General features: G+C 46.5%; 1 protein-coding gene and 1 pseudogene across 2 annotated transcripts; both read right to left on the bottom strand.

Annotated features, from left to right (window-relative positions):
- Positions 1-14,287: 14,287 nt before the first annotated feature.
- LOC144274670 (zinc finger protein RFP-like) lies at positions 14,288-30,476 on the bottom strand (annotated as a pseudogene). Its single transcript, XR_013347910.1, has 7 exons — positions 30,060-30,476; positions 27,351-27,446; positions 25,336-25,566; positions 23,677-23,699; positions 19,051-19,166; positions 16,275-16,307; positions 14,288-14,862 (listed from the first exon to the last, which is right to left on the bottom strand). The product of XR_013347910.1 is annotated as a zinc finger protein RFP-like (transcript).
- Positions 30,477-34,276: 3,800 nt separating this feature from the next.
- Positions 34,277-47,282, bottom strand: LOC144274220 (E3 ubiquitin-protein ligase TRIM7-like). Its single transcript, XM_077832849.1, has 7 exons — positions 46,866-47,282; positions 44,496-44,591; positions 42,518-42,748; positions 40,922-40,944; positions 38,402-38,517; positions 36,796-36,828; positions 34,277-34,845 (listed from the first exon to the last, which is right to left on the bottom strand). The coding sequence occupies exons 1-7, from the start codon at positions 47,280-47,282 to the stop codon at positions 34,310-34,312; spliced, it is 1,452 nt and encodes a 483-aa protein (XP_077688975.1). The 3' UTR covers positions 34,277-34,309.
- Between the last annotated feature and the right edge of the window lie 24,360 nt (positions 47,283-71,642).

A 71,642-nucleotide genomic window follows, 5' to 3' on the forward strand; every position in this document is an offset into this window, starting at 1 on the left:
CAGCCTGAGCTCCAGCCCAAGCCTGAACCTCTGCGTAGCTATTTTTAATGCTGTAGCACAAGCCCTGCCAGCTCGAGTATGTCGACGCGGACTCAGACTCCCACCGTGGGTTTCTGCTTGCTGCGTAGACGTACCCTAAAGGTCCCCACTGCCGCCCCTTGTGTCTTACTGTAGTCTATAGAAATTGGGTAGTATTCTCTTTAAGTAGTTTGTGAGCCCTCTAGTGGCCCTCACTGTCTTCTGTTTCAGAAGCCACCAGGCACCTACCACAGCCTGAGTGTGTATATGCAGCTAGGCCTTGCACATTATATATGTTAAATAAACATGCTTATTATTTGGACCTCATCATGCCCATGTTGTGCCTTCATATTATGTATGCTGTGTAAAAAGCAAAAGCCCCAACAATTGGTGACTAGTGTGAGATGACTACCCAGTTCCTATACACTACACTTTTAACAGCTATGGAGAAAGATTAACCCAGAGGATCCGGCGAGATTTTCCCCTTCATACGCCCACAACCCATTCCTGATTCACCGTGAGCTGAAGTGACACTCTTAGCTGCAGCTGGATAGTTTAATGAGTGATTCTTTTACACCCGTTACTTTCTCAGTCTTTTTATATTTATCTCACCTCTCCTTATTTGCAGGAGAAGTTGCCTGGAAAAGCCTCAGCACCATTAACAGTCTCCGTATGGTCTTTGCCTGCCTGGTTCTCTTCATTTTGGCACTGACAGTGGGAGAGGTGTGTGATTGCAGCTTCCATCTTTGCATCCCCAGCAAAACATGGTCGATGAGATCAGAGGAGATATATGACAGAGGGGAGCCAGTCGGGTGTTGTAATGAACAAGTGTGTGAGACCACTGCCCCCTAAGGCTTACATCAAGTTAGAACACGACCTCGAGAAGTCATGTGAACTATCAAGATGTTGATCACAACATTGCAGTCGTTAATATGATTCCTTCAGTGTCTGTTAGAACTTGATGTGATTTGTATAGAGAAGACAAACCCTTGGTGACTAGGACTCTATCTTAAACATGAACTATGATGGGTTGGCATGTGTGCAAGAGACGTATCAAGTCCTCCTGAGTTAAAGGGACAGGGGAGGTGCTGGGACACAGTGGTGATGGGAGCCAATCTAAGAATCGGGCTGTTTGGCTGGAGATAGAGAGATTGAGAAATTAAAAGGATGGAAGTGGGGGACGTCCTAAACAGAAAGGGCTTAAGGTTTATCTAGTGACAGAAGCATCACTCTCAGGGCAGGCTGCCAATCACTTGGACATAGATTGCAGGTTTGGTAGCCAAACATAACTGACAGTATTTCTTCCCTTCTGCAGTATATTCATGCATCAGGCAGCAACTTCACTCAGCGTGAGGAGACACTGGGTCCACCCGAGATGCCAGACGGAGGTGCACCCCTGGTTGGGGCCACACAACACATAATTGTTGTTCCATCTACTTCAGCCTCCTTCCATGGACAATGACCAGCACCAAATGCTTCAGAGAGAGGAGGAATATACCTATAGTGTACTGTGTATGATTATTTCTTTACTTCCTGCTTGCAGGCAATCTTACATTTAAAGTCCTGAAGCTGGAGTTATCCATATATCATGAAATGAGGTTGGCATATAAATGTTATTTCCCCTCGTTTTATTCAGCCCTTTAAAAAACCTTCCCACGGTATTTGATTCTTTAACCTCCTACTGCTGCAAGTTCAACCTTCACATATGGGAGTTATATCCTTGTCACATTTAATTTTAGGATTAATATAATCTACTCTTCTCCTGCGTTCTACTAGTAATTGAAAAAAAAACAACCTTCCCATCATGGTCAAGTCAGGAAAAATTTGAGCAGGTGAAGGGGGAAGAAAACTTCTTTTAAAAAAATCACAGCAATTGTTAATCCCCTGATCAAGCTTTCACATTTTATAATGAAGTGAACCAGCAGTGTCATTTGAGGGGTCTCTCTTGAAAGGGAATAGAATGGGAACAGAGACCCAAATCAAATCAATCTCCTGGCCCAAGAGGGAAACAGTTGTGAAGATAGCCACAATGGCCAGAATCAGGGTAAATGTATTGGACAATGAGATGCTGGAGTTAAGCCCCTTTTCTTATATCAGAAATCTAATGTAAACTGTGATGGGAGACCCTGGCTAGTCAGCCCTCACATCCTTGTTTCCATCCAGTAACAGGTCCAGTGGGTCTATATGTTCTTGTCCTGCAGATGGAAAAACCTAAAGGCTGACTGTGAGAATATGGTCCTAAAGATACCAAGGCCTCCTGGGCCAAAAGAGGCCTGGAGAGTGGGGCTCAAGACATTTCTCTGGTTTGTTGATTGGTATTCCTCTGTTAGGTGGGCACCCAAGTGTCCTGTTTGCCTTGTTCCATTATCTGCATAATGGCTCCTTGGGTGCCCTATTGTTGCAGTGCCCTCTAGTGCAGGGTTTCTCAATCTGTGGATTGGGACCCAAAATTGGGGTCCCGGAATGTTTCAAAGGGTCATGTGGCAGCTCCTGTCCCCCGGGGCTGGCTGGGCTGGCCTCCCTGCTCCAGGCATTGCAACCTCTGGAGTACCCGCCCCACTCAGGTTAGACCCAGCTGTCATAACGATGGCAGCCTGGGTTGGCCAAATATAAGTGAGTGGCACTGCAGGCCCATGAGCCAGATCACAACTCCACTCACACAAATTTGGTCCAGTCAGGGTGGCAGGGCAACCCCGGAAGTTGCGATTTCCAGAGTGGAGAGCCAAACAGGTAGCCACACAGCACAGGAGCTGTAGAAGCTGCCAAGGTGGAGTGAACGCCGGGCAGGACCCAATTCTCCTGGGGGGAAGGATCTGACAGAAACTACCCCAGAGCCTCCAGCTCCACCCCCAGGCTATTTACTGGGTTGTGACAGGCCATAAACATTTACAAATGGGGCCTGAGCCCAAAAGGGTCTAGTGGTTATGTAGCTATTTCTTAGTGCATGTGAGTTTTGTTGTCTTCCACCAGGTATATTACCATTTCAGCTCTCTCAGCTGGCAATGGGATATTGTTTCTTTCTCTCAAAGGCATAGAGGGAGCAAAGTGATTAAAGAAAAAGAGAAATTCACATTGCTGACAGGGTGCAGCATGATGAAGGCAAATCCCAAACTTCCACTCTTAATGAGAGATTGGAAAGTACCATATCAAGTTCCCTAAAGACACAAGAGAAGAAACTATTTTTGCTTTTTGTTTTAAGCCAGCAAGTAAAGGACACTGATGTCAGCAACCACCTATTTCTGCTTTTAGGGCTTTTAAAATACCCCCAAAGATTTTCCAAGTTGAAAGGCTCAGAATTAAGGAAGGGAGGGGACAGAGATTAATCTTTCTCCTTGAAAGCCAGGAGGCAGAGTTCCTAGCTGTATTCAGGATTCCAAGATCTCTCCTGTTGCAATGACTAGAATCTTACTTCTCTGGGCCCTTGTTGGTGAGTAATGTTGCCTAGGAAGCTACCACGCTCCTGGAGTGAAGCCAAGTGGAAGGGTGGGAGGCAGGACAAGTGGCGACAAGAAGAGTATGGTTACACAGCAGCAGTGAAAATGGGGAAGGATTTATTATTAATGTAAATAAATATTAGTTAAATTCTATTGCACCATTTATCTAGGAACCGGCATATCAGACTCTATCTAATCCCATATCCTGTGTCTGGTATTGTCCAGCGTTTGAAGAAATCCCCCTTGCTGCATCTGGCCAAAAGCTGTATATAGGGAGGGCGTATCCTGTCTGATTTCTGCCAGTGACTGATTAACACCCTGATCTCCTTACTGCTGGGGCTTGAAAAAATTGCCCAAGGGCTAAGCCCACTAGCCAGGGTGAGAAATACTAGACCCACCCTTCCCACTGCAATTTAAAGGGGTACTGAAGTTGTGCACTATATTCAAATGCAACATATTGTTAGTCAACATTCTATTTAATAAATTTTATAAAGTGTAATTTACTCGCCTTTGTTTAACCATCTTTTCTTCTGGGCTTCATTCCTCTCTTTCTCTCTTTTCTTTCCTATAATAGAGTACCATGTATCATTTCTTGAATGGTCTAGTGTCCTTTTCCTTCACTCTTTCTGCATCCTTTATCTCTCTGGTTTTCCTTTCTCTGCATTAACAAAACAACGACGAGGAGTCCTTGTGGCACCTTAGAGACGAACACATTTATTTGGGCATAGGCTCTCGTGGGCTATAACCCACTTCATCAGACGCATGGAGTGGAAAATACAGTAGCAGGTATATACACACAGTACATGAAAAGATGGGAGTTGCCTTACCAAGTAGGGGGTCAGTCTAACAAGACAATTCAATTAACAGTAGAATACCCAGGGAGGAAAAATCACTTTTGTAGTGGTAATGAGGGTGGCCCATTTCAAACAGTTGACAAGAAGGTGTGAGTAACAGTAGGGGGAAATTAGTACGGGGGGGGGGGAAATAGTTTTTGTAATGACCCATCCACTCCCAGTCTTTATTCAGGCCTAATTTGATGGTGTCCAGTTTGCAAATTAATTCCAGTTCTGCAGTTTCACGTTGGAGTCTGTTTTTGAAGTTTTTTTGTTTAAGAATTGCCACTTTTAGGTCTGCTATTGAGTGACCAGGGAGACTGAAGTGTTCTTCTACTGGTTTTTGAATGTTAAAATTCCTGATGTCAGATTTATGTCCATTTATTCTTTTGCTTAGAGGTTATCTGGTTTGACCAATGTACATTGGCTAATTAAGGCGTGATTCCCTGTAGACTATGGAAGGCTACTACAGGATAATTGAAGCACCTGTAGCCAATTAAGGCCCTGTCAGGAACCTAATGTGATACAGTAGGCGAATTAAGGTGTGGTTCCCTGTAGGCCAACTGAAGCACCTGTAGACAATTAAGGCCCTGCAGGGAGCCCAATACACACACACACACCTCATCAGACAGAAAGGGTGGAGTGAGGGAGGAGAGAGGACTGGAGCTTGGAGGTGGGCTGCTGAGATTTGAGAGACCAGAGAATTGGAGGAAGGGAGACCCTATCCCCAGCATCAAGGACTGAGGGTAACCCTATCCAGGGGGGAAGAGGGTAAGAAACCTGCAGGGGTTGAGAGGGACTGGGGTGCAAACCCAGACCCCTTCCCTGTTTCCTTTCTCTACCACTTTCCTAGGTCACTAACAGGGCCCTTGGTGCCCCAAGAGCAGGGGCAAGGGGCGATGTCCTAGACCCTGCCAAGAAAAGTGTGGGACCCACAATACCAACACTAGCTATTTTGTCACACCATCCACGCATTCATTCACATAGAGGGAGGGGTTGGAAATTTGACTAGATACCTAGGAGCCAGAGTATTAAATGGACAAGACAAAGACTGAAGAGACCCACTGATCACAGCAACAGTGCTGCTGCAAGAAGCCAAAAATACCTTGCTCCCAGATTTTGGGAAAGTCTACCAGGGAGCTGTCCCTGGCTCTAGCTTAGAGGCTCATCGTTTACCTCAGCCTCCAGCTAGTAGATGTCTGATAAATACAAAGGGCCCTCCTCATAATCCACAGTTTGAGCATTTTCAGGGTCTAAAGTGATACATGCTACTGCACAAAGACATATCTCCAGCCAAATAAGAGCAACAGCAAAGTCTTTCTGGCAATGGGGAATTAAAGGGCAATTGGGGTCAGAAAAGCGATGGTTTAATCAAAGACATTTCATTAGCTGCCCCTATGCATAGGAATGGCTGGCTGACACAGACTCAGTGTGTGGCTGCTGGAGCCACCAGAGCATGAAGCCAACTGGATGGCTTTGCAGGGGGGTGGTGCTTCTTTCAGCTGGCCCTCGTTTTTAGGGGAGATCAATCTGTCATCTTCTAGAAGATGCTGATGTTCCCTTTAAACCGCCCTGGTCTCTTTCCCATGCAGGCACCACTGCAGAACCCAGTCTGCGTTTCCCCTGGCCAGGCTGCTGTCCTGCCCATCTCCCTCCAATTGGCAAACTCGGCGTGGGAGTTCTACCACGTCAAGTGGGATTTCATGACAGGGAATCGTCCCCTCCTGGTCTATATACCCCTCCCTTGAGTCACAGGAGCACACCTGCTAGCACAGCCTGGAACGGGCAGATTTTTATCATCAGCGGGCAACTCTCTGCTTCCACAATGCTTCCCTGGTGCTCCTGGGTGTGCAGCCTGAGGATGCTGGGACGTACCGGGCAACAGTGCGGAGCTTAGATGTGTCAGCAGATGCAACAGTGAACCTGACAGTGGTGGAAGGTAAATATTGGAGAAGGGGGCCGTGCAGAGGAAGATGACTCGGGTTTTGAGCTAGATCCACAAGTTTACTTGGTTAAGATAAAAAGAGGGGGTATCTAAGGAATTATTAAAGATGCTCCTCTTAGTCTCACTCCTCTTTCCCAGTCCTGCTTTCCCTTCTACTCGTCAATGTTTGTGGGTTGTTCTTTGTATCTCCTGTTGATGGCAACGGCAACTCAATGTGCCCAGTGACAGCCAGGAACACGCTGGGAGTTATGTTCCCGACACTCAGCAGTGACTTCCTCTTTCTCTCCCTAATGAAATGGCCTTTCTTTGAGTTCTGATTCCGTGTGAGATACACTCAAGGACCTAGAGGTGGGTAATTTAAAGATAGAGTGAAATGACTCAAAGAAACTTCTCGCTCCCTCTTTTTTGTGGGTGGACCACGAGACTTCTCTGGAGGAAGAGCAAAGGGGAAGGGAAACTGCATGATGTCCAGTTCCACCCAACTAGGAGTAGCTTTCCTGGCTTTCTGCCTTTTAGAGCGGTTAGTCAGAGAGGTAAGCGATTGCTTTTGCTGCTGTTGTAGTCTCTGGTTTTCCAGTCCTTAGTGAGATATGTTAGAAGGGATCCAAAGAGGACATGAGGTGTGCAGGTGCCATAGGAGTATTGCAATCAAGACCTCTTGCCTGGGAGGCACAATAAATCAGTTTTATGCCTCAGGGCCCTGGGTTTTTGAAACAAGGAATCTGGATTTATCCAGTACTGCTTACTCCCACCACCTATATCCAAGCCCTCTCAGCATCACTGCACCCCGGTCCATTACTGCTCTCCATTGCAACTGTATGCACATTGTTTAATAGACCCCATTGAATCAGAAACCTAGTTATTTTGGATGAGTTTAGCATTTCTATTTTGTTTAGATTATGACTTGACCCATGCTCATGCTACCATAGGAGAGATATGAATTCAATTCCAGGTTCAAAGCATCTGGACTGCAGAAACCTGGGGGCGCTACTCATCATCTTCGGGTAAGGGAGGAAGCTCCACCCTCCTTTGACTGACAGCGGACACAGATCACAGTGGGAAGTGTCCAAACACACAGTGTACGTTAGGTGGCTACATGTTTCTGACAATTGTTCTGCTCTCCACCAGTCTGTAAATATGCCAAGCAGCGATTCATTCCAGTGTGCATCAAAGAATGGTTACCGATCAGAGCATCAAGCAACTTTAGATAGAGTTTCACTCCTGGCTGAACCTGCATAGCTAATGACGATTGAAACATCTATTCCGATGTCCAGATTCTGAGAGTTGGCAACACCAACATCTCCAGAAGAAGGAAAATATCTATAATGCACCTAGGCAAATTTCCATATGTGGTGTATAGGAGAAGGGATTCCTAGCATACTGGTGGGAAACATAAAATAGCATTTTCTTCTTCATGTCTGCAACAATCACCTTAGGTCCTGAAATGGTGGAATTGATTATCCTAGCTTGTGCCTAGCTACAGATGTTATTGATTATATCACGGATTACGCAGACACCAAGATTGCTGACGCTTCACCGCTACCGATTGATTAGTTTCTCACGCAAGCATCTTGACATTCCTTGTTTTCCCTTATGCGTGGAACACCTTCCCTGAACAAATAGATAAATGCAGCCTCCTTCAGATAGCCCCTCAAAATCCATCCCTCCTATCATGCCTTTAAGAAATCAACTAATTAAAGATCATTTGATGGGCATATGAGGTGCAATGGCACTTTATCTGTTTATGATAATAGTTTTATTTATGTCTTAACGGGTATCTATGTATATAATGACTGTATATGTTTGATTGCATATGCTCACCTGCATTTCCTATGTCACTTGTCGTCTTCGACTACAAGCTCTTAAGGGCTGGGAGACTGTCTTTATATATGTTTACACAGCACCTACTACAATGGGGTTCAATCCTGTCAGAGACACCTGGTCACTATATTAATATGAGTATTAAATAATAATTTTAGTAACCTGCTGCCACAGTGACAGTCTACTGTATGTAGGTGGAAAGAGAGTTTCTTTGGATCAATTTAAAATGAACTGGCCAAGAATTTCTTTCCACAACCGATGCTAAAGCATCAGCATCAACCAATGTTTTACTTGTGCTAATAAAAGATACAATACCTTCCACTACCAGCGGTCACTATATGTCCATACTAACTTTCGCAAATTGTCAGAAATCTCCCATCTGAAGGGTGAATGGAAAACCTGCTAACCCTCAGGACACCGGCTTCTTGGAAGGGCTTGGGAAGTTGAATAGATAAAGAGCACTAGTCTGGGGATCAGGGTGGGTTTTGAGCAAGTGGGACTCTTGTCTGGAGTCAGCCCTGACTGATCCCACCTCCTCATTTTCAGAAACTCCCCGATCTCTTGGACCTGCATTCCCCATCGGATAGAGCACTCCAAGGCAGCATCCTAAGAAATAGAAGTGTGGGGGTGGACAATCTGGGAACAGGTATTTAGGGCTAACTAGCAGGGTACCTGATTAAGTTGCAATGGAAGAGGTAGATGGTAAAAATGGAACTAGCAGAGGAGAGAAGAATTGTGGCTCTTTCAAGACCCAGGGTTTTCTGAAGGAAGACGAGATGACTTGATTTTAAAGCTGGTTGCGGCTGGCGCTCTGTCCTTAGCAGTGAAGGGTCCATATCTAGGTATGCAGGCAAGTGTGTGAGTTTGTGCAGTAGAGAGATGTGGAGTTTGAGTTCCAGCCTATAGGGGAGCCTGTGGTTGAACTCGAGCTGCTAACGAGTTAAAAAGCTGAGTTGCCCTGTCTTGACTGCTATTTTAGTCTGAGTTAGCTAACGTGGGTTAGCTAACCTGAATTAGGAATGCATATTTTTTTTGCACTGTATATATACCCAGAAAGAGATCGGTGGAGGGTGTGGGAAAGGCCGCATATGGTATGTGTCTGAGGATACGTCTCTACAGCAGCTGAGAGTATTTCCCAGCTCCGGCACATGTATATACCATTCTGCTCGAGCTAGCCCACTGGTGGCTTGTTACTTGGGTGGCTATTGGCTAGTTTGAGCTACAATGGCCACACTGCTGTTTTTGGTGCACTAGCTGGAGCAGAACTAGCTTATGTGTTCTTTTATTCTTCTATTAGGCTAAATTCGGAGGCCCATGCTTGATATTTATTTTAGCCATATTGAGGCCAAATTACTCATGTGGTCCTCTGCATAGTAATGTAACACACCCATCTTTGCATGTGTATATATATCTACCCACTGAAGTTTCCACTTCATGCATCTGACAAAGTGGGCTCCAGCCCATGAAAGCTTATGCCCAAATAAATGTGTTAGTATTTAAGGTGCCCCAGGACTCCTCGTTATTTTTGCTGAAACAGACTAACATGGCTTCCCTCTGAAACGTGTGTGTAAAGTTACTGATATGCATAAATGTATTCAAGATCAAGACTTATTGAAACATATTGATCTAAAATCCCCAGATTTTACTCAGTTTCTCTTTCACATTTTAGTGATATAGCCTTACTGATATAAAATCTGCTCAGATTTCCTCTCTAATTATGAAATATTGATCTAAAACCATCCTGGATCTTGTCCTATTTGCCTCTAAAGTCTTGTCTACACAGGGACACTCAGGAAAGTTAATCCCAATTAATTTTCAGAGTGGATTAAGTAAACCTTATTAAATCCCTGTGTAGATGCTCTTATTTAGAATTAAAATAACCTTAATTCAGTTTGTATAATTCACTTCCGAAGTAAAGTAAAGCCACTTTAATTTTGAGTAAGAGCATCCACCCAGCCGTTTACTACGGTTTAACTAATCTGCTTTAAATTCACACTGTTTGGATCAATTATTCCTGAGTGTCTCTCTGTAGACAAACACTAATGATTGAATATTGTTATAAAATTCCCCCAGGATGGGGTTCTCTTTTTTCTTCCCCCCTCTCATTTTTGATTACAGCCAATTTGAATCATTAACCCACCTATTATCCTGTAGTATGATAGGGGAGAAGAATATCCTGTAGGGGAGAAGAATCTTTCAATGTCAAAACATCCTATTTTGACATTCTCAGAATAAAAGGTTTCGATGTTTTATTTTGAAATGACTTCATTTTGATTTTGCCTTTTTATTTTATATTCTATAATACACAATGAAGAAAAAATCAAAACAAAAAGTCCTTTGCAAAAAATGAAACATTGAAACTTTTCATTCAGAAAAATGTCAAAAGGGAATGATTTGACATTGTTGGAAAGCTTTCTCCCTGGTTTTCCCCCATAATGAAATGTCTGTCCTTCGACACTATTTTGTGTAGTGTTTCAACTTCTGTAGAAGTGCTTTCTCTGATGGAACATGGTTCTGCTGAAGTTTTTCAGCCAGTTGCAGTAGAACCCTTCTGCCAGCTGGTGGCGGTAGTGACAAGGACTGGAGTCAATATCTAGGGCTTCCTCTTCGCATTAAAAAACAAAACCGGCCTGTACCCCCGCCTAGTAATCTGGGAAAACTAAACACCACCCCTGTCAATACTTCCCCACTCGCAAGCACTGAGTCTGTGTTTGACAAAAGAAAACTTTCATTAAAAAGAAGAGGGAGCTCAGCATTAATTTCGGAAGACACCGCAACAATGATTCAAAAGTTTGCAAACCATAAGTAAACACCCACCTCACAGTCTGTTGGGCAGTGTCCTTTGCCTCAGTTTCCCACTTTGCAGTGTGATAGTCTGACAGAGAAATGTCCCTTTAATGCACCACTCCCCTCTCCTTCTGCTGCAAACCACTCGCAATTGGTTGTACAAAATCAGCAAAGTCTCAAAATAAAGGGATGCGTTCCTGTGGATCCCCCTCCCACCCCTAAAGGGAGGGGTTGAGCAATGCCTCTGACTGCTCGGGGTGGGGGGAGGGTGTGGTCCCCATACTAATTTCCCCCTGCTGTTACTCACACCTTCTTGTCAACTGTTTGAAATGGGCCACCCTCATTACCACTACAAAAGTGATTTTTCCTCCCTTGGTATTCTACTGTTAATTGAATTGTCTCCTTAGACTGACCCCCCACTTGGTAAGGCAACTCCCATCTTTTCATGTACTGTGTATATATACCTGCTCCTGTATTTTCCACTCCATGCATCTGATGAAGTGGATTCTAGCCCATGAAAGATTATGCCCAAATAAATTTGTTAGTCTCTAAGGTGCCACAAGGACTCCTCGTTGTTTTTACATCTAAACTGCCATTTGGTATCTAACTTTATGGATGATCCAGAAAGACTCATTACAAAGTAGCAGAACTACCGTCTCTGCTATGATCCTGATCAACAGACTCTCTAAATCAATTGTAATGTAGATGATTCTTTTAACCATTTACTAACTGTCTTCTTTTCTTTTTTATTAATAAACCTTTTGTTTTAAGGTTTCAGAGTGGTAGCTGTGTTAGTCTATATCAGCGAAAACAATGAGGACCTTAGAGACTAACAAATTTATTTGGGCGTAAGCTTTTGTGGGCTAAAACCCACTTCATCAGATGCATCACTTTCGTTTTTAGTTACAAAGGGGATTGGCTGCAGCGTGATTTTCGGATAAGATCTAAAGTCTATATTAACCTGAGGACAGTGGCTTTGGGATTGGAAGAGCTTTATATGTGATTTCTGGATTTAGTAATCATTTATCACAAAAGACCAGTTTGGGTGGACAAGCCAGGAGCTAGAATGCCGAGAGGGGCTGTGCTTTGGCTTCCTGTTAACCAGTGTGGGGATATAAGAGCTCATTTTGTTACTGTTTTGGTGAATCTATATATAGAATAAACCATAAGTTTTGGGGGTGTATCTGCCCTGTCCTGAATTGGGCATTCTCAGTGGTGATTCATACCAGGCAACAGTCACACCAGTAACAATTCTACTGTCAGCAAATTTAATAATATGAGCCTACACCATTAAAATATGCATTTATCCACATTTTAGAAAGACCACTTTGGGAGGAAACTGAGATACAATAAAAAGAAAAGGAGTACTTGTGGCACCTTAGAGACTAACCGATTTATTTGAGCATGAGCTTTTGTGAGCTACAGCTCACTTCATCGGATGCATACTGTGGAAAGTGTAGAAGATCTTTTTATACACACAAAGCATGAAAAAATACCTCCCCCCACCCCACTCTCCTGCTGGTAATAGCTATTACATTATGCATCCGATGAAGTGAGCTGTAGCTCATGAAAGCTTTGGCTCAAATAAATTGGTTAGTCTCTAAGGTGCCACTCCTTTTCTTTTTGTGAATACAGATTAACACGGCTGTTACTCTGAAACCTGTCAGATACAATAAATTGCTTACAGCAAAATCAGGGAGATTTCTAAAAGAAAAATGAGTTACATGAAGAACACCTATGGTAAGTTTTATACACAGTTTGCACCTCATGAAAACAACTCGGATGTGACAGATGCTGGACATTTTAGTTTGAACGCCGTGCATCTCAAGGGGGTTTTCCATATGATCCGTTCATTTTTATTTCATATTCCTGGTATTGCCAGAGTCATTCCCACCCTTACAGTTAGATTATTTACTTGACGGTATAATGGGGTGGAAGAGATGATCGAGAAGGAAATGTCGTGCATGATGGAATTCAGCATCATTCATATATTTGTCATCAACACTATATTTCTCATCTGTTTTTGCCTTTCCATCCTATATTGGGCAGCGGGCACAAGGGAACTGATTGGGCTTTCAGGGCTCTGTTCATTTTAAATCACTTTTGGTAAAATTCATATGGAAACCAACCTTTTGTTTCAGTCTCAAAATACACCTCAGACAGCAAACCAGCGCTTTCCAGAAAGTTTTAACAGACAAATTTCCCTCTCAGGTCCATTGTCGGAGGGACTTTAATAAGGTTAGGGTGCTTTCAATGACTTAGGTGCTTTTGAAAATCCCACCTGAAGTTACTTAGCAGCACAAGTTCCATTGGAAATCAGTGAGTCTTACGTCGCTTCAGTTCTTTTGAAAATTCCAGCCTTCGCACCTCGTACACATGCTAACAGTTGTATGCAAATATATATTAGCTGGTTGTGGCTAAATAACAATCAGCTCACATGATTTTAAACACCCCTGTGTCCAGTGATGAGCTGCCAAAATCTTAACAACCGGTTCCCTATAAAAAGTTCTGATTTAAGGGATGTGCCCCAGTATGTATTTTTTGTACCAACAGGGTTACCATATGTCCGTATTTTCCTGGGAGGAATTTTTAAATTTTAAAAATTCCTCCTGGATGGCGATTTAAGAACCAAAAAACCTGACCTGTCCGGGAAAATAGGGATGTATGTTAACCCTGCCTAAAGTTCTTTTTAAAAAAGATGGGCCTGAACTAGAAATGAGCTCCGTTTCACATGTGTGGATCCCTGCCATTCCCTGGGGGTGTGCTAGGGTGACCAGATGTCTCAATTTTATAGGGACAGTCCCAATTTTGGGGTCTTTTTTTTATATAGGCTTCTATTACCCCCCAACCCTTGTCCTGATTTTTCACACTTGCTGTCTGGTCACCCTAGGGTGTGCACATGTGTGGGCCGGGCGGCAGCCCACGTGGCTCCCGCAGCGCAGCGCCCCCGGCGGCCGGAGGAGGAATTACAGCACTTCCCAAGGCCGGAGCCCAGCAAAGCCTCAGCGCCCCCTGCCGGGCAGCGGCGAAACAGCCGGTTCTAAAACCGGTTCCAAATTTAACAACCGGCTCCAGCTCCCCACTGCCTGGGTCCCCTCCCCCCCAGCTCCCTCCCCCAGGGCTCCCCGGCTCCCCTCCGCTCAGTTGAGGGGTCTCTCCCTGGCCCTCGGCTGGGTCCCTCCCACAGGGGGGCTCCCTCCTTCCTTGGTGGGACTCCCCCCTCCCCCCCCACTCCACACCGAGTTGGCCTCCTAGGAGCATAGAGACCCAGCCTAGAGCGCCTCACACAGACCTCCACAGCCATAGAGCTACGGGGAGAGCGTCACCCCCCCCCCCTTCAGCCCTGTCTGTGCGGGGGGGGGGAGACTGGCTGGCTGAGTCCTCCAGGTCATAGAGATCAGGAGGGAGGGGGCTAGAGGAGCCTGTTTCGGGGGGACAGAGAGGGAAGCTCAGGGACACAGTGTGAGTTGGCAGCGTCGGCCCAGGGAACGGTACAGTAAAGAAGAAGATCTTCCCTCGAATCCCGCACAGAAGAACGGGCGGATTCGGTCCCCGGCGAAAGCGGCCGGCGGGAAAGTGACGATCGGGTCCCCGCGACCAGCATCGAAAAACGTCACCTGCCCCCCTTCACAGTCCAGATAAACCCGGATCCTGCGGGGTGCCTGGCTCGGGGAGAAGGGGGTGAGATCATCAGGGGACGTGAGAGCCCGGGACCGATCTCCTCTGCCCTGCACAGCCCAGATCCCCTGCTCAGGGGTAAAGCTGATCCGTCCCTTCCTGCTCACAGACTCTCTGGCCACCCCCACAGCCCAGACTCCCCTCCACTCCCCCTCCACCTCCACCTCCACCTCCCAGTAGTGTCGGCCCGAGGTGAATCCCTCACAGCCCAGCACGCAGGGCTCATAGTCAAATCTCTCAGGGTTGTGGGGCAGAGCCTGCCGTGTGCGTCCCCATGTCACACGTCTCCGACCCTCAGACAGGATGAGTTGGCGATGGGCCGTGTCTGGATCCAGAGTCACGTTGGCTGCAGAGAGAGAATCAGAGGGTGAGGGGCAGAGCTCAGCCCTGGGGCAGGGCCCGATCGTGTCAGTCACAGAACCTGCCCCAGCGGGGGAGTGAGTCAGAGAATCTCCCCCCTCCAGGATTTACCCAGCTCTGCATGGGGAGCAGCGCTGAGATCTCAGCCATGTGCAGGGGGGATTCACACCCCTGACAGAGCCAGTTCAGTGTCAGAGTGAAGGGATCAGCTCAGCTGAGCCAGGCCCCCAAACCCAGAGTCTGAGGCCTGGTCTACACTACGAGTTTATGTTGGATTTAGCAGCATTAAATCCGAATTAACCCTCCACCTGTCCACACAACGAAGCCATTTTTTCGACATAAAGGGCTCTTAAAACCGATTTCTATACTCCTCCCCAACGAGGGGATTAGCACTGAAATCAACATCACCGTTTCGAATTAGGGTTAGTGTAAACGCAATTCAAAGGTATTGTGGCCTCAGAGAGCTATGCCACAGAGCCCCATTGTGACCGCTCTGGACAGCACTCTGAACTCAGATGCAGTGGCCAGGTGTACAGGAAAAGCCCCGGGAACTTTTGAATCTCATTTCCTGTTTGGCCAGGCGAGCTCATCAGCACAGGTGACCATGCAGTCCCAGAGTCGAAAAAGAGCTCCAGCATGCACCGAATGGGAGGTACTGGATCTGATCATTGTATGGGGAGCCCCACCCGCGCCCAGGGCCGCTGATGGGATTTCTAAGTAAAATTAAGCCTCATTTTTAGACCTCTCAAATGTCGGCGGGGGGGTGGGGGGTGTTTCAGCCACAGCTGACATTTGAGAGCTCTATCGCGAGATCATGAGTGAGGCTTCATTTTACTCAGAAATTGCATCTCTCATGCTCAATTCGTAAGAGTTGGCATGTCTCCTAATATATGATGTCTACCCAAACCCTTTTGACATTTTTAACATTTTTTCTTTTGACTTATAAAGTAGAGAGATAAAACAGAAATGTATATTTGTGTATGTTGAAGTTTCCTAGTCTTCATTGTACCACTTGTGCATTTGCTAATAATAATCATATGGCCAGGGGATGTGATGTATGTGCATAAAGAGTTCTGAAAATGAGGGGAGATGTTCCTCTCTGATTTTCCAAAAGGCTCACTTTTAAACTCTTAGATCTCTATGGAGATACACTGCTGGCCCCCTCTCCCGCACCCCAGCCCAGCTGGTTAACCCAACCACTCGTTAAAAATTCTAAATTATAATAGAGAAAAGAATCTACTTTTCTGTTTTTAGGAAAGATCTGGGTAACCACCAGTAATATGGTGTTTGGCTCCTGTCAAATGCAAAATTGAAACAAAACTTGAAATATGGCGCTGCCAATGAGCCTCCATAATTCATATGAAAGTTTTCACTCCCACTTTTATATGAGAAATTTACCTTTGTCCAACCGCTGTCTAGACGACAGTGAGTCTAGAGGAAGAAAAGGATGAAAAAGACGAAATGTCAGGTTGTCATGTTTATGAATATATTCACATTGTTAATATTCTAACACAAAAGCCAAATGAAAAGAAAACAAACTTTATGAAGTTCTAGTTAAGGAGGTTAAGTGCAATTCAGACCAATACAAACCATTACACACATCACTAAAAAATAACCACAAACATTAAAAACTAAGCACATTACCTAAGATTACGTGACATACTCAGAGATGTTTTACACAGCAATTAAACACCTGTGGCTGGCCCATGACAGCCTGTAACAAAGTGATCTCTGGCAAGACACTACTGAGAGTATCAATTCAGGACAAAAAGAAAAGGAGTACTTGTGGCACCTTAGAGACTAACCAATTTATTTGAGCATGAGCTTTCGTGAGCCACAGCTCACTTCATCGGATGCATACCGTGGAAACTACTTATTAGCTATTACCAGCTATTACCAGCAGGACAGTGGGGTGGGAGGAGGTATTGTTTCATATTCTCTGTGTATATATAAAGTCTGCTGCAGTTTCCACGGTATGCATCTGATGAAGTGAGCTGTGGCTCACGAAAGCTCATGCTCAAATAAATTGGTTAGTCTCTAAGGTGCCACGAGTCCTCCTTTTCTTTTTGCAAATACAGACTAACACGGCTGCTACTCTGAATTCAGGACAAATTGCTTAGAGAAGGGCAGTCACAGCCCAAGGCTAGGACGGCACACCAAACCAACCAACCAGAGAGGACTTCGGTCTCACCCTACTGGCTAACCAGAAGTCATACAAGCAATTCCCTCAGACACTCCCGTTTCCCAGTCTCACCACCAGCGCCACTCCTTATGGGGATGAATGGTTATGAAAACCAATACCGCAGTAAAAGGAAAAAAAGGTTCTCCCAATCCCAAAGGACCAAGCCCCAGACCCAGGTCAATATACAAGTCAGATCTTACCCACAAATCATGCTGTTGCCAATGTAAAATGTAAAGGTTTATTCGTAAAAAGAAAGAACTATAGATGAGAGTTAAAATTGGTGAAATGGAATTATTTACATAGAGTAATGGCAAATTTCTTGGTTCAGGCTTGTAGCAGTGATGGAATAAACTGCTGGCTTAAGTTAAGTCTCTGGAACACATCCACAGCTGGGATGGCTCAGTCAGTCCTTTGTTCAGAGCTTCAGTTTGTAAAAGTTCCTCCAGAGGTAAGAAGCAGGACTGAAGACAAAATGGAGAAGGTGCAGCTGCCTTTTATAGTCTCTTGCCATGCGGCCTGTGCTTCCTTTGCTTCAAACACACGCTACCCAGCACATGGCTTGGAAGCCTTAGGGTTCTCTCCATAGGCATGTCCCTGAATGCCTTGCTGAGTCATAAGGTTTATCTGCCTTCTCTCAATGGGTCACTTGTAGAGCTGATGGTCCTTAATGGGCCATCAAGCAGGCTAGGCGGTGCTGATGCCAAACTGTCTGAGGTGTCACCCAGAAGCATAGCACAAGTTTAAAATACAGACAGTATAGGGCCAATACTTATAACTTTAAGTACAAAAATTATACATGCATACAGATAGCATAATCATAACCAGCAAATCATAACCTTTTCATAGACACCTTACTTGACCTCCTTTGTAAAAGATTTGGTGCCACTATAGGACCTTGGTTGCAACAATGATCTATAAGGTCACAGTTCATGTCAATAATGTCACACAGCCAACTTGGGCTCGCAGAGCTCGGGTAATGGGGCTGTTTAATTGTGGTATAGATGCTCGGGCCTCGGCAGAAGCCTGGGCTCTGGGACCCTGTGACGGGAGAGGGTCGCAGAGCCCAGGCTCCAGCCCCAGCCCAAACCTCGTGAGCCTGAGTCAGCAGCCATGGGCCAGCCACAGGTGTTTAATTGCTCTGTAGACAAACCCTCTGAAACCAACACATAATTCACAGACAGACCAAAACACAGAAACTTTCTCACTGATTAGCATTCAATCAACATTAAATCTGCCCCTGTACCATTAGAACTTAGTAAACCTGGGTCATCCTTCCTGGCAGACCTGATGGTCTCATTATCTCCAGCTCAGGAGGATAAATGGTGGAGAATATCTAAAGCGGGGGTGTGGAACCTGCAGCCTGCGGTCCAGATCCAGCCTGTTGCTAAATTTCATCCGTCCCACAGCACCACTTCCCTCCCCCGCCGCAGGGATGGAGCCACAAGTGCCGAATCGCCCTGCCACGGGAGGGGGAAGCCCCGAGCCTCTGTGAAGAGCTGCAGGAACTAGGAGTGCAGAGGGTGCTGTAACACCCCACAGGTTTTGCACGTGGTCTCGAGCCTCCATGCACCCTCTCTGTCCCCCCGCGGGTGAGTGGCCCAGGATTGATTTTTTTCTGTGGGTCAATGGCCTGTGATAGAAAAAAGTTTCCTCGCCCCTGCTCTAAAGCAAGAGAGGGACTCTGATGACACAGGAGGCCTTGCAGACAAAAAATCCAAACAAACATATTTCAAAACCAGTTAATTCAGCAGGAAGCTCAAGCTAAGGTTAACGTTCATAGCTGCTAGGAAAGGAAAATCCTCAGGGAGTTCAAATTTAGGACCCTAATCCAGTGTGTATGTGCCGTATTGAGAGCTGAGGAGGGAATTCATAGGTTCCAAATGATTAGTTGACTATCTCCGTCCACAATTATTTTCCCTAAGAGATCTCCTCAGCTCTCGCAATTATCAATGTAATATTTGTGAGAAAATTCCCCAGGTGACTGTTTATTACCTTTGAATTTCTTCATTATGGTCTCCAGAGATGCATTTCTTTGAGAAGATTCCCAGATTCTCCATTTCAGGTCCGAAGAAAAGGCCACTGGGTTCTGAAACTTCTCCCTCTCACATCTGAAGAACAACCCAGTGTTACTCCTTGTGGAGTCCATTCATTTACTAAAATGTATTTTATTCTAGTGAATGCTTGTAGCTCAGCAGACCCTGGAGGATTAAATTCTCTCTGGCCCCGGGAATTGGTCCACTACCAGCTTTGACACTACAAGCTTCCCCTTCATTTTGGTGAGACCGATATTGGAAAACTGCATCCAGTTCTGGTGTCCCCATTTTAAAATGGACGTTGAAAAAGTGGAGAGGGTGCAGAGAAGACCCACAAAAATGATTTGAGGGCTGGGGTATAAATGTCTTGCCCTGAGAGCACCCTGGCACTTGAGTATGGGGTACTGTCAAGGTTCCTCCCCCACTCTGAACTCTAGGGTACAGATGTGGGGACCTGCATGAAAACCTCCTAAGCTTACTTTTACCAGCTTAGGTTAAAACTTCCCCAAGGTACAAATTAATTTTATCCTTTGTCCTTGGAATAACCACTGCCACCACCAAACTCAAACTGGGTTTACTGGGAAACGTAGTTTGGACATGTTTTTCCCCCCAAAATCCTCCCAACCCTTGCACCCCACTTCCTGGGAAAGGTTTGGTAAAAATCCTCACCAATTTGAATAGGTGACCACAGACCCAAACCCTTGGATCTGAGAACAATGAAAAAGCATTCAGTTTTCTTACAAGAAGACTTTTAATAGAAATAGAAGTAAATAGGAGTAAAGGAATCACCCCTGTAAAACCAGGATGGTAGGTACCTTACAGGGTAATTAGATTCAAAACATAGAGAATCCCTCTAGGCAAAACCTTAAGTTACAAAAAAGACACACAGACAGAAATAGTCATTCTATTCAGCACAATTCTTTTCTCAGCCGTTTAAAGAAATCATAATCTAACGCATACCTAGCTAGATTACTTATTAAAAGTTCTAAGACTCCATTCCTGTTCTATCCCCAGCAAAGCAGCATTCAGACAGACAGAAACCCTTTGTTTCTCTCCCTCCTCCCAGCTTTTGAAACTATCTTGTCTCCTCATTGGTCATTTTGGTCAGGTGCCAGCGAGGTTACCTTTAGCTTCTTAACCCTTTACAGGTGAGAGGATTTTTCCTCTGGCCAGGAGGGATTTTAAAGGGGTTTACCCTTCCCTTTATATTTATGACAGGTATAAATACCGTCACGGCGAGAAAATACTTGGTACTAAAGGGCTCCTCAGTTTAGCAAACAAAGGCACAACAAGGACCAATTGCTGGAAGCTGAAGCCAGAGAAATTCAAATGGGAAATAAGACAGACTTTTTAAGAGTGTGGGTGAATTAACCATTGGAAGAAACTGCCAAGGGAAGTGGTGGATTCTCCATCTCTTGATGCTTTCTCACTCTTAACCTGCCTTAAAGGCAAGTGAGGGGGTGCGGGGGTGGAGAGGAGCGAGCAGGGGGTGGGGTCTCAGGGGAAGAGGCAGAGCAGGGGTGGGGCCATGGTTTGGGCACTGGTGGACCCCCAATTCTAGGGAGCTTCAAGCGTTACTGTCTCTTGATGTCTTTAAATCTGTACTGAATGGCTTTCTGGACGGTGCTTTAGTCAACCCACATTAAGATTTAGTCAAATACAAGTTATTGGGCTGAATACAGAAATAACTGGGTGAAATTTAAGCACCTGTGATACATAGGCACCGACTCTGTGCGTGCTCCAGGGCTGGAGCACCCACGGAAAAAAATCGTGGGTGCTCAGCCCCACCAGCAGCCCCACAGATCAGCTTCCCCCCACTTCCCACCAATGCCTCCTGCCTGTTAGCGGGCCCTGCCGATCAGCTCCTCCCCCTGCCTCCCAGCGCCTCCCGCCCACCGGGGATCAGCTGTTCAGGAGTGGGCAGGAGATACTGGGGGGAAAGAGGTGGAGCAAGGGTGGGAAGAGGCTGGGCATGGCAGGAAGAGGCAGGGCAGGGCCTTGGGGGGAAGGAGTGGAGTGGGGGCAGGGTCCGGGGCCGAGCAGGGGTTGAACACCCCCAGTGGAATGAGAAAGTCGAAGCCTGTGCTGTGATATAGAGGAGGTCAAATGTGATGATCTTACGATCCTTTCTGGCCTTCAACTTTTTGCATTTATGAAACTCAGTAATACCATGTGACAATGAGTTCCACGGGTTAATTATGAATTGTGTAAAAAAAAGTATTTCCCTTTCTCAGCTTTACACTAGTTGCCTTTCAGTTGCACTGAATGTCCCCTTGTTCTTGTATTGTGAGTGTGGGAAGCAGGATCCCCTGACATATCCTGACACCATTTAAGGGAGATAATTAGTGACAATCCTTGTGGGGATGTCGATACCCATCGTACCAGGACCTGGAGTGAGACCCACTAACCCATTTCAAAGATAATTTATGTTCTTATTTAGTTCTTTGGATACATAAAATGGTCAGTTCACTAGCACAGGGGTTCTCAGCTTACCAAGGTGAGTGTGTGTCCACTCCACCCTGAGCAAGTGGCAAACGACTTAATGAACTTGCACTGTCCAACGGAGCCTTGAGCAGGGTGAGTCGGTGCAGTTCTGGGGGGCAGGGCTGGAGCTGGGGGGAACTGGCTGGCGCCTTTCTATTGCCGCTTCATCAATGGCTGGGAGCTGAGTCGTGTAACACAGCTGGGCGTGTCCCTGCCCATGGGCGTCTGCGTAAGCGCAGGGCCTGTCAGGCTTGTAGGTTGACATCAACATCAAGGTGCGAGAGGCAGCCCAGGCTGGGGATCTGGAGGGCTCAGCAGTCCCACCGTCCAGGTTGCACCCCGGCAACCCCGTCACACTGATGTAAATCTCCCTTGTTGCAAATTAAACCAATTACTTCTTGTTCTACCCACACTGGACTTGAAGCACGAGTGATCACCGCTCTCTGTAGAACAGCCTCAGACATATTTGAAGACTGTTATCAGGCCCTCCCTGAGTCTTCTCTTCTCTAGACTAAACATACCCATTTATTTCAACCTTTCCTCACAGCTCGTCCATTCTAAACCTCTGATCATGTTTCTTGCTCTCCTCTGAAATCTCTCCAATTTTCCCCCATCTTTCTGAAGTGTGATGCCCAAAACAGGACACGGTATTCCAGCTGAGGCCTCACAGTGGCAAGAAGGGTGGAACAACGTTCACCTGGGTCACTCCTGTTAATATGCCATATGACAGTCTCGTTAATACATCTGTGATGGGGTGTTCACCCCACATCAGCCCCCAAAAAGGTGAAGGAAGCTGAGAAAGAGGAGATTAGTGAGACAGGCCACACATGAGCTGTTTAGGCCAGAGAAGCAACCCTGATTGGAAGATGAAGCTCAGCTGAGCAGGTGGGGGCTGGGCTAGTAGAAAGCCAGGAAACTGGCAACAGAAATTGGCTGCAGTGAGAAAGTCTCCAGCCACCCTCTGTGCATTAGTGAGGGAAAGAGGGAACCCAGGAGAAGAATAGCATGCTAGGAGCCTGGCCCTGAGGGAAGGGAGTATTTAGAATCATAGGGCTAGAAGGGACTTCAAGGGTCATCTCGTCTAACCCCTATGAGAGAGAAGAGTGGAGAAGAAAGCCTATGGGAGGCGAGTAGGAAGCAGCCCAGGGAGAGAGCAGACCTTGCCTGCATGTGGCCTACCATGGTCCCTGGGCTGGAACCCGAAGCAGTGGACGGGCTCGAGTTCCCCTACCAGCCACTGATGGAGGGGCATTGCCTGGACAATGGAACCAGGGAGACTCTATACCACAGAAGGAGAAATCATTTAGTGATCAGGCTGGAGGGCTGAGTCCCAAAGAGGAAGCTGCAGCACCTGGATTGAGAGATGAGGCTGCAGAGTGAGAGAGAGCACACCTGGGGGAGAGACTGCAAGGGGAGGTGTTGGACCTGGAAGCAGAACAGAACAGCCAGGAGGAGTCAACACCTGCGGTGAATACAGCAACCTGGGACAACATCCGAGAATGACGTTTGCCTTTTTCACAAGAGCATCACACTGCTGACTCATTCAATGTGTGATCCACGTGAACCCCCAGATCTTTTTCCGCAGCACTGCTGCCAGCCCAGTTATTCCCCATTTTGTAGTTGTACATTTGATTTTTCCTTCTGAAGTGCAGTACTTTGTCCTTATTGAATGTCCCCTTAAATGTATTGTAATCCTTCCTCCCTCCGCCTTTTTTTCTCGTGTGTCTATTTAGAATGTAAACTCATTGGGGCAGGGACTGTCTCTTTCTGTGTGTGTCTGTGCAGCACCCAGCATGCTGGGCCCTGATTTTCCCTTGAGCCTCTAGGCCCTGCCATAACACTACTGATAAGAGCACATTATAAAGTCCTTAGGGCAGGGAATGTCTCTTCTAGCATATCTGTTGCTACGCCAAGCCCACTGATAGAGCTCACTGGATAATAAGAAACAATTAATAAACAGCCCCAAGATTAGATTTAACAGAGGGAGAATGGGAACCACCCCCACACTCTGCACTGCTGGACCATGGGGAGCAACGTCTCATGTCCAAAATCACTTCTCTGCACTGGGAAGTGAAAGGGAGAGTGAGAAGGAGCCACCTACCTGCTCAAGGTGCCTTTGATGTCCTAGAGGAGAAAGATAAAAGGAAATTCAGTCCCATTGATCACATACTGGGGATCCCTTCTGCTCTGGAGGGGATTCACTTTATCTTCACAGTTTTGAGTTTCCAAGTGAAATTATTTGTTCTTTATTATTAAAAACAAAAATATCAAACATGTTGCCTTTGCTCTTTTGGATAAGTGCTCTGACTGCAGGATCTGGCGCCAGGAAGTTTGTCTATGGAGGCACACTACCACTTCATAGAGTGACATTTGGATAACCAGCTGGCACATGGAATCAGAGGGCTCAGTCTTACAATGTGTTGAACAAGGATCTTCCTAATACACAGGTTTGGGGAAGCTCCACTCCTGGAGACTCCAGTGGGTCCAGAGGGAGGGATGCCCCCAGGCTGTGCTGCTTCAATGCTTTAAACTTTCTCCCCACTGCCCCACAAACATTCGCAAGGCCCATCCTGTGGACTTCTTGACCTCCACAGGAAGTTGGGGCAGGGTGAGAACAATGGGGATTGGGTACAGAGTAACAGCGGGCCAATCACTATCCTACACGCCAGGTTCAATGCAGGAGATCTGGGAATTGAAGAACACTGCCCACAGCAGATATTGGTCACAACAGAGAATTTGACCCTAGATATCAGCTAGAGAAGTCCAGTAGACTAAGATTTATTTCTCCCTTCCTTTTTTGCTAGTTAGAGGCACTTTTTGAACATTAAAATCATTAGAAGGCTTTTGGAATTCTAACGACTACTTACACTTTCAAGATACCATAAGTAACGAACGCCTTGTCTAACTAAACTTCAGTTCTGGCAGAAAAAGTCACACCAGCCTCAGACCTCATGTATCAATTTTGAGGCCAATCTTTTTCCTTTTTTGTGGTATGTATTAAGAGTGGCAAAATCAGTCTTAAAATGGAACAGGTTGAATCTTAGCTTTTTCCATAATTAAAGCCTGGCTCCATCTTAGATCTTCTGAAGTTAGCATTTGGAACACAGGAAATGATCAACAGGATCAGACCTGAGGTCCATCTAGTTAGTATCTTGTCTCCAAAAGTGGACAATATCAGATGCTTCAGAGGAAGGTGTAAGAAAATCTGCTCCTCACATTCTCACGCTGCTCTCTAATAGCTAGAGACTGGCTGAAGCAATGAAGAATGAAGTTTAATATCAATTAATTTTTTTTGTTATTTATTATAACTCTGGATATTCTTATTGTCCATATAAATGTCCAATTGGTTTTTGAGTTTTCTAAATTCTTGGTACCAATGACATCCTGTAACAATGAGTTCCATGGTCTAATTAGGTGATGTGTGAAAATGTTTCTTTGGATCAGTTTTGAATTTGCCACCTTCTAATTTTATTGAATGTCCCTTTGTTCTTGCATTATGAGACAGGGAGAACAGAGTTTGGAGTTTGAGATTTTTGGAGGAGTCTTCTCTCACTAAAATTCAAAAGAAGAGCTTTTTTTATTCTTTTAGGGCTCTATCCAATGACCACTGGAGTCAAGAAGAATATTTCCATTGACTTTAATTGGCATTTGATCAAGCCCTTAAAAAAATGTATATTTCACTCTTATACTCCAAAAGTGAAGGGTCAGGAGACTTTCTTTCCCTGTGAAAGGTTCTAGGGTGTTTCTAACACTGTCTCACCTGCAGGAATTCACTCGCTGGTAGCTGGCACTTCTGCTCCATCTCACTGATCAGGTGACTGAAAGAAGATATTTCCTCAGATAGTTTGGCAACATTCTCAGCCCTCCTCTTTTCAATTTCCTTATTCAGCTCTTCCAGCTGGGCCAGGAGGAGTTGTTCTTGTTCCTTCAGTAACTGGTACAGTTGCTGAACTTCAGACACAAGCTTCTGCTTCTCAGTTTGTAGCTGTTTCTGAAATGAAGAGATACAAACAGGGAAAGCACAGGTCAAAGCCAGGAACAAGCCAGGGAAAATCATGGGATAGTTTATAAAGACTTATGTATGAACATGGAAGCATATCATTGCATATGCATATCAGAGGCCACCTGCCAGGTCAGACCCCACACTCTATCAACCCCATCAAATTTAACATCTGACATTTTATCGAGTGCATACTCTATGCTCAGTAGACAGAAGATTTTCCAATAGATTTTCAAGAGTCCTAACTGGTGTTTAGAATTGTGGTGCATGGCGAGAAAGGTTTAAACATCCTGCAAAATAAATAACCCACAGAAGACATGTGGGAAGATAATGTTTGTGCTTTTGTGTATTTATTATATATGTAGGAGTATGGTGGACAATGTAGTCAACAGTCCCTGTCTGTGCTGTATCTGATAATTCAGAGGTCAAAAGAACATCCTATCATGTAAATGAATTGTAAACACGAGATATCTCAGTATTCATCTCTCTTTGACATGTACTGTGAATGGTGGAGGAACAAGCAAATGGCCTTATGTTAATTGGGATAGCTAAGTACCGGTGACAGACCTCCCTCAAAGTCATCCTAATTACTTTTGTTCCCTGAGGAATTCCAACTTGACAAAAGACATGAAATTGTATAAAGGCTCCTTGGGTCCTGATTCTGTCATCTCAGATCTGCTGAGACTTCATCAGGGGAAGTTTGAGTCGCAAGACTGAGGTCCCAGTTACCTGGTATGCCCTGGTATGAGATCTGGACATTGGACTCTGACCTATGAACTGAATTTGAAAGGAACTCTTTGCAACTACAAAGCTCACCATCTCTGCTGTGAATCTGAACCTCAATGGACTGAACTCATGTCTGTATGTATACTGATCTTTTAACCATACTTCCTCTCTCTTTTGTTTTTTAATAAATTTTAGGAATTAGCTGTAGCATGTACTTGGGTAAGATCTGAAACATTCGTTAAGCTGAGAGGTGACGTGTCTGATCCTTTGGGATTGGTCGAACCTTTTCTTTTATATGATGAAATAAGATTTACAGAAGTTTTCATCATATTTGACATGGGTACCTGGATGGAGGCCTGAGGCTGGATGACTTTAAGGCTTGGTAAATCTAAGTATTGGAATGTCCACCAGCTTTATGGGGATTGTCTGCCCCATTCTTTGCAGTTCATTCTAATTGAGTGACCGCAGCTGGCTCCCCACTAGGACCCCGGGCAAAAGAATATCAATTTATTCATTTTTGTGTTCTCATTGATTGGCTAAAAGGAGTGAGTCAAAAGGGAAAGAAAAGGATACAAAAAATTGAAATTTTGAAAATTTTTCAATTTTTTAAACCAAAATTAAAATTTCAGTTTGAAATGACATAAAAATGTTTGCTTCGTTTTGAAATGTCCTGTCAAAAAATGAAAAATTTGTTGCAAATGATTTTTTCCCATGAAAAAAGTTGTTTTCTACTAAACCCCATTTATCTACAGGAAGGTTTTTTTGCTGAAATATTTTATCCAGACCTTGTTGAAAGACTAAAGGAGAAATTACTGTTAAGCAAACAAATGACAAATTACACTCACATTATCAGTAAAAATATTTGGATTATTAAAGCTCTTTCCTTAATGCTCCATTTTCCATGAACCAGAAGTTTGTCTTTACAATGACAATAAATAAGTAATAGTCTTTCACAAAAGGGAACTTGTTGCTCCCTATTTCTCTTATGACACACAGATGACGCAGCGTGTTGATAATGTCCATGTGCACATTTGCTTCTCGGTACCTACCAGCAGTTCCTGGCTTTTACTTTCCCCGTTCAATTTAAATGTCAGAATCTTTTCTTTCTCTTTCTTCAAAATCTCCAAACGGCTCTGAATTTGGTCCTAAAAAAAGAAAAAGTGATTTAGTTTTGGTGCTTTTGGAGGGTTTTCCCACATTTTTTTATATTTTCAAGAATATTACATAATAAAATGGGTGAGTGCTCTAACCACCTGGCTAGACAGTCATTCTCATGCGTCTGGTCTCTCTCTCTCTGGTCCAAATGACTTTTCATCCCGAGTGGAATAGCTTTGACAGAGGAGATGGAGGGAGCCCCACATCACAATATCCCATAGTCCATGGTTAGGGCACTCACCTGAGAGGTGGCTGATCCCTGTTCCAATCCCTTCTCATTAGGTGGAGGAGGGACTTGAACCAGTGTTTCCTACATATCAGGTGAGTACCCTAACCCCTGGGCTAAAAGTTAGCAAGGAGATCCTGATCCGGTAGGTGTGCTCAGAGGCCACCTGCCAGGTCAGACCCCACACTCTAGCTAGGCAGCCGAACGCCTGTCTTCCTCCAGATTGTGAATCACTCTGGGGCTTAAGTCAGAAATAGGTATCTGGATACTTAGAAAGAGACAGCAGTGTGCATACCCAGAGACAGAAATATAGGGATGGTGATGGTGTAAAAGCTGGAACGAGCCAGTAAAGCCCAGAATGGCATTTTAATCAATAAAATGGTTGAAAAGACCAGCAGGTACTGTTACAGACTGTTAAGAGAACAGACTCATAACAAATTGTGATTACCCTGTTGTCATAAATATAAAGGGAAGGGTAACCACCTTTCTGTGTACAGTGCTATAAAATCCTTCCTGGCCAGAGCCAAAACCCTTTCACCTGTAAAGGGTTAAGGAGCAAAGGTAACCTCGCTGGCACCTGACCCAAAATGACCAATGAAGGGACAAGATACTTTCAGATCTGGACGGGGGGAAACAAAGGGTTCTGTCTTTCTGTGTGATGCTTTTGCCAGGAACAAGTCAGAAATGCAGCCGTACAACTCCTGTAAAGTTAGTAAGTAATCTAGCTAGAGAATGCGTTAGATTTTCTTTTGTTTAATGGCTGGTAAAATAAGCTGTGCTGGAGGGAATGTATATTCCTGTTTTTGTGTCTTTTTGTACCTTAAGGTTTTGCCTAAAGGGATTCTCTATGTTTGGAATCTGATTACCCTGTAAGGTATTTATCATCCTGATTTTAAAGAGGTGATTCTTTAATTAATTTCTTTAATTAAAATTCTACTTTTAAGAACCTGATTGATTTTTCACTGTTCTTAAGATCCAAGGGTTTGGGTCTGTGTTCACCTGTACCAACTGGTGAGGATTATTATCAAGCCTTCCCCAGGAAAGGGGGTATGTAGGGCTTCGGGGGATATTTTGCGGAAAGACGTCTCCAAGTGGTCTCTTTCCCTGTTCTTTGTTTAAAATGCTTGGTGGTGGCAGCATACTGTTGAAGGACAAGACAAAGTTTGTACCTTGGGGAAGTTTTTAACCTAAACTGGTAAGAATAAGCTTAGGGGATTTTTCATGCTGGTCCCAACATCTGTACCGTAGAGTTCAGAGTGGGGAAGGAACCTTGACACCTGTTTTGGCCCAGAACTGTATTTTAAACACTAAAAAACACCTTGAGGACAATATCTTACCAATGAGAACTGCCTACAAGCACACTGTTATCAATCCATTCCATCCCAGAACCATTTTTTAAATGCCAAATAGGACCTGGAACATACGGTTCCAAAGTGACCCAGAGGATTAAATGTAGACATCTAGCATATTAGCTTGAGGACAATATTTTAGGAATGAGAACCAATTAGTAGCACACGCTTATTAACTCATTCCAGCCACAACCACTTTTTAACACTGTCAAAAGTTGTGGAGCAGAAACATTTAGGCCTATCTAAAAATTATCAGTGAAAAATAACAGACTCTAAGGTCTCACCTCCAGATATGAGAGTGACTCTTCTCAAAAATACAGAACAAATAAAAAATAACATGAAAAACAGACAAGCAGAATCAGTCACAACGACTTATGTGGTGAGTATGACCTTCACTGTGCCCTGGAAGGGTTTGTGGGTCCGTACACCCAGGGCCCTGAAATCTCTGTAAACTGGATCTTCCAGAAGTTACTGGTATTTTTAAAGAGGTGACAATATTGAAGCCAACTACACTTGTTCATATGCCACGTTTCAGCTCGGAGACTTTTACTCTCCCCCTTCGTGTGCCTTTTTAGGAGGAAAATCCAGCAGTTTCTGTGGCTGCGCTGATTCATGACAAGTGCACAACACATGCACACGAGATTACGGTTGCCAGCCTTCCAGGATTAATTAAAGATTAGGTTATGAATACTTCCGACCAAAATTGGCAACTACATAAAAGATGTAGTTTTAATTTCATGCAAAATATGGTCCCAGGTCAGCAGCAGTTCCACTGTAATACTTCTGTGCTATAGGTATAAATTTCAGCCCCGAGCCAATTTGGAACTGACTTTTCTGAGTCCTTATTGGTGTTAAAAATGGTTTGGGTCCAGAAGTGGTTAATAACAGTGTGTTATAAGTCTGTTCTCATTGCTAAAATATTGTTCTTAAGGGTCTCTAACAGTATCTGCTCTTTTTTGCAATAAATTTTTTATTTAAAATGCAGTTCCTGGCTATTCCAGCTTTTACACCGTTCCGTGATTTCTTACCTTGTAATCCTCGGCAGCCTCCTCTATGGGAACCACAGTGTGTTCTTTGTGATCTCGGGACAGATGGCAAACCATACAAATGGGTGTTTGATCCTCTTGGCAGAAGACATCTAAAACCCTCTTGTGTATTTCACACACTCTCTCAACTTCTGGTTCTTTTGTTGACTTCACTGTAAACATTCTGGAAGCTTCTACAATATTCCTTAGCTGTCTGTTTGGTTTAAAGTTTCTCTGGGAGAAGGTTCTTCAGCACTCAGGACACCAGAAGTTTACATGCAATCCCTCCCAGCACTGAGCGATGCAGGCTTGGCAGAAATTGTGCCCACAATCTAGAGACACTGGATCTTTAAAATAATCTAGACACACTGAACAAGTCACTTCACCTTGAAGAATTTTTGCTGGATTTGCAGCAGCCATGGCTGCTTCTGCAGAGAAGAGAGGAATTTAGTTTCCTTTTACTGTTCTCAGAAATGGGCTGATTCTGAACTTTGCACACCAGACAGGCGTTTTCTATGTATACATTGTCTCATGTTACTCTTGTGAGTCCAGAAACACCTTGTGGTCTCAGCTGGGAAAGGGAGGCTCTACCATGAAAGACTGTGGAGTGACAGCACCGGACGCTGTTGGTCCCTGCAATGGTGCAGCACGGCCACCCTGCAGAACAGTTGTTGGAAAACAGCACCTGCCACGTCCACACCCAGCTCTATACAGCATTTCTTCCCGCCGTCGCTGGGTCACTGTGTTGTGGGACTCCGGAGGTACCTACAGCCTAGCTCATGGCAGAGCTCTCTGCAGCAGGTGGTTCTGGGAAAAAGCACTGTGGTCTGCCAGTGGTATTTCAGTTTTTAGAGAGGGAACATCCTAGAGTCATACACCCCCCTGAAAAATACCAATAACTGTGGCAGTGACCATCTTTTATTCTGCTTAATGTTTGCCCTCTGTGATTGATACAATAATATCTAAATAGTGTCTTCTAAGCCATGTTCTCACAGGTCATCAGGGTACATACACATGATCTGTGACAGAGGAAGAGCGAAAACAGGTGGCTGGAATAATGGCGGCCAGAGTCACTGCCTGATTCTCATCAACTGCAGCATGAAAACATTTTGATATCTTGAGCCAAGGGCTTTGCATGGGGCACAGCTGGGCTTCTTCGCCTCCAGCTAACTTCTACAAAGTCCTGATCGGCAAAGTTATTCCAAGTGACAAAAAGGGCTGGTGGATCTGTGTTGCTGCCAGTGACATATGAAATCAAGTAGTTTTCATTGCGAGGGGGTTTTAACCCATTTCTCAGAAAATAACCTGCAGATTCGGACCAAATTTTCAGATTCCAGAGCGGTGGACTTATCTTTGGGGGACAAACACTGTCAGTAAGAGCCACTGTCCCTTGCCAAGGAAGTGGAAGTTCCTATGGCTCTTTGGGTTATAATCCGTGAGTTAGACTCTAATAAAATCCAGCTGGGAGACATTCGGACTATTATCAGAAGAGATTTAGGGCAAGAAAGCGACGAATAGGCCCTTACTAAAGAAATCATTTTTGACAGTAAAAATCTTCTCAGTTATTGTCCTGTCTATTATCTCCTTTTTAAGGGAAAGTTCATGAAGAATCTTTTGTCAAGGTCACTCTAGTGCTAGTTGGGGGGAACCTCAGATTTCCTTGACGCCTGTCAGTGTGGTTGTTAGCCAGCGTTTAGTACACAGACTACATTGCTAAAGGACCCTCTCCAGATCAGGGTGAAGATCAAGTCAATCACGGTGTCAGAAGTCTTTGATATACTGACTATGGTGAATTGTAACTTACAGTGCTACACTTGAGTGGCTTTGTCCTTTTCTTTCCAGGAGGATCCCATGGGTAGTGCTTTGCAATTTTCTGTCTGCCCTGAGGACGTTTTCATGCAGGCTGCCACAGGCTTCTATTCTCAAGTTAAGGAGAAAGGTCTCTGAGCTGCTTTTCCAAATTTTAAAACAAGACATTCAATTGTGCACGTTGTGTTGGGAGGTTTCATTTTGAGGATAAAGCAAATATGATAAGTAAACATCATAGTGCGTGGCAAGAGTTCATGGGCATAATAATTTAATCCAACCTTATCACTGCTAATCTGAAGGCTAAAGTCCAGCCCAGCCCTATTCTTGGAGAAGGGTGACTCTATAATTTATGGGAAATTACAAAACAGCATTAGGAAGTCCTGTATTGTGATTGGCCATTAGACATCATGTTGTGACATACATTGCAACCTCACGCAGTATCTTTGGTGACCACTGTATTACATTGATGAAAGGTTTATGTATGATTGTGTCTTCCTCCCTGCGGGAGGGTACCACAAGTCCTCCAGGAACTCGAAAGGGTGTGTGTGTGGGAGAGGGATTAAGGGGAGTCACTGAATACTGTAAACAGCCCCCAGAGGTGCCAGCTGCTTCAGGTCTCCGCTCCAGTGATACGGCCACACGGCCTCCCCTTTCACACACACCCCACACCCTGCGCAGCCAGCAGAAAGGGGTGTCAAAGCTTTAACTGAATGAGGGAGGTAGAGAGTGTTCAACAACTCAACCTTCTTCAGAATACGCTGCGTCAGGGCCCTCACGGCCGCCCATGTTTTAACACAAGCGTAGTAGCCTGGGGCAGGCACAGATTGGCAGAGGAAGTGTCTTCCCAGTGCGGGGCTGAGGTGGGCCTTAGCCCCCCTCGCCACGGGGCCCCGCCCCATCCTCCTCCTCTCCCCCCGAGGACCCACCCCCAGTCAGGCCTGAAGACGGCCATGGTAAGAGCCCAGGGGGGCCATTTCAGATTTTGGTAGGGGGGCAACTTTAACTGTGATTCCAGGAGCTACTTAGGCACCTGAAAACTACAGAGGTTTTTTTGCAGATTATTACTTCGAAATTAGCTGACAGGACACCGTATCTAATTCCTATTAGGGCTGTCGATTAACTGCCGTTAATGCCTGCGATTAATGCACAGCACAATTAACGCGTTACATTTTTGAGTGCACGTTCATCACAGACCCTCTGGGCAGGAAGCAGTACTGACGCCGGGCCCAGAGTCGGAAGGGGCCCTGGCCAGCCCGATCCCCTGGCCGGCTCAGCCAGCCAGGAAAGCTGCCTCCACCCCTGCCCGGCCTCGTCCCCAAAGCCACGCCCCTGCTCTGCCCCTGCTCCTCCTCGTCCCCAAAGCCCCACCCCTTCTCTGCCCCAGCCCCGCCTCTTCCCCAAAGCCCCGCCCCGCCCCAGCCCCACCTCTTCCCCAAAGCCCCGCCCCTGCTCTGCCCCCACCCCGCCTCTTCCCACCCCTGCTCCTCCCCAGCCCTTCCCCCGCTCCCCTGAGGACTCCAGCAGCAGTCGGGTCTGCACTCACCGGCGGGGTGAAGTAGACCGACCCGGCCCCAGCCAGCTGTGCACCGCCGGCGAGTGCTGGGGGGTGGTTCCCCCTTGCCCCCCAGTCCCGAGTCCAGAGCGGGCTGGGGCCAGGTCACTCCAGTTCCCGCTGCCCCGTGAGTGCAGGGTCAGGCCTGCCCTGCAATCACCAGGCGGCAGGAAGTGGAGTGACATATGGAGTGACAAATGGAGTGACAAATATCCCTCTCGGGTCCATTTACTGCGGGACTTTAATAAGGTGAACAGGAGAACACAAGCAGTTTGCCCACACGGGGACAATTCATTATTCTAGAAAATATATTAACACATTAAAACTAACACAATGGTAAACATGACTTCGGTGCTTTTGAAAATCCCACCTGCAGTTACTTAGCAGCACGAGTTCCACTGGAAATCAACGAGTCTGACGTCGCTTCGGTTCCTTTGAAAATTCCAGCCTTCGCACCCCGTACACACGCTAACAGTTGTATTTAAATATATATCAGCGGGTTGTGGCCAAATAACGATCAGCTAACAGGATTTGAAACACCCCCATTTCCCCCCACCCCGACTCTTCAGCCAGGCATCCCCCCCCGCCCCCCCCCAGTTGAGGGGTCTCTCCCTGGCCCTCGGCTGGGTCCCTCCCACAGGGGTCCCTCCCACAGGGGGCCCCCACACCGAGTTGGCCACCTAGGAGCATACAGCTCCAGCCTAGAGCGCCTCACACAGACCTCCACAGCCATAGAGCTATGGGGAGAGCGTCACCCCCCTTCAGCCCTGTCTGTGCGGGGGGGAGGACTGGCGGAGTCCTCCAGGTCATAGAGATCAGGAGGGTGGGGGCTAGAGGAGCCTGTTTCACGGGGCCGGACAGGGCACCTCGGGGACACAGTGTGAGCCGCAAACTAAGCGCATGGTCCCAGGAGAGAGGAAAGGGAAATGAAAAGCAACGGACCAGAGAAGAGCGGGCGGATTCTCTCCCCGGCGAAAGAGGCCGGCGGGAAAGTGACGATCGGGTCCCCGTTGCCAGCATCGAAAAACGCCACCCGCCCCTCTTCATAGTCCAGATAAACCCGGATCCTGTGGGGTCCCCGGCTTGGGGAGAAGGGGGTGAGATCATCAGGGGACGTGAGAGCCCAGTACCGATCCTCACTGCACAGCACAGCCCAGATCCCCCGCTCAGGGTTAAAATCGATATCTCCCTTCCTGCTCACAGACTCTCTGACCACCCCCACAATACAGACTTCGCCTTCCTTTAGCTCTATCTCCCAGTAATGTCGGCCCGAGGTGAATCCCTCACAGCCCAGCACACAGAGCTCAGTGTCAAATCTCCCAGGGTTGTTGGGCAGATCCTGCCACGTGTCTCCCCTTCTCACACTTTTCCGATCAGCAGACACGATGAGTTGGGGATGGGCCGTGTCTGGATCCAGAGTCACGTTCACTGCAGAGAGAGAATCAGAGGGTGAGGGGCAGAGCTCAGCCCTGGGGCAGGGTCTGATCGTGTCAGTGACAGAACCTGCCCCAGGTGGGGGGTGAATCAGAGAATCTCCCCCCTCCAGAATTTACCCAGCTCTGCAAAGGGAGCAGCGCTGAGATCTCAGCCATGTGCAGGGGGGATTCACACCCCTGACAGAACCAGTTCAGTGACAGAGTGAAAGGATCAGCTCAGCTCAGCCAGGCTCCCAGACCCAGAGTCTGATTCTCAGTTATTCCATCCGTGTGCTTGGGGGAAAGACAAGGGGGGTTAGAGGGAGGTGTTTGTCCTTCCTTTAGTCTCCTTGGCCCCTAGTTACAGGGGCCTCAGTGTTGCAAAGCAGAGTGCAGCCATAGTGTGATGCATCCTGTCTAGAGCCGACCCTTGGGTAGGGTGAATCGGGCTGACCACTCTGGGCCCCACGCTTTAGGGGGCGCTGCAAGCAGGTGCAGTCAGTCGCAGAAGAAACGAATCTGTCACTTCAGCCCCGGACCCCACACCCCCCTAGGGACGGCCCTGGCCCCCAGCATGGCCCCCCAACCCAGCCCCCCAACCCACTCCTACAATAACGGCTGGGAGCAGACTTGCTGTAGAGCCCTTATGACAACTTCACATGGACGGGGGTGGCTCCCTTGCACAGAAGCTATTTTCTGGGGACTGTTTCCATGCATATTAAGGCCTCTTTGCTCTGACAGAGCAGCATAAAAGGGCCTGACAATCTTTCCCCATCTGCACCCACCTCTCCCCACGGATGTGATTAGAGATCCTGGCATCATAGGAGGCTCCCAGCAGATTACAGGGAATCCAAAGTCCTCCTGTATAAAACTGCTTTTTTAGAGACATCACTGGCCCCCCATGACTCTGTGTAGCTGCGGTGTGGTTGAGGACACCGCACACTTACTGAATGGCTGCTTGTCTTATGCTGGTCTACCAGGGGGACTTTCCAAACTCCACACTGATGGCCCTAAGGCTATACAATGGCTAATACAGTAATGCCAACTTCAAGAGATCAAATCTCATGAGATTGGCCCAAAAATTGTGACTTTTTTAAAAAGGACTATATTGTGATTTTTAGGTCAGTCTCTTGAGTTTGAACTCCCCTGGCCCCTCCCCAGGGCGTGCACATGTGACAATCAGTGTTGCCCACTCTCCCACATGTACGGGATAAGGTGATTTTGGCTTCTGCTGAAGGAGCTCTCACCCCCACATCTGCCCATCTCCTGACCAGCAATTAATCCTGTCCTTCAGGCCCCCGTCAGTTCTGTCCCCACCCAAACCCCCTCAATTCAGTCCCCCAGGCCCCATCATCACTGCCCCATCATCACCGCCCCATCAGTTCAGCACCCCTACCCCACTGCCCTTATTTCACCCTCCCAGCACTCACCCTATCTGCTCAGAACCCACCATCGATACAGACCGCCCAGCCCCCTGCTCACTTCAGGCCCCCTACAGCCCCCAGGCCATAATAAAGCCCACCCAGCCTCACCTCTGCTCCTTCTAGGGTTCTTCATCCTCCCTACGCCTGGGGGCTACAGTGAGGTCTCCTCACCCACTTCGCAGGCTGGCAGGGAAGGAGCCGCACCGGGGTGGCTGACAGCGGGAGCCCCAGCCACACCCAGGGCAGCTGACAGGATTTTGAAGTAAAATTAAACCTCGTGTTTAGAACTCTCAAATGTCGGGATATTTTTTCAGCCACAGCTCTAGCGCGAGATCATGAGTGAGTCTTAATTCTAAATTATCATAGAGAAAAGAATCGACTTTTCTGTTTTTAGGAAAGATCTGGGCAGCCACCAGTAATAACGGTGTTCAGCTCCTGTCAAATGCAAACTTGAAACAAAACCTGAACTACAGTGCTGCCAATGAGCCACCATGATTCATATGAAAGTTTTCACTCCCCCTTTGGTTCCAGAAATTTACCTTTGTCCAACCGCTGTCTAGACGACAGAGAGTCTAGAGGAAGAAAAGGGTGAAAAAGATTGAATGTCATATTCACACTGTCCATTCTCTAACACAAAAGCCAAATGAAAAGAAAACAAACTTTATGAAGTTTTAGTTAAGGAGGTTAAATGCAATTCAGACCAATACAAACCATTACACACTCACTGAAAAATAACCACAAACATGAAAACAAAGCACATGACCTAAGGTTACATGACATACCCAGAGATGTTTTACACAGCAATTAAACACCTGTGGCTGGCCCATGACAGCTGACTTGGGCTCGGGCAATGGGGCTGTTTAATTGCAGAGTGGATGCTCGGGCCTGGGCAGAAGTCTGGACTGTGGGACCCTGTGACGGGAGAGGGTCACAGAGTCCAGGCTCCAGCCCGAGCCCGAACCTTGTGAGCCTGAGTCATCGGACACGGGCGAGCCACAGGTGTTTAATTGCTGTGCAGACAAACCCTCTGAAACCAACACATAATTCACAGACAGACCAATACACAGAAACCTTTTCCCTGATTAGCATTCAATCAACTTTAAATCTGCCCCTGTATCATTATTACTTAATAAAATTGGCTCTTCCTTCCTGACAGACCTTGTGGTCTCATTCTCTCCAGCTCTGGAGGATAAAAGGTGGAGAATCTCTAAATCAGGGGTGGGCAACGTACGGCCCGTGGCCCAGATCTGGCATGTTGCTAAATTTCATCGGCCTGCAGCACCAACGCCCCCCTCCCACCGCAGGGTTGGAGCCGCGAGTGCAGACTGGCCCCGACATGGGGTGGAAGCCCCAAGCCTCTGCGCAGAGCCACGAGACTAGGCGTGCAGAGGGTGCTGCAGCACCCCCAGGTTTTGCATGGGGGTTCCATGCCCAGGGTACCGGATGGCTGCCAGACCCCCACCTGGGGCTCTGCTCCCACCCCCAGCTGTGGTCCCAGCCTCAACAGGTCAGCATCCCGCCTCCCCCGCGAGGTCACAGCCCAGTCTTGGCACCAGCTCTGGGCTGAGGGGGCACAGACATGGGTAAGGGTGTACGCCATGTAAAAAGTTTGGGACCACTGGCTTTCAGCACCCCCATTGTTCCATCGCTACTGCTTCCGCACCCACCGTGGGGCTAGAGCCATGAGCACCGGCTTGGCCTGCTGCAGGGGGGACGTCCCAAGCCTCTCTGTCCCCCCGCGGGGGAGTGGCCTTGGATTGATTTTTTTCTGTGGGTCAATGGCCCATGATAGAAAAAAGGTTCCCCAGCCCTGGTCTAAAGCAAGAGAGGGACTGTGAGGACACAGGAGGCCTTGCAGACAAAAATTCCAAACAAACATACTTCAGAAACAGTTAATTCAGCAGGAAGCTCAAGCGAAGGTTAACGTTCATAGCTGCTAAGAAAGGAAAACCCGCAGGGAGTCCGAATGTAGGACCCTAACCCAGTGTGTCTGTGCCTTATTGAGAGCTGAGTAGGGAATTCATAGGTTCCAAATGATTAGTTGACTATCTCCATCCACAGTTATTTTCCCTCAGACATTTCCCCAGCTCTGTCAATTATCAGTGTAATATATGTGAGAAAATTCCCCAGGTGACTGTTTATTACCTTTGAATTTCTTCATTATGGTCTCCAGAGACGCAGTTCTTTGAGAAGATTCCCAGCTTCTCCATTTCAGGTCCGAAGAAAAGGCCACTGGGTTCTGAAACTTCTCCCTCTCACATCTGAAGAACAACCCAGTGTTACTCATTGTGGAGTCCGTTCATATTTGTGTTTTACTAAAATGTATTTTATTCTAGCGAATGGTTGTAGCTCAGTCGACCGTGGAGGATTAAATTCTCCAGGGCCTCAGGAATAGGTCCAATACCAGCTTTGACACTACAAGCTTCCCCTTCATTTTGGTGAGACCGATATTGGAAAACTGCATCCAGGTCTGGTGTCCCCATTTTAAAATGGACGTTGAAAAAGTGGAGATGGTGCAGAGAAGACCCACAAAAATGATTTGAGGGCTGGTAAAAATGTCTTGCCCTGAGAGCACCCTGGCACTTGAGTGTGGGGTATAAATACCATCATGGGGAGAACAGACTTGGTACTAAAGGGCTCCTCAGTTTAGCCAACAAAGGCATAACAAGGACCAATTGCTGGAAGATGAAACCAGAGAAATTCAAATGGGAAATAAAGCAGACATTTTTAAGAGTGTGGGTGGATTAACCTTGGAAGAAACTGCCAAGGGAAGTGGTGGATTCTCCATCTCTTGACAGGGGCGCCAGAACAGGGGGCCATGGCCCCATCACTTTTACAAGTGGTAGAGCTCTGCTCTCTCCCTTTTTAGCTGCCTTAAAGGCAAGTGATGGGGGCAGAGGGTGGAGAGGAGCGAGCAGGGGGCAGGGCTTTGGGGGAAGAGGTAGAGCAGGGGTGGGGCCATGGTTTGGGCACCGGTGGCCCCCCCCCTCCCCACTTCTAGGGAGCTTCAGGTGTTACTGTCTCTTGATATCTTCAAATCTAGACTGAATGGCTTTGTGGAAGGTGCTTTAATCAACACACGTTGGGATTTAGTCAAATACAAGTTACTGGGCTGAACACAGGAATAACTGAGTGAAATTTAAGCACTTGTGATAAATAGGCACCGACTCTGTGGGTGCTCCAGGGCTAGAGCATCCACGAATAAATAAATAGTGGGTGCTCAGCACCCACTGGCATCCCCACAGATCAGCTCTTCCCCCTGCCTCCCAGCGCCTCCTGGCCGCTGCTGAACAGCTGATCCCCAGGGGATCGGAGGCGCTGGGGGTACAGGGGGTGCAGCAAGTTCAGGAAGAGGCGGGACAGGGCCTTGGGGGAAGGGGTGGAGTGGGGGCAGGGTCTGGGGCCAAGCAGAGGTCGAACACCCCCAGGGGAATGAGAAAAATCGAAGCCTGTGCTGTGATATACAGGAGGTCAAACGTGATGATCTTACGGTCCTTTCTGGCCTTCAACTCTATGCATCTATGAAACTCAGTAATACCATGTGGCACTGGGTTCCACAGGTTAATAATGAATTGTGTTTTAAAAAAAAGTATTTCCTTTTCTCAGCTTTACACTAGTTGCCTTTCTGTTACACTGAGCATCCTCTTGGTCTTGTATTGTGGGAAGCAGGATCCCCTGACATATCCTGTACACTATTTAAGGGAGATAATTAGTGACAATCCTTGTGGTGATGTGGACACCTATTGTACCAGCACCTGGAGTGAGATCCACTTATCCATTTCAAAGATAATTTATGTTCTTATTTAGCTCTTTGGATACGTACAACGGTCAGACCACTACCACAGGGGTTCTCAGCTTACAAAGGCTAGTGTGTATCCACTCCACACTTGAGGGAGTGGCAAACTACTTAATGACCTTGCACTGCCCAAGGGAGCAGAGGTGGGGTGTTTTTCCGCAGTACAGCTGCCTAGCCAGTTATTCCCATTTCATAGTTGTACATTTGATCTTTCCTTCCAAAGTGCAGCGGTTTGTTTTTATTGAATGGCCCCTGAAATTGACGTTAATCCTTCCTCCCTCCGCCCTTTGTCTCTTGCGTCTCTTTAGACCGTAAACTCCTTGGGGCAGGGACTGTCTCTTACTACGTGTCTGTGCAGCACCCAGCATTTTGGGCCCCGATTTTGCCTTAAGCCTCTAGAGACTGCTACTGATAATAGTACATTACAAAGTCTTTAGAGCAGGGAATGTCTTTTCCATTGTATCTGTTGCCACGCCAAGCCCACTGATTGAACTCACTGCATAATAAGAAACAATTAATAAACAGCTCATTGAATAATCAGCAGCTGGCTCTGACTTTCCATCCCTACCAACCTAGGTGGAGTTTGGAGTCTATGACCTCGAAATGAAAAATGCATTCTCCATCCCCAATCCCCCGAGTTCTCCATTCCACCAGCTACACTATAAATAACAACCTTGCTTGTAGGTAAATAACTTCTCAAGCTGGTCTATTCTGGAGTCTAGTTAAAATGACAAGAGCCCCAAGATTAGATTTAACGGAGAGAGATTGGGAACCACCCCCACACTCTGCACTGCTGGACCACGGTCTCAGGTTGAAAATCAAGTCTCTGCCTTGTGAGGTGAAAGGGACAGTGAGAAGGAGCCACCTACTTGCTCAAGGTGCCTTTGATGTCCTAGAGGAGAAAGATAAAAGGAAATTCAGTCCCATATCTCAAACTAAGTATCCCTCCTGCTCTGGAGGGGACTCACTTTGGCTTCACAGTGTGAGGTTCAAAGTGAAATTATTTGTTATTTATTAATGCAAACAAAAACATTAAATGTGTTGCCTTTGCTCTTTTGGATAAGTGCTCTGACTGCAGGATCCAGGCCCAAGGAAGTTTGTTTGTGGAGGCAGACTAGTTCTTTGGGTAATGACATTTGGACAACCAGCAGGCACATGAAATCTCCCTAACACTCAAAGGTTTGGGGAAGATCCCCTCCTGCAGACTCCAGTGGGTCCAGAGGGAGGGACAACCCCAGGCTGTGCTGCCCCCATGCTGTAAACTTTCTCCCCACTCGCCCACAAATGTTCTGAAGGCCCAGCCTGTGGACTTCTTGAGGGCTGGGTGAGAACAATGAGTGTGGGGTACAGAGTAATACAGGACCATTCACTATCCTAAGGCCCAGGATCAATGCAGGAAACCTGAGGAGTGAAGAAAGCTGCCCCCAGCATTTGGCCCTAGATAGCAGCTACAGATGTCCAGGATGGAAAGTTGTTGTTTTTCCTCTTTTCTTGATTTTAAGTGTCAAAAAAAATGCCTCTAAATAGCATTAGAAGGCTTTTGGAATTCTAACAACTACTTACACTTTCAGGGTACCATAAGTAATGAACAGCTTCCCTCACTAACTTCAGTTGTGGCAGAAAAAAAACCCCAAACATTACCATAGCCTCAGACCTCATGTATCAATTTTAAGGCCAATATTTTCCCTTTTATGGCATATGTAGGAAGAGTGGCCAAATCAGGCATAAAATGGAAACCTCTGCTTCAATCTTAGCTATTTCCATAATTAATGACAGGTTCCATCTTTTGGAGTTAGTGTTTGGAACGCAGGAATTGCTGGACTGGCTCAGACTGTAGGTCCATCTAATCAGTATTCTGTCTCCAAAGGTGGACAGTGCCAGATGCTTCAGAGGAAGGTGTAAGATAATCTGCCTCCCGCATTCTCATCCTTCTCTCTAATAGAGAGTGATTGGATGAAGCAACAAAGCATGGAGGTTTAATATCACTCTGCATAGTCTTATTATCCATATAAATATCTGATCACTTTTTGAGTTTTGCTAAATGCTTGGTCTCAACGACATCCAGGGGCAATGAGTTCCACAGTCTAATTACGTGCTGTGTGAAAAAGTGTTCATTGGATCAATTTTGAATTTGTCACCTTCTAATTTTATTGAAGGTCTCTTTGTTCTTGCATTAAGAGACAGGGAGAACAGAGTTTGGAGTTAACCATTTTTGGAGGAGTCTTCACCCACTTGAATTCAAAAGAAGAATTTCTTTTCATTTAGGGCTCAATCCAACGCTCGTACTCAAGAAGTATATTTCCATTGACTTTAATGGGCATTTGATCAAACCCATAAGGAAAACTAATGTATATTTTAGCAATACTATATGTTCTGACCATTCACTCCTACACTCCAAAAGGAAGAGAGTTAGGAGACTTTCTTGCCCTGTGAAAGGTTCTGGGGTGTTTCTAACACTGTCTCACCTGCAGGAATTCACTTGCTGTCTGCTGGCACTTCTGCTCCATCTCACTGATCAGGTAATTGAAAGAAGATATTTCCTCAGATAATTTGGCAACATACTCAGCCCTCCTCTTTTCAATTTCCTTATTCAGCTCTTCCAACTGGGCCAGGAGGAGTTGCTCTTGTTCCTCCAGAAACTGGCGCAGTTGCTGAAATTCAGACACAATCTTCTGCTTCTCAGTTTCTAGCTGTTTCTGAAATGACGAGATACAAAACAGGAAAAGCACAGGTCAAGAACAAGACTACGGAGTGAGTCATGGGACATTTTATAAAGCCATGGGACATTTTATGCACGTTGCAGCACGTCATTGCAACCCCACAGAAATTAACTTCTGACATTTTATGGAGAATATACTCTATGCTCAGTAGACAGAATATTTTCCAATAGATTTTTAAGAGTCCTAACTGGTGTTTAGAGTATGAATTTTTCTTGCATGATTCAGATAATCTGTGATCAGTGGCTTCCAGAAAACCAGATCCTTCTAACAAGAAGCACAGCAGGTGTGGGATTTAGAACTGGACTGGCAAGGATTATTTTCGGAGAGCAAACAGTAGTGCTTCTTAGTTTGGGTTCTAGACTTGAACTGGGGAACACATGCTGTCCCTAAAATACATTTGGGCATAAAGGGCATTTAAAAAAAAAAAAGTACTAACATTTGAGCTCCATCATTTGCTCTCAAGAGTTCTGAGAACAGATTTGGATACATAAAATTTGGCACACCATAAATCTTGGTTTTTAAGCCACACAGGGACCTTGAGCACAAATTGGGCTGCTGGGAAGACCCCTTTTTGCACATGCAAATCTGAGTTTGCAGATTGCTTTGGAATGAGTGCATGTGAACTGGTCAGACGTCCACCAATTCATGCTGTTTCTGGAGCACTCTCTGGCCCCTGGTACCCTAGGAGCAAGGAAATCAGACCAGATTTGGAACCCAGATCTTCTTCATGGCAATGTCTAGCAGCGATATTAATAAGGGTCTGTTCCAAAGCTCACTGAACTGGCCCATAGTCTTTCCAAGGACTTCCTTGTGCTTTGTTTTAGGCCCTAAGTGAGCCTCCTCCTGTGGGGCAGCAGATTCCTAGAGCAGCTGCACTGACTGTCCAGCTGTGGTTATCTCTGTTGAAAGTACAGCTGGCCAAAACATTCCGGGGTGGGGAAATTCGCAAAAATAATTGACATTTCAAAGTGGTTTCCATTTGTCAGTTTTCAAAATGAAACTTCTTTTGATTTGTTTGAAAAATATCTTGAAATAACTTTTGAAAAATTTCACATTTTTGTTTCTCCCTTTTCCTGAAGTGGAACAAAATAATGTTTATTCCCCCCACCCCACCCCCACCCCCATTTTTATTTTTAGTACTTCCTCCCTGTACCTCTTCAAAAAAGAGCTCCCATTTTTTCAAAAGTGGCAAAAAGAAAAAGGAAAAAACAAAGGTAAAAAAAACCCTGTACATTATTTTAGTGCACTCAGTAGAATGAAAGAGATAAAAAACAAAAGAAAGTTTTTTAAAAACAAAATGAAAATTAGTTTGAATTGACACAAAAATGTTTGTTTCATTTTGAAATTTCTGGTCAAAAAATTGAAAAAATGTCTTGCAAGTTGTTTTCTACTAAACCCCATTTATCCGCAGGGAGCTTTTTTTTGGTTGAAAATTTTCAACCAGCTTTAGTTGAAAGACTAAAGGAGAAAATACTGTTAATTAAACAAATTACATGGGAATTATCAGTGAAAATATTTGGATTATTAAAGCTCTTTCTTTAATGCTGCATTTTCCTGCTGACTCTCAAAGCAGAAGAGTTTTTCTTTACAATGAGAATAAAGAAGGAATCACCTTTCACGGATGAGACTGTGTTACTCACTAGTCCTCTTACGATACTCAAACTAAGCAGTGTGTTGATAATGTCCCTGTGCACATTTGCTTCTGAGTAATAATGGCACCTACCAGCAGTTCCTGGCTTTTATTTTCCCCACTCAATTTAAATGACAAAATCTCGTCTCTCTCTTTCTTCAGAATCTCCAAACGGCTCCGAATTTGGTCCTAACAAAAGAAAAACTGGTTTAGTTTTGGTTGTTTTTGGAGGATTTCCCTCCATTTATTTATATTTGCAAGAATATCAAATACATAATTAAATGGGTGAGTGCTCTAACCACTGTACAGTCAGTCATTCTCATGCTTGTGGTCTCTCTCTCTCTCTTTGGTCCAAATGATCAAGGGGTTAATTATTACTAAAACACTCTGATTGAAAGTAGCCCAGAGGATGAAAATGAGTTGTTTGCCTCCTACTGCATGGCTTTGGTTAAAAAGTCTGAGTCTCTCTTGCTCTCTTTTGCTTTGCGGCTGATTTGCTGCCTCTCTCGGTGTAAGCTCAAAAGCTTGTCTCACTAACAGAAGTTGGTCCAAAGATGTTATCTCACCCACCTTGTCTGTCTGCCCCCTGCAAGTCCATTTCCTTACTCTAATCTCACTCTTCTGTCACTGAACCCTGAAAGTGCTCACTCATAGACCAGCTAAGATGTTACCACAGAAATGGGGTCAGGGAGCAGTCAGTGAAGGGGACAGTGTGGGTATTCCATGAGGGCTAATACATGGATTCTGAAGCAGGAAGAAAGCGAGTACCTGTGGGAACACCTGTTTTCACCCCATTTTCACCTCTGCAGTTTGGAGCCTTGACATTCCCCCCAGCACATAGCTCTCAGTCGGTGTTGAGAATGCACAGAGCTGCTTAGAGGGTGTGAAAATCCCAGGTGTACAGTTGCATGGCACAAGTCTGTTCAGAATAGGCGACTAACCTCCTAGGTCCCTATCATTGTTGCCAATCATTGAGTTGGTAGTGTGTGTTGCTTAAATGCAATACATTATTCTACTTTAATCATCCTGCTCTAACATCGGTTGCATCTTGACAATTGTCCAGTCAGTGGTGTGTCTCACCCGCAACTCTAATCTGATTTGCACAAAGCTTTGCAGAAGAAGATTTAACAAAACCTAAAGTTCACAGGTGCACAAATACAATAAAATAGATTGTTTAGTCTTTTTCCTCCAGTCTGTGTAGTTATATATATAGGGACCACTTTCATTGCAAAAGTACTGGATATTTTAAGAAAATCCTGTAAAGCACAAAATATCGACTCTTCCAGCTTCTAAGCCAAAAAAAAAAAAAAGGGGGGGGGGGGGGACAGCTGCTTGCATACAATTATGAAAGAAAAAGAGGACAAAAAAAGATGACCGGAGGTGTGATCAAGACAAATGGATCCACAGAGGAAGACATCTTTTCCCAACGGGGGATCTTCTGGCAAGGAAGAGATATTTCCGAAGGCTGACCAATACAGATGAGGTTGTGTGTCACAGATATGGATATAAAATTCTTGATGGAAATGTGGACAAAGTGATTGTTCATTATTTGGGACAAGATGAAATACCTGACCAATGTGTGCCCTATAGGAATATGAGACAATATCCTTGGAGATGTCATGGTCATACATTTGACAGTACAGATGGCAGAGTTGTGGAGTAGAAACATTTAGGCCTCTCTAAAAATTGCCAGTGAAAAATAACAGACTCCAGTGCATCCAATGAAGTGAGCTGTAGCTCACAAAAGCTTATGCTCAAATAAATTGGTTAGTCTCTAAGGTGCTACTAATACTCCTTTTCTAATGTCTCAGCTGCACGTATGAGAGTGACTCTTCCCAAAAATACACAACAAATAAAAAAAATTGTGTATGAAAAACAAAACAAAAAAATCGAATCAGCCACAATGACTTACGTGGTATGACCTTCACTGTGCCCTGGAAGGCTTTGTGTATCAGTTCTGTCAGGTCCCTGAAATCCCTGTAAGTTTGGATCTTCCAGAAGCTATTTTTTAAAGAGGTGATAATATTGAAGCTAACTACACTTCTTTCGTATGCCACATTTCAGCTCGGAGACTTTTGCTTTCTCCCTTCATGTGCCTTTTTTCAGGAAAATCCAGCAATTCCTGTGGCTGCACTGATTCATGACAAGTGCACAACACATGCACACAAGAGGTTCTCATTTCTAGCAAAATATGCATCCCAGGTCAGCAGCAGTTCCATTTTAATAGTACTGTGCTAGATGTATAAATTTCAGCCCCTGGGCCAATGCAGAACTGACTTTTCTGAGTCCTTATTGGTGTTAAAAATGGTTTGGGGCCAGAACAGGTTAATAACAGCGTGTTATAAGTCTGTTCTCATTGCTAAAGTATGGTTCATAAGGATGTCTAACCATATCCGCATTTTTTGCCATAATTTTTTTATTAAAATGCCATTCCTGCTTTTACACCATCCTGTGATTTCTTACCTTGTAATCCTCAGCACCTTCCTCTTTGGGAACCGCAGCGTGTTCTCTGTGATCTTGGGACAGATGGCAACCCGAGCAAATGGGTATTTGATCCTTTTGGCAGATGACTTTTAAATCCTCGTTGTGTTTTTCACACACTGTCCCAACTTCTGGTTCTTTTGTTGGCTCCAGTGTAAACGTTCTGGAAGCTTCTACAATATTCCTTAGCTGTCTGTTTGGTTTGAAGTTTCTCTGGGAGAAGGTTTCTCTGCACTCAGGACAGTGGAAGTTTGTACTCAATGCCTCCCAGCGCTGAGTGATGCAGGCCTGGCAGAAATGGTGGCCACAGTCCAGACACACTGGATCTTTAAAATAATCTAGACACACTGAACAAGTCAGTTCACCTAGGAGCTGTTGGGCTGGATTCGCAGCAGCCATGGCTGATTCTGCAGAGAAGAGACTAATTTAGTTTCGTTTTAGTGTTCTCAGAAATGGGCTGATTCTGAACTTTGCACACCAAACAGGTGTTTTCTATGTGTACATTGTCTCATGTTACTCTTGTGAGTCCGGAAACACCTTGTGGTTTCAGTTGGCAAAGGGAGGCTCTACCACGAAAGACTGTGGCGTGGCAGCACCTGACGCTGTGGATCCCTACAAGGGTGCAGCAGGGCCACCCTGCAGAACAGTTGTTGGAAAAACAGCACCTGCCACATCCACACCCAGCTCTATACAGCATTTCTTCCCGCCATCGCTGTGTCGTGGGACTCCGGAGGTCCCTACAGCCTAGCTCATGGCACAGCTCTCTGCAGCAGGTGGTTCTGGGAAAATGTACAAAGTATTGTGGGCTGCCAGTGGTATTCCAGCCTTTAGAAGGGGAGGATCCTGGAGTCATGCCCCTCCCCGTCAACCCAATAACTGTGGCAGTGACCATCTTTTTTTCTGCTTAATATTTGCCCTCCGTGATGGATACAATAATTTCTAAATACCATCTTCCGAGCCATGTTCTCGCAGGTCAGCAGGGTATATACAGATGGTCTGGGACAGAGGAAGAGGGAAAACAGGTGGCTGGATTAATGGGGGCCGGAGTCACTGCCTGTTTCTCACCAACAGCAGCATGAAAACATTTCAATATCTTGTTGTAGCGAAGCAAGACTCACCGCCGCGGTGCCTCCTGCTGGTCATCTTGGGAATTAGCTCTTCAGCCTCAGAGCACCCTCTGCTGATCGGTGGCTCGCCTGCCTTAGGCCCCCCATGTCCCTCCCAGACCCCAGTGCCCCTTTACGTCAGGGTCCTGCTTCAGCAGTACTCCCACACTCTGGGTCTCCCCTCCCCAGGGAACCCCCAACCCTCTATACTCACCTTGCCTCAGTAGCAACTTCAACTCATCATCTAGCCCCTGGGGCAGACTGCAGTCTGTAATGGCCACTCATCACGGGCAAGGGGGTTGGACCAGCTGCCTTTATCCCTCCCTGGGCTGCACCTCTAGTACTTCTTAAGGCCTTAACCAAGGCCTCAGCCTGGGGAGTTGCCAGGCTGGAGCTCCCCAGCTCCTCTTGCCCTTTTCCCCAGCCCAGCTCTGCTTCAGGTACCTTACTCCCAGGCAGCTAGGCTCTTCCCACTCCAGGGCTATAGTAAGACTCCTCTATCTCTTAGCCCCACAGCCATAAATACCAACTTTTTCTGGAGCTGGTGGGTGCTCACCCCCACACCCAGCCTCAGAGCACCCACAAAGTCAGCACCTATGCCCACAGCCCTTTTATCCAGGCCAGCTGTGGACCTGATTGAGCTGGCCACACCTGTGGTCAGCTACTCACTCAGCTGCCCTCACTGCTTCAAAAAAACCCTGGTCTCCAGGAGTGGGGCAGCCACCCCACAACACTGGTGCCAAGGGCTTTGCATGAGGCACAGCTGGGCTTCTTAGCCTCCAGCTAACTTCTGCAAAGTCCTGATCGGCAAAGCTATTCCAAGGGACAAAAAGGGCTGGTGGATCTGTGTATGCAATCAAGTAGTTTTCACTGTGAGGGGTTTTTAACCCATTTCTCAGAAAATAACATGCAGATTCAGACCAAATTATCAGACTCCAGAGTGGTGGGTTTTATTTTGAGGGGACAAACACTGTCATCTCTGCTTGTGTATGAGCCACTGTCACTTGCCAAGGTAATAGAGGTATCTACGAAATCCAGCGGGGAGACATTGGGCCTCTAATCTGAAGAGATTTAGGGCAAGGAAATGACCATTAGGGCTTTACTAAAGAAATTATTTTGACAGTAAAAATCTTCTCTGTTGTTGCTTTGTCTATATTCTCCTTTTAAAGGGAAACTATGAAGAATTTTTTGTCAAGGTGTAGCAGGCTTAAAACAGCCCAGGAGAGGGCTGGGGCTGTGGGCTAGAAGCTGGGCTGATTGGGGAAGTAGCCGCAGCTGGGCCACACCCCAATCAGGGCCCAGCTGGCCCTTATAAAGGCTGGGAGCCAGATGCTCAGCCAGAGTCTCTCTAGTAGGAGAGAGAGGCTAGGTGGGTGAGCGGGTGAGCTCACCCAGGGGACCTAGAGTGAGGCAGGGCTGGGGAAAGGTCTCAGGAGTTGGAAAGCCCTAGGCCAGCAGTTCCCCAGGCTGCAGGGCCTAGGCCTATATAGGTATTGGGGTTGCAGAGGGGCAGCCTGAGGGTGGGTAAAGGCAGCCAGTCCAAACCCCTTCTTGCCTGTGGTGATTGGCTTTTACACTGTAGTCTGCCCCAGGGTATGGGGGCTAGATGGTGACTGGCAGTAGCCACAACTGAGGCAATGTGGGGATAATGGGTGGGGAGACCCAGGGAGTGGGGGTACTCCAGTGGGGCAGCACCCAAGACAAGGACACCAGGTCCTGGGAGGGACTGGGGGCTAGTGGTAAGGTGGATCACTGGCCTGCAGAGGGTGCTCGGGGCTGGAAATGGAGCTAATTCCCAAGGACAGCTAGCAGGAGGTACTGCCGGGTGAGTGTGAACGCTTACACAAGGCAACTTGGGTCATTTCCTTGAGTGCTGTCAATCTGATTGTTAGCTAGCATTTTGTATACTGACTAAACTGGCAAAGGGCCTTGTTCTGATTATGGGTGAAGATCAAATCAATCATGCTGACTATTTTAACATCTGTCACATGCCTTTGATATGCTGACTGTGATGAATTGTAACTCATAGCACCACTGGTGAGTGGCTTTGTCCTTTTCTTTCAAGGAGGACCCCATAGGTAGTGCTTTGCAATTGTTTTGTCTGCTCTGAGGACCTTTTCATGCAGGCTGTAACAAGGTTCTATCCTTTAGGTTAAGGAGGGAGGTCTCTGAGCTGCTCTTCCAAATTTTAAAACAAGTCCTTCAACTTGGTACTTTGTGTTGGGAGGTTTCATTTTGAGGCTAGAGTTAATATGGCAAGTAACCATCATATTGCTTGGCAAGAGCTTATGAGCATTAGGATTTCATTTAACTTTATCGCTGCAAATCTGAAGGCTAAAGTTCAGCCCATCCCTACTCTTGGAGCAGGGTGAATCTATAATTTAAAGGAAATTATAAAACCGTGTTAGGAAGTCCTGTGTACTGATTGGCCATTAGAATTCATGTTGTGACATACTGCGTGGGATTGCAATGTATCTTTTGGGACCATTGTATTAAATTTATGCATGGTTTGCATTTATGATTGTGTCTTTCCTCATGGAGGAGGGTACCCCATCTCCTCTAGGAACTCAATAAAATGGGGGGGGGGTGCAAGTGATTAAAGTGAGTTGCTAAAACTGTAAACAACCTGAGAGGTACCACCCAGTTCTGCTCCATGCTTCTTGGCTAGGGCCACCTGGCCTCCCCTTTCACACACCACACCCTGTGTAGCCAAGGGAAAGGGGTGTCAAAGCTTTAACTGTATGAGGAAGGTGGAGTGGATTAACCCATTTAAGCTTTTTAAAGGTGCTTTGGGTGGGGGTGATTACATCAATGGCCACTCCTGGCAACCCATTGCATTATTCAAACAAAAAGCTTAGTTTAAACCAGTTCAGTTGCTAAGAGCAAATAATTCCCAATTTAGAGCTATAAAAGCCAGGAAATAAAGAGTAAAACCGACAGCTCTGTGGATGAGGGGAAAGCAGTGGACGTGTTATTCCTTGACTTTAGCAAAGCTTTTGACACTGTCTCCCACAGTATTCTTGTCAGCAAGTTAAAGAAGTATGGGCTGGATGAATGGACTATAAGGTGGATAGAAAGCTGGCTAGATCATTGGGCTCAATGGGTAGTGATCAATGGCTCCATGTCTAGTTGGCAGCCGGTATCAAGCAGAGTGCCCCAAGGGTCGGTCCTGGGGCTGGTTTTGTTCAATATCTTCATTAAGGATCTGGAGGATGGTGTGGACTGCACCCTCACAAGTTTGCAGATGACACTAAACTGGGAGGAGAGGTAGATACCCTGGAGGGTAGGGATAGGATACAGAGGGACCTAGACAAATTAGAGCATTGGGCCAAAAGAAATCTGATGAGGTTCAACAAGGACAAGTGCAGAGCCCTGCACTTAGGACGGAAGAATCCCAGGCACCGCTACAGACTAGGGGCCGAATGGCTAGGCAGCAGTTCTGCAGAAAAGAACCAAGGGGTTACAGTGGACGAGAAGCTGGCTATGCGTCAGTGTGCCCTTCTTGCTAAGAAGGCCAATGGCATTTTGAGCTGTATAAGTAGGGGCATGGCCAGCAGATTGAGGGACATGATTGTTCCCCTTTATTCAACATTGGTGAGGCCTCATCTGGAGTACTGTATCCAGTTTTGGGCCCCACGTACAAGAGGGATGTGGAAAAATTGGAAAGCGTCCAGTGGAGGGCAACGAAAATGATTAGGGGTCTGCAACACATGACTTATGAGGAGAGGCTGAGGGAACTGGGATTGTTTAGTCTGCAGAAGAGAAGAATGAGGGGGGATTTGATAGCTGCTTTCAACTACCTGACAGGGGATTCCAAAGAGGAGGGATCTAGACTGTTCTCAGTGGTAGCAGATGACAGAACAAGGAGTAATGATCTCAAGTTGCAGTGGGGGAGGTTTAGGTTGGATGGTAGGAAAAACTTTTTCACTACCAGGGTGGTGAAGCACTGGAATGGGTTACCTAGGGAGGTGGTGGAATCGCCTTCCTTTGTGGTTTTTAAGGTCAGGCTTGACAAAGCCCTGGCTGGGATGATTTAGTTGGGGATTGGCCCTGCTTTGAGCAGGGGGTTGGACTAGATGACCTCCTGAGGTCCCTTCCAACGCTGCTAGTCTATGATTTCTATAACACCCATTGCCCTCTTGCCCTGACACAATCCCTACCTCCGATACTGCCACTGTTATTTCTAATGATCAAATACTGACTGAAAATCCCCTCAGATAGTTACACGGCTTTCTCTTTTTCAAAAATCAATCTCGAGTCTTTTCTAATGTTGCCTACTTTCCTCTCTACCTCTTTGGGGGCTTTTCCCCCCCCACCAGCAATAAATTGCCACTGCTTCTGGTTTTGGAGGGAAACTGTGAGCCTGAGTCATTACTACACATTATGGACAGATGGTGTGGAAGGGGTTAAACCTCCTATGATCAACTATCCCCTCAGATTAAATCCCTTGTCTCTGCTATTATCAATTATTGACAAAATAGCCCATCAGATTTGGTCTAATTTTCAAAAACTGATAGTACAAATTCTGAGGGCATTTTCTTTCTCTTTCAAATAATTGAATATTGATGTAAAATTGGCCACAGATTTTTGCCCCATTTCCATCCTAATTCTCAAATATTAATAGAAAATCCCATCAAATGTGGCCCTTGGCTTAATTATTGACTACTGGTATAAATTCCCCTCAGATTTTGCAATACTGCCCTACCTCACAGGGATGTTATGAAGCACCATAAACTGCGTTTTATACATGGGGATACAGGTACAGAGAGATGAAATGACTTGACTGACATCATGCAGCAGGTCAGTTTCAGGAACAGGTCACACCATTCCTGCAAGCCATTGAAGTGCCCTTCCATAGTTGCTGTATTAGAAATTCATGTCCTGTTTGTCATATTGGGGTACAGGCAGGAGCAGAGAGAGGTCAGCAGTACAATGGAGGGACCGCAGGGTTGGACAACAGGCAGCGGGAACTTTGTGCTATGCAGTGCATACAGCGTGATGGTGGGAAACTAAGGGCGTTCTCACCAGACTTGCCCTGCAAGCCAAGAGAGCGCTGGGTAAACGTCACCAGATCTTCTCATGCAAAAATACAAAGGGAGAGGAGGGCAAGCACCAGCATAATGAAGTCAAGCTCTATATCTGGTCTGAACCCTCACGAGAGTGAAAGATGCTGCTGTATATAAGTGGCAGTGACATGTCTTAGGGGAAAGTGGTAGGTTGATTTGCTTTAATGAAATAAGGACCATAACCAACACTGTAGAAAGGGTTCTTCAAGGAAAAATGTGTCTTGCTTCAATAAATTGCCCCTCTCACTTCTCTGTGTGTGTGCATTCCTGTGCGAGTATAAACAAGATCTGCAACACTTTGCTGCAGACTGGATCTAACGGCTGCAGCAAGGGCCTCTGGTTTCTGCTGTGGTCCACAGCTGTGGGTGAGTTGAAAGTTCAGCAGCAGAATCTGCATATTAAAAATGCTTTTTCACTGAAAAACATAATTGTAAATAATCCTGTTTGGTGACGCTTCCTTTGGGTTATTTTATTTTGATGCTAAATGTTCTTCTTTCAAAGCAGGGTTTTTTAATTGATTGGTGACTGCATTGTGGATGTTGATTGTCATATGGATATTGAAGGAAAGCTGCAGGTTTTGTTGTCTGGGCAGAGGATATTTGGGACTTCTGACACTTGGGAAGCAGAATTATGCAATAAATCATCTTAGTTGGATCTTTATTCTGAAATGGTCGGCAGTGAATGGTTAAATAGTGAATTTAAATTTAGTACTGAAGATCAGGCCCCAAATTGGCACAGGATATTATTTATACTGAATAATTCAACTAGCTCTAAGGTTTGCACCATTATTTCACTGATCTGTAAAGGAGCTTGTAAGAGAATCTGGATCTTTTTATTGATAGCAACAACAATTCTACTGCCAGCAAATGTAATAATATGAACAAACACCCTCAAAATATGCATTTATCCACATTTTAGAAGGACCACACTGGGTGAGAATTCAGATAAAATAAATTGCGTACAGCAAAATCAGGGAGACTGCTACAAGACAAAGAAAAATGAGTTACACGAAGAACAAATATGGCCATTTTTATACACCGTTTGCACCTTATGAAAGTAACTCTGATGTGACAGAGGATGGATATTTTGGTTTTAATTCAGTGCATCTCAAGGTTTTCCATACGATCCATTCATATTCCTGGTATTGCTAGAATAATTCTCACCCTTACAGTTAGATTATTTACTTGGTGGTACAAGAGGGGGTGGAAGAGATGATCTAGCAGGATGGAACTTCAGCATCGCTCCTATATTTTGCATCAATTCTATATTTCTCATCTTTTTGGCTTTATTTTAAATTGGGCAGCAGGCACAAGGGATTGGAACAGGATTTCAGGTCTCTGTTCATTTCAAGTTTCAGGGTAGCAGCCCTGTTTAGTCTGTATTCGCAAAAAGAACAGGAGGACTTGTGGCACCTTAGAGACTAACCAATTTATTTGAGCATAAGCTTTTGTGAGCTACAGCTCACTTCATTGGAATTTCTTTTAGCAGAATTCATGTGGAAACCAACCTTTTGGTTCTGTTTCAAAAAACACCTCACACGGCAAACCAGAACTTTCTAGAAAGTTTCAACACTCAAATTGCCCTCTCGGGCCCATCCGGTGGGAGACTTTAATAAGGTGAACGAGAGAACACAAGCAGTTTAGCTACACGGGGAAAATATGTTAACACATTTAACGAACACAATCATTATGATGTAGATTCTTTTGAAAATCCCACCCTAATTATTTAGGAGCACAAGTTCCATTGAAAATCAATGAGTCTTAAGTCACGTCTGTTCTTTTGAAAATTCCAGCCTTCGCACCTCGTACACACGCTAACATTTGTATTTAAATATATATTAGCTGGTTGTTGTTAAATAATGACCAGCTAACATGGTTTTAAATACCCCTGCTCTTCCCTTCCCCACCCTCTTCAATCACGCCTCCCCTTGCTCTCCCCTCCCCCTAGCCTCTGCAGCCAGGCCTCCCCTCTGCTCTCCCAATTCAGCCCAAATATAGCAATGAGTGTAGATTGTCCCTCAGTAATTGAGAATTTAGGATAGGTTGTCCCTCAGTAAATATAATCCATCAAGGAAGTATTTCAGTTGCTTTCCTGACTTCACTTCTCAATGGCACTCCAGCATCTCTCCTGGTATTGCTGATGTCCGGTGAGGAGTTCTAAATAGATGTCCCTTGTCCGCCTGGTGGCGCCTGTTACCATGAGTTACTGCATCAGCCAAGCATAGAGCTGACTAATTCCACATCCTGGCAATGCTTGCTCATTACTGGGATCCCATCTAAAGCTCTGGGGAGGACAGAAATACCATTTCATGAAGGATTTCGAGGTTTTGACATTTGCCTTCATTCCACTTAGGAACAAAACTTGTAAATTTCAAAATTCTCAGTAAAAGAATGTTTTAAATTGTTTGGCATTAATTGGAAGTGTTTCATTTCCACAAAATACTTTTATTTAGGAGAAAAACGAGGTGAAAATCTTTCAATGTCAAAACATCCCATTTTGACGTTCTCAGAATAAAAGGTTTCAATGTTTTATTTTGAAATGACTTCATTTCGATGTTGGCTTTTAATTTTATATTCTATAATACACCATGAAGAAAAAAATCAAAACGAAAAATCTTTTGCAAAAAATGAAACATTAAAACTTTTCATTCAGAAAAATGTCAAAAGGGAATGATTTGACACTGTTGGAAATTCTTCTCCCTGGTTTTTCCCCATAATGAAATGTCTGCTGTCCAACACTATTTTGTTCAGTGTTTCAGCTTCTGCTGAAGTGCTTTCTCTGATGGAACATGGTTCTGTTGAAGTTTTTCAGTCGGCTGTAGTGTAACCCTTCTGCCAGGTGGTGTCGGTAGCGACAAGGACTGGAGTCTATATCTAGGGCTTTCTCTTCACATTGAAAAACAACACCAGCCTGAATCCCAACCCAGTAATCTGGGAAAACTAAACAACACCCCTGTCAGTGCCTTCCCCACTCGCAAGCACTGAGTCTGTGTTTAACAAAAGAAAACTTTCATTAAAAAGAAGAGGAAGCTCACCATTAATTTGGGAAGACACCACAACAATGATTCAAAAGTTTGCAAACCATAAGTCAACACCCACCTCACAGTCTGTTGGGCAGTGTCCTTTGCCTCAGTTTCCCACTTTGCAGTGTGACAGTCTGACAGACAAATGTCCCTTTAACGCACCCTCCCCTTTCCTTCTGCTGCAAACTACTCACAATTGATTGTCCAAAATCAACAGAGTCCCAAAATAAAGGCGTGCGTTCCTGTGGATCCCCCTCCCACCCCTAAAGGGAGGGGTTGAGCAATGCCTCTGACTGCTGGGGGGGGGGGTTCCCATGCTAATTTCCTCCTACTGTTACTCACACCTTCTTGTCAACTGTTTGAATTGGGCCACCCTCATTACCACTACAAAAGTGATTTTTCCTCCCTTGGTATTCTACTGTTAATTGAATTGACTCCTTAGACTGACCCCCCCCCCCCACTTGGTAAGGAAACTCCCATCTTTTCATGTACTGTGTGTATATATCTGCTCCTGTATTTTCCACTCCATGCATCTGATGAAGTGGGTTCTAGTCCACGAAAGTTTATGCCCAAATAAATTTGTTAGTCTCTAAGGTGCTACAAGGATTCCTTGAGGTTTTTACATCTAAACTGCCATTTGGTATCTAACCTTTTGGATGATCCAGAAAGACTCATTGCAAGGTTGCAGAACTACCGTCTCTGCTATGATCCTGATCTACAGACTCTCTAGATCAATTGTAATGTAGATGATTCTTTTCACCATTTACTAACACCTTTTCTTTTTTATTAATAAACCTTTTGTTTTAAGGTTTCAGTGTGGTAGCCGTGTTAGTCTATATCAGCGAAAACCACAAGGAGTCCTTGTGGCACCTTAGTGACAAACAAATTTATTTGGGCATAAGCTTTTGTGGGCTAAAACCCACTTCATCAGATGTATCACTTTTGTTTTTAGTTACAAAGGGGATTGGCTGCAGCGTGATTTTTGGATAAGATCTAAAGTCTCTATTGACCTGAGGACAGTGGCTTTGGGATTGGAAGAACTTTATATGTGATTTCTGGATTTAGTAATCATTTATCACAAAAGACCAGTTTGGGTGGACAAGCCAGGAGCTGGAATGCCGAGAGGGGCTGTGCTTTGGCTTCCTGTTAACCAGTGTGGGGATATAAGAGCTCATTTTGTTACTGTTTTGGTGAATCTGTATATAGAACAAACCATCAGTTTTCTGGGGTGTATCTGCCCTGTCCTGAATCGGCCGTTCTCAGTGCTGATTCATATCAGGCAACAGTCACACCAGTAACAATTCTACTGTCAGCAAATTTAATAATATGAACCCACACCGTCAAAATATGCATTTATCCACATTTTAGAAAGACCACTTTGGGAGAAAACTCGGGTACAATAAATTGCTGACAGCAAAATCAGGGAGATTTCTAAAAGAAAAATGAGTTACATGAAGAACACATATGGTAATTTTTATACCCAGTTTGCACCTCATGAAAACAACTTGGATGTGAAAGATGCTGGACATTTTAGTTTGAACGCCGTGCATCTCAAGGGGGTTTTTCATATGATCCGTTCACTTTTATTTCATAGTCTTGGTATTGTCAGAGTCATTCCCAGCCTGACAGTTACATTATTTACTTGACGGTATAACGGGGGCGGAAGAGAGGATCTAGCGGGAAATGTCATGCTTGATGGAATTCGGCATCATTCCTGTATTAGTCATCAATCCTACATTTCTCATCTGTTTTTGCCTTTCCATCCTATATTGGGCAGTGGACACAAGGGAACTGATTGGGCTTTCATGTCTCTGTTCATTTTAAATTGCTTTTGGTAAAATTCATATGGAAACCAACCTTTTGTTTCTGTCTCAAAATACACCTCACACAGCAAACTAATGCTTTCCAGAAAGTTTTAAACAGACGAACGTCTGTCTCCGGTCCATTTACGGGGAGGGACTTTAACAAGGTTAGGGTGCTTTCCATGACTTAGGTGCTTTTGAAAATCCCACCTGAAGTTACTTAGCAGCACAAGTTCCAGGTTAGGTGCTTTTGAAAATTCCAGCCTTCATACCTCATACACAAGCTAACAGTTGTGTTTAAATATATATTAGCTGGCTGTGGCTAAATAAGTCAGCTCATATGATATTAAACACCCCTGTGTCCCCTTCCCCCCAGCTTCTTCACCCAGGGCTCCCCCTGCTCCCCTCCGCTCAGTTGAGGGGTCTCTTCCACAGGGGGCTCCCTCCTTTCTTGGTGGGACTCCCCCGACTCCACACTGAGTTGGCCTCCTAGGAGCATAGAGACCCAGCCTAGAGAGACTCTCACAGACCTCCACAGCCATAGAGCTAGGGTAGAGTGTCTCCCCCACCTCCCCCCCAGCCCTGTCTGTGCGGAGGGAGACTGGCTGGCTGAGTCCTCCAGGTCATAGAGATCAGGAGGGTGGGGGCTAGAGGAGCCTGTTTGGTGAGCACCGACAGGGAAGCTCAGGGACACAGGGCGAGCTGGCAGCGTCGGCCCTGGCGGTGTTTGTGTTTGTGTTTGTGAAGGGAACGGAGCAGAAAAGAAAAGGGCTTCCACTGTGTCCAAGGTGGAAGAACGGGCGGATTCTCTCCCCGGCGAAAGCGGCCGGCGGGAAAGTGACGATCGGGTCCCTGCGACCAGCATCGAAAAACACCACCTGCCCCCCTTCATAGTCCAGATAAACCCGGATCCTGCGGGGTGCCTGGCTCGGGGACAAGGGAATGAGCTGTTCCGGGGCTGTGAGAGCCCAGTACTGATCTCCTCTGCCCTCCACAGCCCAGATCCCCTCCTCCGGGTTAAAGTTGATCCATTCCTTCCTGCTCACAGATTCTCTGGCCACCCCCCCAGCCCAGACTCCCCTCCCTTCCATCTTCATCTCCACCTCCCAGTAATGTCGGCCCGAGGTGAATCCCTCACAGCCCAGCACGCAGGGCTCGTAGTCAAATCTCTCAGGGTTGTCGGGCAGAGAATCCACCCCTCTCTCTCCAGCTCTAGACCCACGCCCTGGAGTGTCCCTCCTGTCTCTCACTGCCCCACTCTCCCCTTAGGAAAAAGATTTAAAGGGACCATGCTCTCTAAACCCCAAAGGGGTTACATTGCTAAAACCAATCACTTGGGCAAAGCAGGTCTGTCTGCTGATCCCCTAGGCAGAATATGTGTGTCTATGCAAATACAGTCCGCTCCTGAGGTCTTTTCCCCCAGTTCATCACTCGACGTCAGGGGAGGGCTCATTCAGACCCTGCTTACCCTTGCTAACATCTCTGCAGTAGGAACAAGGTATAGGCAAATACTGACCCGCAGTGGTAATAGAGAAAAAGGCAATTTGTTGCAACGCAGAAGATGGGATGGAGTGGTGGAGAAGGTGAATTTTCTGGTGTTTGGTTTAATTCCCTTCACTGGTATTATTAGGGCTGTGGTATATTTGCAGATGTACAGATCTGGAATGGTCCCCCAAACAGACTCAATCCAGTCTCTGGTGCTCATCCCTGCTGGGGGAAAGTAACAGAGGTAGATGAATCACAAGCTGCTTCTGTAGCTCTGTCTGGGGGGGTTGTAACTGTGAATGGGGATTAAATTCATGAATTTGCCAGGGTCCCAGTGAGATTTTATAGCCCCACGCTAAAAAAAAAACTAGATCTACCAATTTTGGCAAATAGCGCAGCTCATACCTTGTATGAAGTTTAAAAGTGACAACCCCTTTTATTGAGTCTAGGCAGTGTTAGCGGGCCCATTTTAATGCTGGGATCTTTAGAATCATAGAAGATTCTGTGATTTTCACAGGGCAACTCTTCCTTAGGGCAGCACTTCTCTTTAGAAGCTAGCGCCCCTTCTAAAAAGACAGGCCAGCTAAAAGTCTTCGAGTGATGGGTCTTATCCCTTTTCCTGACCGTCGTGACTAATGGTTCCTAAGACAGGCGAGGCGTATTTGACGTCTGTGTGTATCATGCTTCTTGCTTCTCGCCTTGCATTGGGTAGAGCAGGCGCGTGACATGGAAACAAGCCAGAGAGCTTTTCTCTCCGACCCCACGCTATGTGCATTCCCCCAAGGGCCTGCCGTGCCCGGCCTGGAGACAGGGGTGAAAGTAAGTCTCGGGACTTACCGGTACAGGGCTGGGCTGGGGCCGGCTCCAGGTGGGGCCTTGGGCGGAAGAGGCAGGGCTGGGGGAGGTCAGAGCCAGCCCCAGCCCACCCGGTACCGGCAAGTTCCTCCTTCCCCCTCCCCGGGGTAATAGCAGCAGTCGGGGGGCTCTGGCAGCGGTTTAAAGGGCTCTGGGCGGTAGCAGCGTTTCCACAGTATGCATCCGATGAAGTGAGCTGTAGCTCACGAAAGCTTATGCTCAAATAAATTGGTTAGTCTCTAAGGTGCCACAAGTCCTCCTTTTCTTTTTGCGAATCTGTGTAACCCTTCTGCCCGTCAGAGTTGGCAGCAACAAGGGCCGGGTTCAATATCTAGGGGATCCATTCCAATAACACAATGCAAACCGGCTCGAGCCCCCACCCAGTGACCTGGGACAAATATATACCACCCCCGCTGGGCGCCTCCAAGAGGCAATACTTCCCCTCTCGCAAGCACCTAGTCTGAGTGTAGCAAAAAGCCTTTTAATAACAGAGAGAAACAATGTGGCATTATGTTGGGGAAACACCACCACCAGGATTCATAACCCATGAACAAAAAACCCACCCCAAGCAAATTGGGGCATGCCCTTTCCCTTTGGTTCTTGAGTCCAGCAACCCCAAATCACCCAAAGTCCGAAAAGTTCAATGACCCAAAAGTCTCTGCCCCTGGTCAGGGCAGCCCCAGAGTTCGGAAGTTTATCTGCGGAGCTTTACCTCCCAACCTGGGTGGAGATTGGACGGGGGTAAGAGGCACCTTACATGATCGGAAGCTGACCGCCCCACAGCTCCATAGCAGCGCTCCGCTCCGCCAGCCGCCCCACAAACTCCTTCGCTCCGCTGCGCTCCGCTCCGCCAGCCGCCCCACGAACTCCTTCGCTCAGCTGCGCTCCGCTCTGCCAGCTGCCCCACGAACTCCTTCGCTCAGCTCCACGACCCACAAGCAGCTCCTGCCATCCACACACTGCTCCGCGTTGAACTGCTTCACCAGCCGTGCCGCAAACTGCTCCACAATATATCTTCAGGCTCCCCCACTACTTAACACAACACTCAGTGATTTCAGCTCTTAGGTGAATTCAGCTTGTAGTAGGGGAGCCCCAGTGCTGGTGCACTGTCAGCCCAAAGTGAGCTCAGCAGCCTATAACTAGACTTCTAATGAAATCAAAATTAGCTCTGATATTCCACAGTGGAGAGAGGAGGAAGTGCAATTAGCATGGAAGGCCCTCACCAAGGGGCCCATGCCACCAAGTATTAATACTTGTCCCCAGCCTCTCTCTATTCACACAGTTTTGGAACCCATGACCCTTGCCTAGCAAGTGCTACTTAGTTGATGGTGAATCCCTCCATCATAACAAAAGGCCACGTACAGTTCCAAGCACAGTTCCCATAATCAGGGTAATAACAATTTATTCTTCCTGCCCCAATAACAGAGACGCTGGGGATCCCACAGCAGCCAAAGTGACCATTTGAGCAGCTATGGTCTCATTCTAGGCGTGGTGGGTGTGCCTATGCAAATGACATCGGCCCCTGAAGTTCTTTTCCACAACTTGCCACACCTCACCACCAGATGTCAGGGTGGAGCTCATCCTGACACTGCTTACATCTGTAAACAGTGCATCATAGTCCTCTCTACTGCTAATGGCTCTGAGAGATGCTCCAGGGGTCAGTTCTCCAGTAACAGGCCTCCTTTCCCCAGGGCTGCTGTGAAGTGCTGAGCTGCCGTCGGGCATAGGGTCACCAGTTTAATAATACTGCATAGGGCCCCAAAAATCCTAAGGTCGGCCCTGCAAACAGAGATGCAAATCTACGACCATCAGAGCAGACTCAGGAGAGGAATCATATACCAGTACCAGGCCACCGCAGCACCTGCATATAAAGAGAAAAGGGATGAGAACCGATGCAAAGTTGGCTCCTGAAACTAAACCTGCAAGGTCCTTCATGGTGTCTAGCTAGCCACAAGTTCTCTCTTTTGTCTGGGCTTTCTGGGGCCACCTGGGCTAAGCCACAATCAATGTCAAGAATAAAAAAAGGTTAGTGCAATTTTGAAGGGGGAGGAGGTTCTGCCCACCACCCAGGTGCTTCCTACTCCAGTCAAAAATTAAACTATACTCACAGACTGTGCAAATCTTCACAGCATGACCATTTCCTGTGCTGGGACTGGCAACAAAGTGTTTACCATGAGAGGTGTTTAAATTGTCATCATTAGGCTTCAGAGTTAACACCACATTGGCAGGAAGGAGATCATGTCTCTTGGAATTTGTCTGGGGCAGGGGGCAAAATCTTTCCTGATATCTGCCCATGAGCACTTCATACCCCCAAACCTGGTATCTGGTTCCCTTTATCTTAGCCTGTGGATGGCTGTACAGCTTAAAACGGCTGGGCAAAATGTAATTATTATTTACATTTTAGTAGCACCCTGCTGAAATCAGGTTCCCATTGTACCGGGCACTGCACAGACACCCAGCGAGAGACAGTCCCTGCCCCAGCTGAGATCAGGGCCCCGTTGTGCCAGACGCTGCACAAACAGATGCGAGAGACAGATGCTGGTAGTACGTCCAGATCCGGAGAGCTCCCTTGATTTTCATGTTCTGTGTTTGAACTGGGAAGCTGAAAAGGAGCAGCTACTTGGCTGCAAATATCAATAAATGTGGAAGAGAAAACTTCTCTTGTGAAACTCTGTACTTCCCCACCGCCAATATCAGCCAGAGATTCATAGATTCCTACGTCAGAAGAGATCACTAAGATCATTGGACTTCCCAGAATTAATTCCTGTTTGAACTAAAGCAGATCTTTTCGAAAAGACATCCCATCTTGATTGGTCCTTAGGGATTTAGTTGGGGATTGGTCCTGCTTTGAGCAGGGGGTTGGACTAGATGACCTCCTGAGGTCCCTTCCAACCCTGATATTCTATGAATGAAGAGAGCAACGGCAGCCAGTGGACCAGCTGCTGCTAAGAGAACTTGCAAATATTTCCTACTTTGATCATGAAATAAAAAAGTATTGTGGGTGAAATCCTGGTCCCTCTGAAGTCAGTGGCAAAAATCCCGTCGGCTCGGATTTCTTGAGTGTATAGAGAGCATAGGACAGTGTTTAATTTGTTTGATTGAACTGGGGAAGGGTTGAAGATCCCCTTGGTTGAGGCTTATAGGGGAAGGTTTTTAAACTACCGGCCATTTGATGCAATCTGCTGCATTTCAACAGCACCATAAAATTGCTCTTCAGAAGAATGATTTTGGTAAACCTTGGGGATAAGAGATTTCCGCCAACGATGACTTAGCACCATGATGCCGTGCGAGGCAGGGAGATCACCCCAAAACATCCTTCAGTTTGGTGGGAGAATTGTATGTCCTCAGAGTCTCTTCAGCACCCCCGACAAATCAAATAGTAAAAGAGAAAAAAAAATACAAACAAACTGGATCTACTACTAGAAATAGACACAGCGAAGAGAGGCAAAGTGAAGCCAATGACCAAAACCAGCCTTTGAGTTGAATTAAGCATGTTACCTTGCACTGGTTGAACTCCAACTGCATGTGGATCAACTTGTACCCATCCTGCAGACCCCTTTGTAAGCCGGAGATCCTATATATGCCAGTGTCTTGTCCAGCCTGTGTGTCCCTGACTGATCTGAGTGTTACGGCAAACCGCGGTTTGAGAACCACTCGTATCAATGACTCAGAGGGAAAATGGAACTGATTATTTTTCTTCTCTTCGTGAGATACCTGGTTAGGTTTTTAAGGTGCTCCTCCAAAGGGGCCTAAGTTTTCACCAGGGTTTTTACAAAGACATTGCAGACACCGTGACTTCTTCCCATCTACCTGGAATGCAGGAGGTGGAGTTTCTCTCTGACATGGACCTTGCTCCAGTGACCTATGCCTTTGTCGCCTCCAGACTGGCTCGACCACCAAAAGCCCAGTTGCAACGGCAGCTGGTGTCGAATACAGCAATCCGCTCGGGAAGGGAGTGAAGGAATGCATCGGGAGCGCGTGACAGCCATGCTCTGGGAGATGCATTGGGTGTTGACCGGGTTCGGGGAGGAGTTGAAGATGCTGAGTTTGACCTAGAAAGCTCGGACTTAGAAAGGCCCCAGGCTACAGCTAGCTGAAATATATTTCACTGAAAGCTTTTTTCCAGTGAAAAATGAAGATTCGGCAGCATCAACATGTTTTGTCCAAGGTCAGGCAAGCAGAGAATTAAACCCAAGATTGCAGCCTAGCCATTGGGCTATCTTTCCTCTCTCTGGAGTACTAGTCCCTGCTCGGAGCTCTTGGGGTTAATAATAATGATAATTAACAGTAATAACAAAAATTAAACCCAGACCTAGAACCAGTACCTTGGGCCACCTCAAGGCAAAGGAGAAAGGTCGAGTCGTGTGTCTATACTGCAATGTAAGCCCCGGGCTAGTAGAACTCGAGTTAGCAGACCCTGGGTTTGTTAACAGAGGGCTTGAGCGTCTACACTCATTTGTAAGGTTAGGAATTGTGTTACCCTGGGTTCCAACCTGGGGCTCCTGCATCTACACTGCATTATGCGGGCCCAAGTCCAGCCACCCATATGCCAGACTTGCTAACCACCCTCCCAAAACATGGTCACTCTAGCCCTTTGTTAATGGTGCCGTGTGGGAAAACTTGACTGTTCACCAAACTTGACTGTCCAGAGGACAAAGAAAATTGGCCTGTGGGATTGTGGGACACTTTTGGCAGACTCCCAGAGCATGAGTCCATTTGGGCTGCGTTTACACTGCAAAGCAATAGGGCTTGAACCCTGGGTCCTGGCTTGACTCAGACTTGGACCTTCTATCCCTGTGGGGCCCAAGGACCTTGGACATGAGCCCTAGGTTGGTGCTATTTGTGTGTAGACAGAAGGGGGGTTAGGCTTGAGCCTGAGTTCGAACCCTGAGCTTACATTCCAGTGTAGACATACTGGGCTCCTGCACCAGGCCTCACTGCCACGCTAACTCTCTGCACCACGCAGGCCTTCTAATTCAGGTCTCTGACTTGAGCTGCATCTACACTGCAAAAGGACTGGGTTTGGACCTGCGTCGCCGTGGGATTTGGCTCTGATCCACCCCCCCCCCCCCAGCTGAATCTTAGGACCCGGGTCCTGAGTGCTCACTGACCTGAGTCAGACTGATTTGTGTGTGGATGGAAGGGGGGCTTGGGCTCAAATCTGATTCAGAGCCTGAGCTTAGTGTGCAGTGTAGACGTACACTGAGGCACGAGCCTAGGACTTGGATGACCGAGGTTCAAGTCTTTGCTCTGACAAAGTCTTTGCTTTGCTTTGTTCCCTGTGTGAACTCGGGCATGTTTCTTAGCCTCACTCAGTTCCCCACCTTTACAATGGGGATCACTGCACTTTCCTGCTTCCCAGGGGCATTGTGAGAGGCAATACATTAAAGACGGTGAGCTGCTCAGATGTTACAGAGATGTGGTACAGATAAGTCCCTTAGATAGCAGATAACCCCACTGCTAACCTCCTTGCCATGATGAAAATGAGCCATTTGCTCTAACTCATCTGTTTCCTGTCTCTAAAATTCACCACCTCAAAAAGTGCTTACTCAAAATAGAGCAAGTTCTAATGGTTGATGAGACAATCAGGAGCTGGGTTGTTATTTATTGCGTGGAGTGGAGGTTGGACATGGGTGGTGGGTGAGCCCCCTTCCCCACTTTGGGGAGGCTAGCCCACCTGCCCTGCCCTTTCTACCCAAGGCCCCGCCCCACCTGCAGACAGAGGAGCCCCAAGACCGACCCCCATGGCCAGAGGAGCCCTGTCCTGCCTGTCCCAGCCACGCCTGTTCACCCCCTGCAGGCCACCAGCTGGAGCTGAGTGAGCCCCTGCTGGCTTGTGGGTAGAGGGGGAGGGAGGGTAGGCAGGGCCTCAGGGTGGAACATGGACTTAGCCTGGCCTGGCCTTTGATACCCGCCGCCCATGAGGTTGGACTCAAAATCAGACTCCCCTTAAGGTTGGAAAGAAAATCCTGCTTTACGAAATTGTGAACCAGCATTTTGGACACTCCCTGTTTGAGAAAGGCAAGGGGAGGGAAAAGGGGGATGGCTTTTGCTTTGGAGAGCTGATGTATTACAGGGACTGTGTTCAGGGCTGTGAGAGCAAACCTCTCTTAAAACTTCATAGAGACTTAGGAAACCTCAGAGATCACTGCAGGCAAATTAGCCCGGAGGCTATGGTCTCTACGTCTGTAGTCACACAGAGCTGAGAAACAGAAATCAAAACATTGTTCCTGCTCTGTTCTTTCCATCTGAGAACCTCAGCTTGCTTTACACAGGGCGGCTAACGTTAGTCCCAGATGAATTAAATGAGGAACAGAGAGTTTCAATGACTTGTCTGAGTCAGAGGGGGAGGAGACAATAGAACCCAGGCGTCCTGACTCCATCACTCTGATTCTTGTGTTTGTGTTTTACTGCATCTTTTATCTCCATCTCTAACTGCCCTGTCACTGTAGGATGTAGGCGCTATTTATGTGACCCAAGTTTCGTGGTAAGATCTGCCTGCTGCTTAGTCCTGTTAGAAAACTGAAGTCCACCCTGATGTGGCCTTGCAGCCTTCTCTGTCTCTTTCTTTGCCTGCCTGTCCTTTGTGATAGACCGAGGGCTGTTGGGTAGAGCAGAGTAGTCTTCTTGGGATCCAGGGCGTACAGCAGAGTAGTAGAAGGCAGATATACTGGCCACTGGAGAAGCAGTTTTCTGTTCCCTGACTGACCAGAACAGGGTCTGATCCAGGTTAGGCTAATGAGAAGACCTGACTCCAATTAACCTGCAAAGAGTGAGGTGAGGCTGTTAAGCTAATGTGAACACCTGACTCTAATTAAGGCCCCTCTGATACTATAAAAGGGCTCGCTCCAGTCAGGCCAGGGGGAGAGCCAGGGAGCCAGGGAGCGGAAGTGCGGCTGAAGGGCTGGGTAATGAAGACACCCCCAAGCCAGTGGAAAGGGAGCCCTAAGGTAAGGGTGAAGAAGGCTTTAAGAGAGAGAAGCGGGAGCACTTTGTGGAAGTGGCCCAGGGAAATGTAGCAGCTCTGGCGGTGAAAGGTCGGCTGTCAACAGCTGCTGCCACTAGGGTCCCTGGGCCGGAACCCGGAGTAGCGGGTGGGCCTGGGTTCCCCCCAACCTGCCACTACAGAAACACCTCCTGGGAGGGGAAGACAGGCCCCTGTCAGGACAGGAGGCTAAACTGTTCTGGAACAAGCCCGCAGGGACAACAGAGACTGTGGGAAGTTCTCTCACCAACCTGCTTGCTGGCTTATGATGAAAAGGGCTCAGTAGACAGCAACCCTAGTCCTAGAGAGAGAAGGGCTATGTGGAGGGTTGCGGTGAGCCTCTGAAGCTAGCATAAACTGCTTGGAAGCGCGGGACCCACAGGGACAAGGTCGGAGCTCTGCTCAGCGTGAGGCGTGGGCCAGCATTCTCGCACCGTTTTTGTGCAGAGAGGCCCAGAAGGCCTACTTTGATCTGCCCGCCCAGGATACCGCTGACTATTCCTGGCTGAGGGCAGAGATCCTAGCACGATCAGGGGTGATGGCAGCGGTACGGGCCCAGAGGTTCCAGGAGTGGAAATACCAGGAGAACAAACCTCCGAGGTCCCAATTATTCGATCTCATACACCTCGCTCGGAAGTGGTTACGGCCCGAGGCATGCAGCCCGGAGGAGATTTTGGAGATGGGGGGGAGGGATAGCTCAGTGGTTTGAGCACTGGCCTGCTAAACCCAGGGTTGTGAGTTCAATCCTTGAGGGGGCCATTTAGGGATCTGGGGCAAAAATTGGGGATTGGTCCTGCTTTGAGCAGGGGGTTGGACTAGATGACCTCCTGAGGTCCCTTCCAACTCTGATATTCTATGATTCTATGAGACTCTGGTGATGGACCATTACATGAGGGGACTGCCGCCAGATCTCTGCAAATGGGTATGCCGGAATGATCCATCCACCTACAACGAAATGATCACATTGATGGAGAGATGGATGACAGCCAGGAAATTTACTCAACTACCCAAGGAAGGCCCCTCACGAAGCAAGCACTTGACCCCAACCCCGGAGGGTCAGGCTGCCAAACCCCCAGGGAGTTCTAGGTGGAAGAAGAGGGGGGCTGAAAACCAGCCGGGAACCCAGAAGGAAGGGAAAGGCCTGAGTGGGGGGAGGACCCTGGGACTAAACCCCCTATCACATGAGTGACTAGAAGCAATTATAGGTGTTAACGGGTGCGGGGAGTTGGGGCATATAGCAGCCCAGTGCCCCAATGTCTTAGAGCCCATGCAGTGTAACCTGGGGGACAGAGCAGACACATGCAGCCTACTCAATCTTGTAGGGGTCACAGTCACCCCACATAAATATACAAGGCAGGTAAAATGTTGGATGGGGTCAAAACCATGGTACTCAGACTCAGGGAGTGCTATCACCCTAATTTCGGGTAAACGAGTGAAGCGCAGCCAGTTAATGCAGACTAAGCGTACAGGGGTAACGTGTCCATGGGAGGGGAGAAGGGCCACATGGAGGGTCGCAGTGAGCCTCTGAGGCTAGCATAAACCTCCTGGAAGCGCGACACCCACAGGGACAAAGTCGGAGCTCTGCCACACTGTGTTAATCTTTCTGAATCTCCCACTCTTTCCCTATGGGCCCAGTTCTCAGAAATAGACACTTTAAGCTGAGGCACCAAATGGAAATTTGGCCAACACACAAGAGTTGGGTTGAAAATCCTCCCATTGTTTGCCTACAGGCAAGTGTGCAGCGGTCACAGGTGAATGATGGAAGCCATGGAAGGACAAACTGATTCTAAGTTTCATGAAGGAAAGATGCCATGGTCATGCCTAGTGAGGCCATCTCCTTACCACAGTCCTTGCATTTCACAGCATCCAAGCATGGTTCTTGCAACTTGGTGCATCCATGCATGGTCCTCCCATCTTGCAGCGTCCATTCATGAATTTGGCCCGGTGTCAATAAAAATCTAGCACTGGGCAACACTGATAGAGTACATGACTAATGGGTGAACTGACAGATCTCAGAAAGTAGTTGTCAAAGGGGAATCATCGTTCAATGGACGTGTTTCTAGGCCTGATGTGGATTCAACCATTTTCATCAACGATCTGGAAGGCAACCTAAAATCCTTGCTGCGACCATTTGTGGAAGACCCAAAGATTGGTGGAACGGTAATTAAATGGCAGCCGAACAGAGCACTCTTGTTAACGTGGTGAGCTGGGCCCATTCAAACAAAATGTGCATCAGAACTGCCAAATGCAAGATCAGACATGTAGGACCAAAGATTGCAGGTCAGACCTATGGAATGGAGGACTGTCTCCAGGAGAGCAGTGACCCAGAAAAGGACTTACGGGTTATAATGGACAAACAGCTGAATGTGATGTCCCAGTGTGATGCTGTGGCCAAAAGGATGATCCTTGGATGTGTAAAGATGGGAGAAGTGAGCAGGAGCTGGGAGGTGATTTTATAGCAGTAGGATTTTATGTTTGTATTTTATATAATTTAGAATGAAGGATAAAGCATAATAATATAGTATGTATTAAATGGATTGGTGTATGATTTGATCATATCCCACCAGCCACCCTTTTTGAAGAGCAGAAAGGAATGGCCTAATGGGCCATCAGCCAGAATCTGTGTCTGGACTGATTTCAAGGCAGAAACAGATCCTCTGAGGGTCACCAATCTGCTGTAGGTTTAGCATTTTAAAATAAGTAAAGGAATGCCAGGATTGTTTCTTTTTTTTTTTTTTTTTTTTTTTGCATTGCAATTTGATGTTCCTGTTCAAAATGTTCTGTGTAAATTAATTGTGTTTCGTGAATGAATGAGGAACGTGTGGGTTAAGAGATAAGTGTGAAGGCCATCGCTGAACCAGATGGTCTAGGGAGGAGCTGGAGACAGACACAAGGGCACCAGGAGGCCTCAACACTCCCCTGTTGAAGCATCAGAGGAGGGCAGATTGACGACTCTAAAGATGAGACAGGCACCTATTAATGGGGACAAAATAGTGGTGATCAAAACCAGCATGGTATAACTCCCTGAGGAACTCGATGTAAAGACTGAGAAGGACAAGTTAAGAAAACAAGCACTTGCCAAACAACAATTTATTACAGCATGACCGTGCAAAACGCATTGGTCCTAATGTAGGAAAAGCACTATATAAACAGGGAGCCTTGCCATGAAACTTTGGGTTCGTCCTGCCAAGACTTTCCCGGAGCATCGTGTCGCGACTGACGGAACCTGGCTCCTCCCTACCAGTGATCAACGTAGCTGGCCACTAGGTCGAGCCGGACTCTGGACTGGTAACTATAACACTGACTGGTGGGACAGTGTGTGTGTGTGGTGTGATTGAATGCATATGCTAATTGTTGTATCTTCAATAAACGCAGCGTATTGCCTTTTCCCCTGAGAAAGATCCTGTGCGCTTCTTATAAGCGTAATGTGCCAAAGTCCTCCCGTGCGCAGCAAGGAGACCGCATGGCATTTATTTTAGAATAGGAAGCCCTAAGAGCTGGGAATTTGCCCCAGATATGTGGGTTCGAAAGGAGAGAGATTGATGCAAAATGTTATAATGAACCAGTGTGTGTGTGTGTAGGGGTGACGGAGGGAGCAGAACTCCTGTGTGTGTGTGTGTGTGTGTGTCCTAGGTGGGATCAGATTTCCTGGGTGTTATTGCCCCCCTGCTGGGGGAAATCAACCTACTTCTGTGTGGGCATGACTGCCCCCTGGTGGTCAGACTCGGACCTTCTGTGTGTGTGCACATCGAGACTTGCTCTGTCTGTGTGTGTATGTGTGTGTTACTGCCCCCTGCTGGGGGTAATCGGACCTACTGTGTGTGTGCATGTCCAGATTTACTCTGTGTATGTTTGTGTTACTGCCCCCTGCTGGGGAACAGGGCTGGCTCTAGGCACCACCAAAACAAGCAGGTGACCCCGCCGCCCCAGCTCGCCTCCACTCCGCCCGCTCCCCTGAACGTGCTCCCTCTCCCTCGCCTGAGAGGGAGGGGGAGAGAAGCAGAGCGGCAGCCTGTTCAGGGGAGCAGGCGGAGTGGAGGTGAGCTAGGGCAGAGGGTTGCGGGGGGGAGCTGCAGGAAGCAATGGGGGGGGGGGAAATGTGGCATGCCCGGGGGAGGAGGCGGGGCCGGGGATTTGGGGCGGAGCCAGGGGGGGCTAAAAAAAAGCAGGGGCGGCTAAAATTTTTTTTGCTTGGGGCAGCAAAAATCCTAGAGTTGGCCCTGCTGGGGGAAAATCAGGTCCACTGTGTGTGTGTGCATGTCCAGATTTACACTGTGTGTGAGTGTATGTTTGTGTTACTGCCCCCTGCTGGGGGAAAATCAGGTCTGCGGTGTGTGTGCCATCTGGACTTTCTCTGTGTCGGATACTGTCCCCTGTTGGAAGGAAGCAGACCCGGTCTCTGTGTGTGTGTATAGACCCTCTAGTCTAAAGAACAGAA

This window comes from Eretmochelys imbricata, chromosome 14, assembly GCF_965152235.1.
Source record: "Eretmochelys imbricata isolate rEreImb1 chromosome 14, rEreImb1.hap1, whole genome shotgun sequence".
NCBI lineage: Eukaryota > Metazoa > Chordata > Testudines > Cheloniidae > Eretmochelys > Eretmochelys imbricata.

Bases quoted from the DNA above. Each gene is read 5' to 3' on its own strand.
- LOC144274220 (XM_077832849.1), bottom strand. From the start codon at position 47,282: ATGGCTGCTGCGAATCCAGCCCAACAGCTCCTAGGTGAACTGACTTGT. The intron at 40,945-42,517 runs GTGAGACAGTGT...TTTCTCCTCTAG, and splicing joins CAGCAAGTGAATTCCTGCAG to GACATCAAAGGCACCTTGAG. The intron at 38,518-40,921 runs GTAGGTGGCTCC...GTTGTTCTTCAG, and splicing joins ATCAAAGGCACCTTGAGCAA to ATGTGAGAGGGAGAAGTTTC.